Source organism: Pongo pygmaeus, chromosome 16 (assembly GCF_028885625.2).
Source record: "Pongo pygmaeus isolate AG05252 chromosome 16, NHGRI_mPonPyg2-v2.0_pri, whole genome shotgun sequence".
In the NCBI taxonomy this organism is placed as follows: Eukaryota; Metazoa; Chordata; class Mammalia; order Primates; family Hominidae; genus Pongo; species Pongo pygmaeus.
The window spans coordinates 31,092,696-31,164,784 of record NC_072389.2 but is presented as its reverse complement, the minus strand read 5'-3'; the positions used below and the strand labels follow the sequence as shown (position 1 = coordinate 31,164,784).

Here is a 72,089-nt window from a genome sequence, read left to right as displayed (position 1 = left end):
AATACCCAAGTTGCAACATTAAACCAGAATTTCTGCTTAATGGCCCCATATCATTAAATTTGGACTGATTCAAGTTTATATTCCTTCTACTGTTATCAACACTTTTGTTTTCTTGTTTTGGTTTCTTACAGATGAGGTCTTATTCTTTTGGCCAGGCTAGAGTGCAGTGGTACAGTCATCACTCACTGCAGCTTCAAACACCTGGGTTCCAGCATTTATCCCACTTCAGCCTCCTGTGTAGCCAGGACTACAGGTACAAGCCACCACACCCAGCTATCCACACCCATAATCTTTATTTCCAAAAAGGGTCTTCAGATTTCTGTTTGCATTAGTTAGAAAACTCAGGTAGCTTTTTTGACATATATCACACCTCCTCTTGGGAAATACTGTCCATCAGCTTTAGGGGCCTGTTGTAACTTTAGTCTCACCATGAGTCTAGAAGAAACACAGCTGTCAGGGGTGGGTCTTGAAGATAATCAGCAATGTATTGTTTGACAGCTGCTTCAGGGGAAGCCATTACCGTTTCCTTAGGCATTGTAGCTGTAAGCTACTCAGACACATATGGAAAGGCCTACATCACTTTGTGTGGGAAGGCCATTGCCAAGGGGGTGGCCCCCCTTGTATGTAGCCTACTAGTGTAATATTTAACCATCTGAAAATGCACACATAGTGGTTTCGGAATAAGAAACATGCAACCCCATGAGAAACACCCTTACCACCTGTTTATGTATACCAACTGCTTATGTATAAATCCTTTAGCCTTTAGACAGAATCTGCACTTATTATGTCAGTTGCTTAGGTCAGCTTCTATTTCCCCCTCCTTCAGTGAATTATTTCATAGATTTGTATACAGTTAAAGTATTTTCTCTGCATTTCTTCCTGGGCTGTCCCTATCTACTAAATAAGTTTTTTTGTTAATTTACATACTTTTAGGTTCACTCTTTGTGTTATAAAGTTTTGTGGGAGTTGAAAAAGTATATCTCTTATCCACATTACAGTAGCATACATAACAATATACAAAAAGAAATTTTCTATCTTTATAGATTTGTCTTTTCCTTTTGGCTGAGACCCTGGTAACCAATAAATTCTTTACTGTCTCTATACTTATGCCTTTTCTAGAGTGTCATATACTTAAAAAAAAAAGTATTTTGCTTTTTCCAAATTGCTTTTTGGACTTAGTAATATGCCTTTTGGATCAGTAAAGGATATCTTATGGTTGGGATTTGCATTTCCCTAATGACAGAGGCACTGAGCATCTTTCCATATGCTTATTAAACATTACTATAGCTTCTTTGGAGACATGACTGTTCAATTTTTCCATTTTTGATTAGAGCATTTGTCTTTGGATTTTTGAGTTGTAAGATGTTGTAATGTATTCTGGATTATAAATTCTTATTGGCTATTTGACATACAAAGACTTTTCTTGCATTTTTAAATTGTTTTTATTCTTTTATTATGTACTTTAAATTATGATATATTTTATTAGTGATGTTTCAATATATCTATTTTCTCCTTCCTCTTGTGCATTAGTTTTCATATCTTAGAAACCATTGTTTAACCTTTGTTAAACAATTTGTTTTTGTTTTTAGTTTTGGCTGTTTAGGTGTATGATTGTATTAGTCTGTTCCCACACTGCTATAAAGAACTACCTGAGACTGGGTAATTAATAAAGAACAGTGGTTTAATATATCCACAGTTCTACAGGCTGTACAGGAGGCATGACTGGGGAGACTTACAATCATGGTGGAAGGCAAAGGGGAAGCAAGCACATCTTACATGGCTGGAGAAGGAGGAATAGATAGAAGAAGGAAGTGCCACACACTTTTAAACAACCACATTTTGTGATAACTCACTGTCATAAGAACAGCAAGGGGGAATCTATCCCCATGAGTCAGTCGCCTCCCACCAGGCCCCTCCTCCAACATTGGAGATTACAATTTGTCATGAGATTGGGAGGGGACACAAATCTAAACCATATCATCCTGCACCTGGCCCTCCTAAATATCAGGTTTTTTTCTCATATTGCAAAATACAATCATTCCTTCTCAATAGTCACCCAACTCTTAACTCATTTCAACATTAGCTCAAAACTCCACAGTCCAAAGTCTCATCAGAGATAAGGCAAGTCCCTTCTACCCATGAGCCTGTAAAATCAAAAGCAAAGTCCTTACTTTCAATATACAATGGGGGTACAGGCATTGGGTAAATACACTCATTCCAAAAGTTAGAAATCAGCTAGAACAGAGGGGCAACAGGCCCCATGCAAGTTTGAAACCCAGCAGGGCAGTCATTAAATCTTAAAGCTCCAAAATGATCTCCTTTGAGTCTGTATCTCACATCCAGGCCACACTGATGCAAGGGATGGGCTTTCAAGGCCTTGGGCAGCTCTGCCTCTCTGGCTTGGCAGGGCTCAGCTACCATGGCTGCTCTCTCAAGGGCTGGCATTGAGTGCCTGTGGCTTTTCCAGGCACATAGTGCAAGCTGTTGGTGGATATACCACTCTGGGGTCTGGAGGACAGTGGCCGTCTTCTCACAGTTCCACTAGGCCCCCAGTGGAGACCATTTGTTGGGGCTCCAACTCTACACTTCTTCTCTGCCCTGTCCTAGTACATATTTTCCCTAAGGGCTCCATCACTGCAGCAGACTTCTGCCTAGGCATCAAGGCATTTCTATACATTCTTTGAAATCTAGGCAGAGGCTCCCAAGCCTCAACTCTTGCCCTCTGTGTACCTTCAGGCTTAACACCATGTGTAAACGGCCAAGGATTATGGCTTGCACCTCCTGGAGCAGTGGCCTGATATGTATCTTGGGACCTTTTAGTCATAGATGGAGCTGGAGGAGCTGAGACACAGGGAGCAGTGGCCCAAGGATGCACAGGGCACCAGGGCCTTGGGCTTGGTCCTTGAAACCATTATTTTCTCCTAGGCTTTTGTGCCTATGATGGGAGGGGCTGATGGGAAGGCTTCTGAAGTGGCTTTGAGGCATTTTCCTTATTGTCTTGGCTATTAAAATTCGGCTCCTCTTATGCGAACTTCTGCAGCCGGCTTGGGTTCCTCCCCAGAAAATGGATTCTTCTTCTTTTTGTTTTCCTTTTCTTTCTTTCTTTTTTTCTTTTTTTCTTTTTTTTTTTTTTTTTGAGATGGAGTCTCACTCTGTCGCCCAGGCTGGAGTGCAGTGGTGCAATCTGAGCTCACTGCAACCTCCACCTGCCAGGTTGAAGTAATTCTTCTGCCTCAGCCTCCTGAGTAGCTGGGACTACAGGCATGTGCCACCATGCCTGGATAATTTTTGTATTTTTAGTAGAGACAGGGTTTCACCATATTGGCCAGACTGGTGTTGAACTCCTGACCTTGTGATCCTCCCGCCTCAGCTTCCCAAAGTGCTGGGATTACAGGCATGAGCCACAGCACCTGGTCAGGTTTTTCTTCTTTACAAAATGGTGGACTGCAAATTTTCTAAACTTTTATGCTCTGCCTGTTTTTTAAATATAAGTTTTAGTTTCATAGAATCACTTTGCTCACACTATGACAATACATTGTTAGAAGCAGCGAGATGACATCTTGAACAATTTGCTGCTTAGCAATTTCTTCCACAACATACCCTAAATCATCAGTCTCAAATTCAAAGTTCCACAGATCCCTAGAGCAGGGGCACAATGCCACCAGTCTCTGTCGTAACATAACAAAAGAGTGACCCTTACTCTAGTCCCCAATAAGTTCCTCATCTCCATCTGAGACCACCTCAGCCTGGACTTCATAGCCCATGTCACTATCAGCATTGTGGTCACAACAATTTAACCAGTCTCTGGAAAGTTCCAACTTTTCCTCATATTCCTATCTTTTTCTGACCCCTCCAAACTGTTCCAACCTCTGCTCATTACCCGGTTTCAAAGTCAGTTCCACGTTTTCAAGTATCTTTATAGCAATGCCCCACTCCCAGTAGCAATTTTCTGATTAGCCTGTTCTTGCATTGCTGTAAAGAACTATCTGAAACTGGGTAATTTATAAAGCAAAGAGGTTTAATTGCCTCATAGTTCTGCAGGCTGTAGAGGAAACATGGCTTGGGAGGCCTCAGGAAACTTACAATCATGGCAGAAGGAGAAGGGAAAGCAGGCACATCTTTTATGGCCTAAGAAGAAACAAGGGTGAGGTCCTGCATACTTTTAAATAATGATATCTCATGAAAATTTTCTTACTGTCATGAGAACAGCAAGGGGAAATCTTCCCCCATTATCCAATCACCTCCCACCAGGCCCCTCCTATAACATTGGGGCTTACAATGTGGCATGAAATTTTGGCTGGAACACAAGTCCAAACCATATCAGTGACAAATTTGAACTATTTATGCATATACTGTGAGGGAGGAGTTTAACTTGCCTATTGATGTTGATGATGTCAACTTGTTCCAGAATCCGTTTGTTTAAAAAAATACTTTTCATATTGAATTTACTTGGACCCCTTTTAAAATTATTTGGCCGTAAATGTAAAGGTTAACTTTTTGATATTCAATTTTATTCTATTTATCTGTATGTCTACACCACACATCTTAATTAGTATGGCTTTGTCTTTAATTTTAAAATCAGAAGGTATGAGTCTATTTTACAAATTGTTTTTTTTCAAAATTATTTTAACTCTTCTCTGTTGCATTATGTATACAGTTTCAAATCTGTTTGACAAGTTAGTGAACAAAAGGTCACCTGGGATTTTCATGGAAATTGCATTAAATCTATAGAGTCAGATAAAAAGTATTGTCAACTTAATAATCTCAAGCCTTTTAATCAATGATCATTCAATATTTGTCTGTTTTTATAGAATTTTATTAATTACACTTAATGTATTTTACAGTTTTCAATATACACGTCATACGTGTATTTTGTTAAATTTATTCTCACGTATTTTTCCTTATGGATGCTATTTTAAATAGCATGGGTTTCTGAGTTTTTTTCTTTAATTTGTTAATTTCTAGTATATAGAAGTACATATTTCTATATATTGACCTTGTGTACTGGAACTGTATTGAACTTATATTTTAATTTGCATTCTATTTTATTAGAGTCATTTTGATGTTCTATACACAAATCATGTCAATTGCCAAGAGGGTTTATTTTCTTTTATACTAGATGTCTTCTATTCAATTTTCTAGACTAATTGTCTTTGCTACATCCTCTAGCATAATGTGGGGAAAAAATGTAGCCAGGATGAAATTCCTTGTCTTATTTCTAATCTTGGAGAAAGTATTGAGCCTTTCAGAAAACTTTTATATCATGTGAGGGTTTTTATTTTTTTGGATGCTTTAAAGTGAAGACAGTTTCTTTATAGTCCTAATTTGCTGCATATCTTTATCATGAATGCGTTTTTGATTTGTCAAGTGCTTATTATGTGTCTTTGAGATGATTGTGTAGGTTCTGTGCTTTATTGCATTAATACAGTGCATGAATTGTATGTTGAACAAAATTTGCATTCTTGAGGAAATACCCTTAGCCATAGTGTATAATAGTTTTTGCATGTTGCTGATTTGTTTTGCTATTATTTCCTAAAGGAATTTTGCCTCTTTTTTTTAAAATTTTTCCAAATGTATTTTTTCTTTTTTTCTTTTTATTATACTTTAAGTTTTAGGATACATGTGCACAACGTGCAGGTTAGTTACATATGAATACATGTGCCATGTTGGTGTGCTGCACCCAGTAACTCGTCATTTAACATTAGGTATATCTCCTAATGCTATCCCCCCCCCCTCGCCCCACCCCACAACAACCCCGGTGTGTGATGTACCCCTTCCTGTGTCCATGTGTTCTCATTGTGCAGTTCCCACCTATGAGTGAGAACATGCGGTGTTTGGTTTTTTGTCCTTGTGATAGTTTGCTGAGAATGATGGTTACCAGCTTCATCCATGTCCCTACAAAGGACATGAACCCATCCTTTTTTATGGCTGCATAGTATTCCATGGTGTATATGTGCCACATTTTCTTAATCCAGTCTATCATTGTTTGACATTTGGGTTGGTTCCAAGTCTTTGCTATTTTGAATAGTGCCACAATAAACATACATGTGCATGTGTCTTTATAGCAGCATGATCTATAATGCTTTGGGTATATACCCAGTAATGGGATGGCTAGGTCAAATGGTATTTCTAGTTCTAGATCACTGAGGAATCGCCACACTGACTTCCACAATGGTTGAACTAGTTTACAGTCCCACCAACAGTGTCAAAGTGTTCCTATTTCTCCACATCCTCTCCAGCACCTGTTGTTTCCTGACTTTTTAATGATCACATTCTAACTGCTGTGAGATGGTATCTCATTGTGGTTTTGATTTGCATTTCTCTGATGGCCAGTGATGACGAGCATTTTTTCGTGTGTCTTTTGGCTGCATAAATGTCTTCTTTTGAGAAGTGTCTCTTCATATCCTTCGCCCACTTTTTGATGGGGTTGTTTGTTTTTTGCCTCTTTATTCATAAGGCATAGTGGTCTTAATTTTACATTCTTGAAATATTTTGGTCTAATTGTGGCACAAGGATGAAGTACCTCATAGTGTGCATTGGGAAGTGATCTCTTCACCACTGTCATTGCTGTTGTTTAATGTTTTTAGAGAATTCATAATGAATTTGTATTAATTCTTTAAAGGTATGAAATATTTCCTATTGAAGTCATCTTAACACGGAACCAGAATTAAATCCTAACAACAATCATGTGAGCCTGGCGAGGATCCTTCCCCAGGTGAGCCTTCAGGAGAGACTTCAGCCTTGGCCATCTTCTACATCTAGATTCCTGACCAAGAGAAACTGTGAGTAATGTGTATGTGCTTTTCAGCCACTCAGCTGTGTGGGAATTTGTTATACAGCAATAACTAAGTAATACACCTGGCATTAAATGTAATGTGGTATCCTAGATTAGATACTGAAATAGAAAAGTGACATTATTAGAAACCTGAAGAAAACTATGAAGAAAGTCTGTAGTTCCACTGATAGTTTTATATCACTGTCAATTTCTCAGTTTTCAAGAATAGTCTATGGCTATATAACATGTTAATATTCCCTTAAGCTGAAAGGTATATGAAACTCTCTCCACTACATATACCTCCTTCTGTAAGTCAAATATGATTTCAAAATAATTTTAAAATAATATTCTGGTGCAAAACAAAAACCAACAAAAAGACATAAGCACATTAACTTGGTTTCAGGAGATGGGGTGGGCAAGCAGGGAAAGAAGAGCAGTGCAGCTTTCCTAATCTATCCACCATTCCGAACCGAGGTGCACCTGCTTCAGTTATACACAGTTAGCTCTGGGGACTCTCATCCATTTTTGTCTTTGAAATCATGCTACTCATTATCCAGGAACATTTTAAGTGTCAGGCCACTTCTTCAGAGAGAGGTGCCTGTTCCTCATATATCCGAGGACACCCCATTTTCAGACATTGTCTGGCAGTTTATTCACATAATTCCACTAAAGCCTTTCTGGAAAAAATGACTGCTGGACATTAGAAGCCGATATTGCAAAATGTCAGTGACAGGGAACACAAATTGTATTTCTACAATCAGGAGAGTGTTTTATTTTCCTTGGTACAGGGACTTGTTCTTCAACTGATTATTAGATCACTGTGATACTTTCTATTTCTGTCGGCATGAATTATTTGGGACCATATATTCTGTTGCTCTTCACATCTTGGAATTATATTGTCCATTTCCAAGGTCAAAGACCACAGAATAAGTGTCATCATGGCAGCAGGTGAGTAGGGCACACAAACAATGCTTCTAAATATGGTGGTTGATGACAATGCTTGCTTACTAAGACCTCGATATGAATCTGTATACAACTGGTTTTTGGCAGGTGAAGTCATGTGAGTGATTCAGTATATGCTGTGTATGGCTGGAGAAAGCTCAGTAGATACAAGAAAAAACAGTATGTAACACATCTCCCCCCACCATGCAGTGATCTAAGAGATGGACCCAGACTAAATGGTGACTCTGCACATGTTCTGGCTAAACAAGGAATCTCACAGCAGGAAGAACTGTCCAACTCTCCCCCACATAGGTCCCTGTTCATAGTTCACAGCACTCTGTGGTGTTAGCATCAGGGTTGTGACAAAGAACCATGCCTACAAAGCCTACCAGGCCGTGAGTCTGCATGCTGCCCTCACACAGACATAGACAAAGCCAAGACTATTGCCTTTATGATGGTCCATAAACATGGGGCATATTCTCTATAGCACATTGATACCTTATATGAGAAAATGAGATCTTGCAGCCTGGAGACCTAGAGCGAGAGATATGACTGACCTGGACCACATTTTTCACTTCTGATATCGGCATAGAAGTGATTTAGGTGCTGTTATTTGAGTATCTGTACTTTAAGAAACCTTCCAAGTCTTCCAAGTTCCATGTACTTTACTCTTTAAGACACGACTCCTCTTTTAAATTTGACATCTTAAAGGAGGTTTATTCCATTTTTTTAAATTTTAACTGAAGATGCTATAGTACAATACTTAAATGACAGATCTTCTGTTTATCTTTATTTTAATGCATACTTTTTGATCTATTATGATGCATACTGTGAATATTCTGCCCACCAATAAATGACCCAAAAATGGCCAGAGTGACAGATATGAGCTACAGTTAGACCTGGACATGAGTTATGAGGACTAACACATGGTGGTCACAATAATTGAGCTGTGAGTTCTCAAGTTTAAAGGAAAACAGGCAATATACACAAAACACTACTGCCATATTGTCATGGACACAAAGGCAGAGTGCTGAGCACTGAGTGCCCAAACAAGTGCTTTAATAGCATGGAAGGCATGATTTCCCACAATATACTAAGCCACTAAATTCACAAAGGCCACCACAATTCTAAAAAAAGATGTCATTGCAAACAAACCCAAGTGTTAGACCACAATATAAGACAAACGCTCCAACATGCTGTCTCCACACTCTAGCCTGATTAGGAGTTGTAGTTCAATGGATGAATGGCTCATATATTTAACATCATTACTTCATGTTCATGTAATTCAACCTTCCTGGAGTCTAAAACTATAGGTGAAATTTCAGTCAAAGTCCTAAATTCTGAACTGTATGAGTTTCTTTTTCACTTAATATTTTCCCAAGGAAAGAGGAAAACTAACTTCAATATCCAAGTGTCCAAAAGTAGAGTTTGCCAGAGTAGCAAGGGGGCAGAACAAAGCATTTTATGAGGATCACAGTGCATCTGCTTCTACAGTGACTATGTGTTATCACCATTTGTGTGATTAAAAGGGTGAATGAGAATGAAGAAAAACAGAGATAAAGAATGTTATAGATTAAAGAATTGAATTTGTAATATAGCTTGCAGGGATCATTGCTAATATTTCTAATTTTAGGACACAAATTTTTTAAATATAGATTTTGCTTAGTCTTTGGAAAGCTAACGCTTAAGGAAAAATTTCAAGTGTCTCTCTACAATATATATCTTCCTCATCAATAGATTTCTTGAACCATAGTTTATAAAACAATTACAGCACTTCACTAATAAGTCTAATATCTCTAATAACTAGGTAGAATGTAGAGTTGATAAATTAATATGAAAATATATACAAGAATGTTAACGACAGACTAAAATATAGCCGACTAGCCACCATGGTTTTTTTTGTTTTTGTTTTTGGAGACGGAGAAGGAGTTCGCTTTTTTGCCCAGGCTAGAGTGAAGTGGTGCGATCTCGGCTCACTGCAACCTCCGCCCCCCGGGTTCAAGCGATTCTCCTGCCTCAGCCACCATGATTTAACACTGAGAAGTGGGCAGTCACAGAGAAAAAGTGTGTAAACAATTCTTTGGTACACATTTTAACACCTTTTACAGAGAGGTGCATCTTCTATTGGAAAGAGTTATAACATTATTGCCAGAAACCAGTCATGATGTGGTTGTCCTCGGGCACACACACATGAACTTGGTCTAAACCTCCCCAAAGACATCTTTGAGTAATTACATCAAACATCAAAACTTACAGAAGGGGTGTCAGGAGACTGGAAAGATAAACTTACATAGAGTAGCATAGGAGTCCCATGAGAAATGCAGCACTATCAGTGCTTGTGATTAGCACAGATGACGATATTGTGGGGAAAATCATGAACAAGATGAGTTGAAAGTGATTCAGAGAGTTTGTTCTGAATGAAATAAGTGTTAGCAATACCTTTGTAAATGTATTTTGCATATATGCTCTGTCTCATGTAATCATAGGAATGATATAAGACAAATATAAACGTGTTAGTCGAGAAAAGTTTTTAAAATAATTATAAAACTCTAATTAGAAATATTTGCTCCATTATTTATTAGTGGTTTTATTATTTCATTCTGATATATAAATCTAAAGGATAAATCTCACAATTTATTATAAAAATTAGTCTTTATGATATGTATAGACATGAGATTGTACTACATGCTTTATATATTATTTTATACAAACCCACCTGACATCTCAAGAGCTGAGCACTGTTACCACTGCCACAGGCCAGTTCTGAATCTGAGACTAAGCACTACATCAAAGGATTAAAACTGCTTTGAGTTTGATTCAGTCTGTCTCCAAAGTCATTGCTCAAGTCAAATATGTAGAATATCTGGAATATTTTCTTATATAATTAGTGCTTTCTAGGTCTAGTTTCAGGTATCTTACCCTACCACATAATCCCAAAGATATTTTCTTATGTGTTCTACATGCTTTACTAAATATTTATTTATATGTATATATATATGTCTGTAATCCACCTGATTTTGTGTGTAAAATGAAGTTAAAGGTCAGATTTTAATTCCCCTGTGAATATTCAGTTTTTTGAATAGTTTTAGAAAAATTGATCTGTCCCCATTTATTGACTTACAAATGATTTGTTCATATATACACGTCTATATTTATGCTGTTTTCTTTTTTCATTGATTTATTCCTCTGTCTCTATGCAAATGCAATACTTTCTTAGTTTCTAACAGACTTCATTTAATACAATATTTTGTGACCATTGTCCTAATGACTGTGCTTTTCCATAATGAAGTGAAAGAAGATTAATCATCTCCATGCCTTTCACCTACACCAATACTCTCAGCTGGACTTTGAATCGATCAGTGGCTTAAGAGTTTCAGAATATCATTGTTGTCTCTTATGTCTGTAATGTCTTTGTTAATCTTATAAGATCCGTGAACACCACTCTCCAGTTTATGTATTTCATACCTTCAACAACAGCAAGTGGTGGGAAAACCTGGAGATGCAGCCCAGGGTGCCTCCTGCCTTGCTGTAGATGATGCTGTGGACATGGGTCTCCTCTTCCAGACGATGAACATCAAAGGCAGGACCAGCAGGGAGCCTCTGAGCTCAGAACCTCTCTGTGGGGTCTGCATGCACAAGGGGAGGAGCTCCCTGTTGGGTGGGGTGGGGAATTCAGTTATTTTGTATAAGCATGAATTTGTTAAATAATCATTCTTCTTTCTGAGCAATGGCACATTTCCCCTTCAGTCCTGGCACTGTAACGTTCCATCTTGGTTTTTGGTTTTGTGTACAAATGTGTTTCACACTTGTGTATTTAACACAAAGAAAACACTCTTTTCTTGGTCACATAGCCATCATGTACAACCAAATGTATATTTTTGTATTTTTACAAAACAAACATCCCTGGGTGCTTCCTGCACAAACACAGACAACTCACTAGACAAGGTTTACCTCCTCCAGACCACGCCTAACCAAGTCAGTGCCTGAGTAAATGCAGGAGAGTTGAGCCTGTCTCTGTGGTGTCTTCATGCGAAACACCAACATTTTCTTGCTCTACTTCTAGTGTTGGTTGGGAAATTCGGTTATTTCTCGGAAAGACTGTGTCGAAGAATCATTCTGTTTGCTGTCTGAAAACAAATGACACAGTATTTGTTTTGAATGAATGAAACAGTGTTTGTTTTGGTGTGCAAAGGCCTTTCACACATTTTGTGTCAACGTACTTTTTTATCATCACATAAACATCATGTATGACCAAATTTAAATTTTTGTGTTGTGTATTAATGCCTTTTATTTTGTTTAGGTATTCATAATCATTTTTCAAAATATCTTTATTTTTATATTTTATCACTCTTCATTAAATTAATGGAAATATCACCCACTCTCTATAATTGTTTTCCACAAATTTCCTCTGAAATACTTCTAGTTGAAGAGGTGCAGAAAGTTTGCTAGGAACCACAAGACAAAATTTGCTAGAGACTCATACTTAAAAAGGGTTTTGTATATGGCTTAGTTTGTTCTAATTTGCAAGGTTCAAAAGCATTAATTTGAATAGATGGAATATCAAGACTCCCTTCCAGCACACAAAGACCAGTTATTTGTTAATATGCACGAATAAACTTCAGCATATTGTTTTTCTTTTACCTGAAATTTATAGATACTGGCTTGAATCTCTGATTCCTTCTACATAGTATTTGTAAACGTCTAGAAGACATTTCCTTATACTTATGGCTCATAATATAGGTGTGTATTCTTCTCTTACTCTTTGATGAGTAAATACCAAAATTGCTTCTTCAGTTAAAAAAAAAAAGCCACTCCGAAAATTTGTGCATACAACTCCACACAGCAAATGTTTTCCGATTATCGTCTGTAGAAAAGAAGTGGGGACTTAAATTTATTTTCTTTTATCAGATAATAATCTTTTAAAAGCGATTTATACTTTTATGGATTACCAGAGAATTTTCAGGGTTGCTTTTTGTCCAGGACATGTGTGGGGCTCAGAGACACCATAGACAAAGTTGCCATGTTCTGTGATGCTTCTGTCCAATAGGGTTTCAGAAAAGTTGACAGAAATTAAACTATAAGGTGGAAGAGCTGCCCTTGGGAACTGAGAGGACAGGTTTCAGGCCTGGGATGGGATGGGCAAGGGAAGCCTCCAGGAGGAGGAACATTGGAGATGCTGGAGAGTGAGGCGCAGTGGGTCCAGGAGACAGGGGAGGGAAAGCTAGGAGGAAAACGTGTGTGCCCCGCACAGGCCAGGCCATGAGAAGAGGGCGGTGGATTGGAAGGACCGCTGGGATGAGTAATTGGTGAGGACTCAGGAGCAGGAAGGGCAGACCACGGAGGGACTGGGCAGGGGAGGCAGGGAGGGCCGCTCCCTGAGGACTGAGCTCTGTGGGGAGGGATTCGAATGTCTGGGTTTGGTTCCCTGAGATGTTACCCCAGCCCATGAGCTCAGCCTATGGGAAGGACGTTGAGGAGTGAGTGGGCCCTGTCCCCCGGGGAGGCTCCTGGGCTCGGCCAGGGGGGCGTGGGTCGGGGAGAAAAGAGGACTCCTGGCTGCCTGACTGCAGGGCTCATGGGGCTGCCCTTGTTCGCCGCCTTTTCTCCATGGCTCAGACCCTCACTTCCCAGCCAGTGCAGGTTTCTGCCCCCTCAGTCCTTTTGCAGGTGTAGGTGGGATCCATGGACGAGAAAACTCAGATCTGCCGGCTCCTCTCCACCTGGCGCCCACACAGGTGAGGCTGGGAGCAGCCTGAAGGGAAGTGCGTGCGCGGGGGTCGCAGCTGCGCAGTGAGGGGACCCGAGGCTGCTGCGCAGGCTGGGGTTGGGGGCGGGAGCCAGGCCCACGTGGGGCGTGAGGGCCGCGGGTGGAGGGCGAAGCTGACAGGGAGTGAGGGAGGAGGGTGGAGGGCGGCGATCTGAGGGCGAGGCTGACAGGGGGAGAGGGCGGTGAGATGTACAGGGGAACTAAGGGCGGATGTCTGCGGGGTCCGCGTTGGGCTTTCTGAGTTGCTTTTCCGCGAAAGCGCGCTTGTTCCTGCAGCGGTGCCTGCCTGTGTCGTCGTCCCTGATTGTTCTTCAAACCTCAGGATTTCTCCGTGTTTCCCAGACCGCAACGTACATTTAAAAAGCTTTATTTCTGTGAGATATGCCCTTTTATATTATGGACGTAACAATTGTTATTTACCTACGTTTCCTATTTGTGAATTATTCATAGATAAAGAACTTACCAAAACATTTATATTAGTTGATACATTGCATATATTTATGGATAACAGTGTGTTATTTTGATTCCTGTATTTATTGGGAAGATTCCATCCAGCTAATTAACATGTGCATCAACTCACCAGCTAACTAATACTTTATGGTGAGAACACTAAAAATCTATTATTTAGCTGTTCTGAAATGTACAGCATGACTTCGGAGGAAATGATACTGCCCGGCCTCAGTAGCCTGAGACTGATCGTTTCTGAAGCGCGGGGTCCCCATTTCTGAGGGGGTCATGGCTGCATGCCCGTAAGCAAGGGGGGTGTTGGGGGTGCTTTGTTTGCCCTGTTAATTTTGGATGCCTCTGTGTTCTGAGAACTATTAAGATAATAAGTGTTTGAAAAATCCAGTTGCTTTAACTTTTCCTTTGTTTTAGTCTGTTAACAACATTACTGCTATTCTTTTACTGACTTTAGATTTAATATATTCTTCCTTTTCTAGGTTCCAAAGTTGGAAACACAGATGACAGATTTTTGGTCTTTTCGTCGTTTCCTATGTATGTGTTCATTGGTATTTATTTGCCTATATGTTCTACTTTCCTTTCATCCTACAAATTTTGATAAATTGTGTTTTTATTTTCATTTAGTTAATTTAAAAAAATTTCTCTGGAGATATCTTCTCTGACCCATATATTATATGGAAGTGTGTTGTTTAATCTCAGTGCATTTTGGGATATTACAGTTATCATTCCGGTCATCCTTCGATTTCTATTTTAATTCCACTGTGGTCTTAGAGCTGACATTGTATGATTTACTTTTTAAAAATTGTTAGGGTATTTTTTGTCCTGGAATGTGGCACATTTTGCTGAATATTCCATGTGAGCTTAAGAAGAATGTGTCATCTGGAGTAGTTGAGGGAAGGAAACTGTAGGTGTCAGTTATGCCCAGTTGCTTGTTGGTGCTGTTGAGTTCAGCTTTTCCCTCCTGAATTACTGCCTGCTAGATCTGTCCGTATCTGATATAGGGTGTTAATGTTTCCAACTATAATACTGAATTCATCTTTTTCCTTGTGGTTCTGTTGATTTCTGTCTCATAGTTTACGCTCTGTTATCAGGCTCATAGGCTTTAAGAATTATGACATCTTCTTGGAAGAATGGCTCTTCATCTCTATGTAATGCCCTTCTTTATTCCTGATAACTTGTCTTGCTTGGAAGTCTGCTCTGCCTGTAATTAATATAGCTCCTCTCGTTTACTTTGATTAGAGTTAGCATCATACATTTTGTTCCATTCATTTACTTTTATTTGTCTTTATATTTAGGTTGGGCTTATAAATAACAGTTGTGTCTTGTTTTTTGATTCACTTTGTAAATCTGTCTTTTACTTGGTGCAGTTAGACCATAGACATTCAAAGTGGCAAGCGATACAGTTGGATGAATATTTATCATATTTGTCAATGTTTTCAATTTGTTGTACTTGTTCCTTCTTCCTATTTTCATCTTCCATTCATTTTCTGCCTTTTGTGGTTCTCATTGAGCATTTTATATTTTTCCATCTCTTGCATTTTTAAAAATATCAGTTATCTATAATTTTAACTTTTTGTTGGTTTCATCATTTTTATATTCTTAGTTTATTATAAGAGAAAACAATTTCTTGAAAATAATAGAAAAATTGTTAAATAATATAATCCTATGCATATATCTTATGTATAAGTATATATGTGTACAGATATATGCACATGTGCATGTGTGTTTGTATATGTTTGTGTATATGTGTATATACACACACATATATATATGAAGTCGATATCAGTAGTAATGCAAAGGACAGGAGAAAGGAATTAGGATTATTTGTTATTATAAGATACAGTAACTGTGAAGCAATATAACTTTATTTGAAAAGTAGCTCAGTTTAGTATTTTTTTATTTTTTATAGTTTTTATATGATTTTGATTTTTTTAACTTTATATATTTAAATATAGGTTTGTGGATACATGTATAGTTTTGCCATATAGGTAATCTTGTGTAATGGAGGTTTATTGTACAGATCATTTTATCACCCAGGTACTAAGCCTACTACCCATTATTTACTTTTTCTGCTCCTCTCCCTCCTTCTACCCTTCACTTACAAGTAGGCCCCAGTGTCCTTTGTTCCGTTCTTTGTGTTCATGAGTTCTCATCATTTAGCTCCCATTTAAAAGTGAGAATATGTGATAATTTGGCATTCTGCTCCTGTGTTAGTTTGCTAAGGATAATAGCTTCTAGCTCCATTCATGTTCCTGTAAAAGACATGATCTCATTCTTTTTTTTCAGCTACATAGTATTCCGTGATATATATGTACCACATTTTCTTTATCCAACCTGTCATTGGTGGGCATTTAAGATGATTCCATGTCTTTTTTCTTGTAAGTAGTGCTCCAATGAACATTCATGTGGATGTGTCTCTTTGGAAGAATGATTTCTATTCCTCTGGGTGTATACCCTGTAATGGGATTGCTGAGCTGAATGGTAGTTCCGATTTTAGCTCTTTGAGGAGTTGACATATTGCTTTCCACAATATGAACTTACACTCCTACCAACAGTTTGTAAGTTGAATGAACTTACACTCCTACCAACAGTTTGTAAGTGATCCTTTTTATCTGCAAGCTCAGCAGCATCTGTTATTTTGACTTTTTTAATAATAGCCATTCTGACTGGTGTGAGATGGTATCTCATTGTGGTTTTGATTTTCATTTCTCTAGTGATCAGTGATATTGAGCTTTTATTCATATGCTTGTTGGCCGCATGTGATGCCCCCTGAGCCATAAAACTAGCAAGTTTTTACTAGTGATTTTCAAAAGGGGTGGAGTGTACAAATAGAGTGTGGGTCACAGAGATCACATGCTTCACAAGGTATTAAGATATCACAAGGTAAATGGAGGCAGGGTGTGATCACAGGACCACAGGACTGGGGCAAAATTGAAATTGCTAATGAAGTTTCAGGCATGCATTGTCATTGATAACATCTCATCAGGAAACAGGGTTTGAGAGCAGACAACTGGTCTGACCAAAATTTATGAGGCGGGAATTTCCTTGTCCTAATAAGTCTGGGAGCGCTACGGGAGACCAGGGCTTATTTCATCCCACAGCCACGACTGTAAAGGACAGACATCTCCAAAGCGGCCATTTTAGAGGCCTCCCCTCAGGGATGCATTCTCTTTCTGAGGGATGTTCCTTGCTGAGAAAAAGAATTCAGCGATATTTCTCCTATTTGCTTTTGAAAGAAGAGAAATATGGCTCTGTTCCACCCGGCTCACTGGCAGTCAGAGTTTAAGGTTATCTGTCTTGTTCCCTGAATATTACTGTTATCCTGTTCTTTTTTCAAGGTGCCCAGATTTCATATTGTTCAAACACACATGCTCTACAAACAATTTGTGCAGTTAACGCAATCATCACAGGGTCCTGAGGTGACAAACATCCTCCTCAGCTTATGAAGATGATGGGATTAAGAGATTAAAGTAAAGACAGGCATAGGAAATCACAAGGGTATTGATTTGGGAAGAGATAAGTGTCCATGAAATCTTCACAACTTTTGTTCAGAGATTGCAGTAAAGACAGGCACAAGAAATTATAAAAGTATTAATTTGGAGAACTAATAAATGTCCATGAAATCTTCACAATTTATGTTCTTCCTCCATGGCTTCAGCCAGTCCTTCCATTTGGGGTCCCTGACTTCCCACAACAATAAAATTAATATTATTCCACTTTTCATGTTGTAACTTTTGGAAAAAACATCACTATTCACAGCACATACATAAAAAGTGGGGAATTATGCCCCATTTGCCTATGGACAGACCTTCTATAAATGTCATTTGTGTTTCTGTAAAAAATATTTAACATTCTTTGGGCTGTTCTGGATCAATTGCATCTTTCTTTGTGTTCTAGAATCAGTGGTCCAAGAATTGCTAAAAATGAAAAAAAATTAAAGTTAGAATTTTAATAGGGCTTGTATTGAATCTGAAGATGCATTTAGAAAGTATAAGCATCTTGGTTAATACTTAATAGCTTTCTGATCAATGAAAATCTAGTTCATATAGTATATTACGCTCTTTTATTCATTTATTTAGGATTTCTTTAATACTTCAATATCATTTGTAATTTTCAGTATATATATCTTGCAGTTATATTAGGTTTATTTTCAAATATATTTCCTCTTTGATGCCATGTTAAAAGAAATTGTTTTCTGTTTCATTATTTGATTAGTTTCTATTGTGTAAGAATGCAATTTATTACATTGATCATGCATACTGATTTTTTTCTTTGTTCCAACCTTACTTTAGTGGATTTTTTAGGATTTTCTGTACGTTAGATTATGTCACTGGCCAATAGATGTTTGACTTCTTCCCTTTCAATTTGGAAGTCTTATATTTATTTTTCCACCCTAATTTTATAAATTACATCCTCAAGCATAATATTTAGTTGAATTAGTGGGAATAGATAACCTTTTGTGTTTATAATTTTGGGAAAGTTACTGAGACCTACTTGATACCATGTGTTGTCATGTGAATTTTTCATAGGTGCCTCTGTTAGATAAAAACATTCCCTTTATGCAAAATTTGTTTAGTGTTTTTACTATGAGTGGGTTTTTGAATTGGAAAGTGCTTATTCCATATCTTTAGATGTGATAATGAAAATTTTGTCATTTATTATATTAATATAGTTATTACACTAATTCTTTTTATATGTGTTACCAAACTTGTGACCCTGAGTAAATAAATAAATTAGTGTTTAATTCTATTTTACGATCCTGGTTTGTGTTCAGACTGTTTCCTTGAGAATGATTGCCTGGGTATCCATAAAGCATATTAGTTTATAGTTTTCCTTGTTTGGACTGTCTTTGTTTGGTTGTGGCCTTAGAGGAAACTGCCGCATAGAATGTATTGAACACTGATCTCTTCTCTATGATTTAATATTTTTGGAGAACAGTTAGTAAAAAATTGCTGTTGATATTTTAAAGGATTCAAATAATTCATCCTTGAAGTCTTCTCACCCTGGTCAATCACGTGAACTTGGAAGATGATTCCTCCCTAGCTGATCCTTCAGGTGAGACCTCAGCCTTGGCCATCATCTATATCTAGATTCCTGACCCAGAGAAACTGTGAGTAATTTGTGTGTGCTTTTGAGCCACTAAGCTACGTGGTAATTGGCTATGCTGCAATAAACAATAATACACTTGATGGTAAACATGTTATCCTTAATTAGATCCAAGAAAAGGAAAAATGACATTAGTGCAAAACCTGGTAAAATATGAAGACAGTCAGTAGTTTAGTTAATAGTTTTGTGCCTTTATCAGTTTCTGAGTTTTCTTAGATAGTCTATGGTTATGTGTATGATATTAATATAACAGGAAATTGAAGGCTATATACAACTTTATGTAAGATTTTAACAACTCTCTATTAATCTAAAATTATTTCAAAATAAATAGAAGTGTAGACATGGCTCATATATTTGAGATCAGGTCTTCCTGTTAACTTAATTGAGCCTTCATGGAACCTAAATCTCCTGGTACAAATGCAGTAACATTATAAAATATAAATCAGATGAGTTTCTATTTTACTCTATTCTTCAGGGAACACTAAAGCCCATTCTTCTTCTCAAGTATTCAAAAATAAAGTTGATCCAAGTAACAAGTGGACAGCATAAAAGATTGTATGGAAGCTATAATGCATCTACATCTGCAGTAACTAATCATAAAATGATTTGTATGATCATTCTTCACATGATTAGAATGACTATGGGAAAGAAGAAAAAGAAATGCAACTTTCTTGATTTAATATTGTATCTGTGCAAGTGTGGTGGCACACACCTGTAGTCCGTCCCAGCTGCTAGGGAGGGTGGGTAGGATGATCATGTGATACCAGGAGTTTGAGGCTATGTAGTATACTATGATTGTGTTAGTGAATAACCAGTGCACTCCAGCCTGGGCAACATAGTAAAACCCCATTAAATAAATAAATAAATAAATAAGTTCCAGAGGTCATTGTTTACAGTTCTGTGATTAGGACTGATATCCTCTAGATAGAGATTTTTTTTTTTTTTTTTTTGAGATGGAGTCTCGCTCTGTCTCCCTGGCTGGAGTGCAGTAGCGCGATCTGAGCTCACTGCAAGCTCCGCCTCCCAGGATCACGCCATTCTCCTGCCTCAGCCTCCACAGCAGGTGGGAATACAGGTGCCTGCCACCACACCCAGCTAATTTTTTTTTGTTTTTAGTAGATACAGGGTTTCACCATGTTAGCCAGGATGGTCTCGATCTCCTGACCTCAGGATCCGCCCGCCTCAGCCTCCCAAAGTGCTGGGATTACAGGCATGAGCCACCGCTCCTGGCCTGAGATTTTTCTTTATCTTTGGAGAGCCACCACTCCAGTGCAAACTTTCAAATAATGCCTTGCCAATTTTACTTTCCCTCTCAAGGATTCCTGGAACTATAGTTTATAAAATTATGTCACAGCATGTGGTTTTTTTTTTATTTTTTTTTCTGTTGAGGCTTCCCTGGATGGTGGCTATAACCTATAGCCTTGCCCAATATGACTCAGGGTTTGGTACTGGCTGTGCCTTTCATGGGATGCTTACTTATCCTGGTCGATGGCCTAAAGCCCAACTATCCAGCTACATCCAGGTAGCCTTCTCACAGAGTACTTGTTTATACTGTAAGACACCCTGGGGCTTCTGTCTGACCTGTGTCTAGTTTATTTCTACCAAGGGAACCACTCTCTAGGAGAGTGCTAAGTGGGAGAAAAGTGATGTCTATGTGTGTTCGTAAAGTGAAATACAGAGGAGGAAAATCAACAAAATGTGTATAATGGCATGAGTAATGTATTACTAACCAGTCCCAGTAAGAAGAGGGCAGCATTCCTTGAAGTGCCGATGGAAACAGAGGAGCTCTCCAGGACATACACTCATAAGCAGCAGGGGTGGTGGAGGAGCAACTAGAGAAAGACATACTATTGCGCCATTTGGCTGAAGTCTTTATGGGTGTATTTGTCAGTTTTTTTTTTTTGTTTTTGTTTTTCCAGAGAGACAGAAATACAGGGAGGTAGATAGGTAGGTAGGTAGATAGATAGATACATAGATGGAGAGTTGACAAATAGATAGACAATAGTTAGATGAACGGCATTTTGTTTGGGGATTTACTCATGTAACATTGTAGAGATGGAGAATTCCCAAGACAGCCATCTGCGAGTTTAAGGACCTTGGATGCTGTAGCGTGGTGGCTCAGTCCAAAGCTGAAGTCTTCAGAATCACGGAAGCCCTTGGTGTAATTCTCAGTTTGGGACCAATGGCCTGAGAATCCAGGGCATTTACTGTATAAGTTCTGGAGTTTCAAGGCCATAGATCATGGAGTTCTCTTTTCCAAGAGCAGGAAAAGGAGTCTACTTTCTCCAGGAGAGAGACAGGAAAACTTTTTTAAAATTTTTCATTTTTGGTTCTATTTGGTCCCCAAGGAGATTGTATGCTGCCTTCCCCCATTGAGGGTGGATTTTTCCCACTAAATTCCCTGATTCATACATCAGTCTCCTCTGGGAACACCCTGGCAGACACACCCAGAAGTAATGCTTTACCAATTTTCTAGGTATTCTTTAATCCAGTCAGCACCTTAAATTAGCCATGACAAGTCCAGCACCTTTCTAGTTGACACCTATATGTATCACCTTAAGCCCTAACTAATCTTCAGATACAGACAATAGCAAGGCAATAGTTCTACCTAACATGATGCAACAATCCTGTGTGCAACCAGAACACACTATACTATGTTTCTTAAGAGTAGTAGAAGTTTGTGGGTGATGTTTACTCTTCTCCTGATACCCCATAACTTCAATAAAAATATGTTAAATTACTAACACTTAACTACTAATATCAAGTTAATATATTCTTGTGTTATGTGACAAAAGAAGAAGAGAGGAATAAAAACAATGTTATTTGCCTAATATATTTATATATAACACACAAATGTATTCTTAACAAAATAGATAGGAAATACTAGTGACAATTTTAATCCTTGTTTCTGTAACTGGTCACCTGGTCCTGTCGGGTATGTATGTATTTATTTGCTTTATTATTATTATTATTATTTTTGAGACAGAGTCTCGATCTGTCACCCCGGCTGGAGTGCAGTGGCGTGATCTTGACTCACTGCAAGCTCTGCCTCCCATGTTCACACCATTCTCCTGCCTCAGCCTCCTGAGTAGCCAGGACTACAGGCACTTGCCACCACGCCCGGCTAATTTTTTTGTATTTTTAGTAGAGATGGGGTTTCACCATGTTAGCCAGGATGGTCTTGATCTCCTGACTTCCTGATCCGCCTGCCTTGGCCTCCCAAAGTCATGGGATTACAGGCATGAGCCACCGCGCCTGGCCCTGTCTGGTATTTATAACTCCCTTCTACTGCTACCCATTCTGTATTCTCTTTGTCTCCAGCAAGCCCCTCTGCTGGTCCTGGGTCTTTACCTGGCAGGGTGATGCAAACCTTCATTCCTGAAAGATCTGGAGCATTTGTGTTGTGGTCTGGAATGGTTGTAATAATCCATTGAACTTAATAATGGGGCATAGTAATACTAAGACTTTGTTTTAGTCCATTTTCTGTTACTTATAACAGAATACCTGAAACTGGGTAGTTGATAAAGAAAACACATGTATTTCATACAGTTATGGTGGCTGAAAAGTCCAAGGTTGAGAGGTTGTATGTGGTGAGATCCTGTTGCTGATTGGGATTCTCTGAAGAGTTCTGAAGTCTACAGGGTATCGTATGGCAATGGAGTAGAGCTTGCTGACATGCAAGATCATGTCTCCCTACTTAAGAAGCCACTCTTCTCTCATAATAGACTATTAATCTTTAAATATTAATTTATTAATCCATGAAAGGATTAATTCATTTATGGGGTCAAACTCTTCATGATCCAATCACCTTTTAAAGGTCTCCCAATTCAATACTGCCATGTTAGGGATGAAATTTCAGCATAAATTTGGGAGGGAAGCAATATTCCAACCACATGACTCCACTTCTGACTCTAAAAATCATGCCCTGTCACTTACAAAAAGTTTATTTCATTCCTGTAGTTCAAAGGCTTAAATTGTTCCAGCACCAGCAGAAAGTTCCCAAATCTAAAGTCTCCTCTGTCAGCCCATGAACTCAAAACAAGTTATCTTCATACAAAATTCAGCAGTTGGGTTGTTAATGCCCAATGGGTTCATGTTGGCTGCTGCCCAGATAGAGCCACTTTACCAAGATAGGGGAATTGCTGTAGAGAAAATTTTATACATGTAGAGCCAGCTAAAGGAGAGAGCAGAGTTTTCTTATTACTCAAAACTGCTTCCCCAAATATTCAGAGGCTAGAGTTTTTATAGATACTTTTGTGGGCAGGGTGTTAGAGAAAGGGATATGCTGATTGGTTGGTTCAGGGATGAAATCTTAGGAAGTCAAAGCCATCTTCTTTGCTGCCTCAGCTCCTGGGTGTGGGCCACGTATCCAGATGAGCCAGTTTACTGGTTTGGGTGGCACCCGTTGATCTGTCAGAAGGCAAGTTATGAAAAATACCTCAAACACCAATCTTAGGTTTTACAATAGTAATGTTATTTATAGGAGCCATTGGGGAGGTTATTAATCTTGTGGCCTCTGATTGTATGACTCCTGAGCCATACTTTCTAATATTGTGGTTAATTTGTTAGTTTTACAAAGGTGATGTGGTCCCCAAACAATGAGGTGTTTTGTTTCAGGGAGGAGCTGTTATTATCTTTGTTTCAGAGTTAAGTCCTTACATAATTCATCTGAATCCCTGAGCAATTTGGGTGAATAGCCCCAAGAACCAATCAGACATGGGGTCAATAGTCAAGAGAGATTTGGGTCAGAGGTTGTTAGAAAGACAAATTGGGATAAACAGGAAAGAACAAATTTAAATACACCATCTCATATCATTTTAGCTAGTTTCCTAGTCCTCAGAATAGATCCTAGCAGTGTTTCATTCCAGGAGGTGTCACTGCAAATCAGCTAGGCCTCGTTATGTGATTAATGCAATAAGTGTTTTTAATAACAGGCATTTGTAAGGAAATAGAAAATATTAACAAAGGTTGATGTTGGGCACAATGTATTCAGATGTTAGATTCAAAGCATTTTTAAGTTGCAAAGGAGGAAATTGATGACAATCTCACATATTTCTCACCTGTATCTCAAGGGAAAAGCTTCAGCCTGCAGGGCCTCAGGAAGAAGTTCGTAGCCATTTCATTGAATCCAGGTCAGAAAAGTGGAAGAAAAATGTGAATGTGTTAGTTTGAGGACTTTAGCTCTGAGAGATTTCAAGATTCAGTCCAAAGTGCAGAAAACAATAAAAAGCTCAAAAACAATGGACAAGACTAGGATCTAACAATAGGTGTGCTATAGTATTTTTCTGAAATACAATGTTTCACTCTCTAGTTCTCATTTATATTTAAGACATATCAAAGTAGGACACATTTATTTGCAAAATAAGTTTTGGTACTGTTATACTTAGCCTGATTATTTGTGTAAAGTTCAGCAAGAATAATTGTTTGCCATATTAGCTCTTTCTAATTTGGGTTTGCTGGAACTTTGTTCCCTAAGGAATCTCAGATTAGACTTTTTTAAAGCCTTGAAGGGATGTATCTGTGCCTGCAAATACTTGTACAGATTGGTTGAAATTCTCGCTTCTTCAGCTCCCAAGATAATTTGGGAATCATAGGCCTGTCAGAATGTGACATTTTATACTTACCACAGGTCAGGAACCCTGTACAAGGCCTGTGTAGACAGTTATGAGGTCAGTTTCTTAAGGAGCTTTTATCATCTCTGTTAGTCAACTTTAATTCCTCAAGCCTGTCTGTTTGTTTCTGAAAGTAGGCCATTCCACTGGTAACATAACCATATCTTTGGTAAAATAATCAGTGTCTCCAATTGTGTTCTGTTACAAAATAAATCATATTCTTATTGTACTTATGTAAACAACTATATTTCCATAGTACAGAATACTCATAAATAGTTTTCAAATTCTGGAGAAATCAAGTAGAGAAAATGAAAGATCCTTCATCTTTTGTTCACAGGAATGTACTTTACTCAATCATTAAAAGCTGTAAATAGCCAAAAAGAAAAATATTGTCTTGACTCTGAAAAACAACAAAAAGGATCAGCAACATTTCAAGCAACAAATCATAAAAGGATTATTGTGGTCTTCTATTAGTTCAGTCCATGCAGTTAACTTTGTCTGACATTGGGCCTGCAGTCCTCATAAACATACCAGCTATCTCTGAGAATCCTGGAAGTTTGTTTATTTTGTTTTATTTTTTTCCCATTTCAATGCCACAATCTTTAGTTATCAGAAACCTGTATTCAAGAGAACATTTCAAAGAGCAAACACCTTTTTGACTAGTTAAAAAAATAGACCACAATAATCTGTGGATGACAATAATCTCAGAACAGCCATTGTTTTATTAATTTTACTTTGATTTTTTTGAGACAGGGTCTCAAGCCACCCAGGCTGGAGTGCAGTGGCACGATTACGGCTCACTGTAGCCTCACCTTCCTGGGATCAAGCAGTCCTCTTTCTTCAGCCTCCAGAGGAGCTGGGACCACAGGCAAGTGCTACAACATCCAACTAATTTTTTGATTTTTTTTTGTAGAGATAAGGTCTCACTATCTTGCTCAGGCTGATCTCAAACACCTGAGCTCAAACAATCCTCCCAACTTAGCCTCCTAAAGTTCTAGGATTACAGGCATGAGCCACCATGCCCAGTGAGGACATTACAGGCATGAGTCATTGTGTCCAACGAGGCCATTGTTAAAGACACAGTGGACAAAGAAATCTGGTCGTTTCTGTGGCACATAACAATTCAACATAAGAATCATAATTGTTACTGATAACATATACTAAGACATATTAGAATTATAGGAACCATATAATTTTAGAATACATACTAATAACATATTTATATAAATATAACCCAAAGAATGTTAATCATGATTTTGTATTTGACAATGTTTTTGTAGGTTAATATACCAAATAAGCCAAATATGTCTCTTTTGCACTTCAGGGGACCTAATACTTAAAAGGCTAATGAGTTAAAATAAAAATTCTTAGTTTATAATTTTATTTTTCGAAGTGTGCAAATATTAAAGGTTTAAAACACTTCATATCACAAAATAGAATCCCAGATAACCATAAATCATTTGTTTAGCCAAAATGATAGCTCAAAAATTTAAAAAAGCAAAAGCCTTTATTCATTGGTAGAGAGGAGACTCAGCTCCCAAACAACAGGACCAAATAAAGACAGCATGAGGCCATCTGAATCTGTGTCTTCTCTCTCCCCTACTTTTTTCAGTTTATTTAAAAGACAAATAAAAAATATTTTATTATGTCTCAGTATTATACAAGAATTTTGTTTAAAGAGAAAACCAAATTTTACCTTTGCGTTAGTGTTTTATTAATGTCAAACCCAATTTTTACATAAAACCTTATAAACAAATCTATCCAATCTAAATCAGTTTGACCATAACTGTTTACAATTTTCTACTAAACAACTGATTAATGTTCCATGAAAACTCTGTTGATCACACATAAGGGGGCAGATTCTGAGCCTGTATTACTGTGATTTTTACATTAATGATCATTCTGTAGAAAAACTAAGTAACCTGCTTCAAGTTTTGGCAAGTTGCTCACACTCACACACAGAACTTTCTTTACAAGACCAATCTTTTACAAACCTTTTATAACTTGCTTAAACCTTCTGTTTTGTCCTATTATTTTTTAACTTAAGACAATTTTTAAAGCCTCTAATTTAGACAAGATTACTTTTTTAAACAAATCAATATCTTTAGGTCTTTTTATAATCTTTTACAAAAACACATTTTATAATTTTTATATACCTTGAATGTAATTCTTTTCTCAGTAGTATCAATTACATGTGTTAATGTTAAATCTTCACAACTTTTATTTTTAGTGAAAGCGATTTTAATTTCAGACCAAGTGCAGAGCCCAGGACACAGGACAGAAATGAAGATAATGTCTGACTCTTTCCAACATAGCTCGGGGGTGTGGCTAACTCAACATGTCCCCAGGCTTTACCTAGAAGCTGCTGGCTCTAATGCAGGCAGGTTGGACAATGACAAAAAGTCATAGATATTCATAACCTTAAAACAGCAAAGAGAATATCTGACCTGCCTAGTTTAGAACAAATGTCTAAATGGTGAAGAAATAATTTTATTGTACCAATAATCTTTAAAGCTATCTTTATTATTCAAAGATTATTAGAATCATGTGAACTAAAAAGCATTTTAGTTAAATTTTTTCTGATAAAATATTTTATGTAAGTGCATATATATATGCAAAGTAATTAGAGCTCTTTTATGTAGTTTGTTAACAAAATATTATATATATTAAACATATAAATAGACATAAGAAAAGCAGATCTGGTAGAGTTATATGGATTCTTCATTTGTCAGTTTTTAAGTTTTTCTTTTTCATTTTAAGATCATCAGTCTCTTGATTACCTGTTCCCTGTCCTAAACAGTTTTTAACCAGGCAGTTCCAAATTTTTATTTTAAAGGGATAATTCTTAAGTGAAATAATTACAGAGAATTTAAATTTTATCTAAACCAAGGAAAAATGTGGGGGTGAAAGTTCGGTCAGGATGGCCAGGAAAAGCAGACACTCTTACATGTGGAGATTCTCTTAAAGTTGTTAAGTTTTTAAATGGGATTATTGCCTTTGGGGTGGAACCTTTTAAGGAATAGAACCAGGAAACCGTGCAGTTTCTAGGGCCTAATAAACAGGCAAAGCTGGAAGGCAAAACAGATTCCCCTAAATGAGGAATCTTATTTTTATACCAAATCCTGGGTGCCCTAAAGAGGGAAACAATATGGCATGACACAGTGCAATGCTTCCACAGTGTGTTTCATTGTAAGGATATTTCCCCAAGGCTGCTGGACAACCCAACGCCTATCAGCCCATTGTATAATAAGCTCATAAGAGCACACCTTTCTTATTTAAATGTACAAATAAAAGCGTATCACCCTGTAGTAATAATCACTTACTATAAGCAACTACCATTAGTCATTTTAAAAAGTATATTTTTAAATATACTTTAAATATACTGTGCCCGGGGCTTTGCGTACTTTTTAATGGGGTTGTTTGTTTTCCTCTTGTAAAATTGTTTAAATTTTTTTATAGATGCTGGATATTATACTTTCATCAGATGCATAGTTTGCAAATATTTTCTCCCATTCTATAGTTTGTCTGTTCACTCTGATGATAGTTTCTTTTGCTGTGCAAAGCTCTTCAGTTTAATTGGATCACATTTGCCAATTTTTCCCTTTTTGCGATTGCTTTCAGAGTTTTTTTTAATGAAATCTTTGCCTATTCCTATATCCAGCATGGTATTGCCTAGGTTGTCTTCCAGGGTTTTTATAATTTAGGGTTTTACATTTAAGTCTTTAATCCATCTTGAGTTAATTTTTGTATATGGTGTAAGGAAGGGGTCCAATTTCAGTCTTCTGCATATGGCTAGCCAGTTCTCCCAGCACCGTTTACTGATTAGAGAGTCTTTTCCCCATTGCTTGTTTTTGTCAGCTTTGTCAAAGATCAGATGGTCATAGGTGTGCGGCCTTATTTCTAGGCTCTCTATTCTGTTCAAGTGGTCTATGTGCCTGCTGTCGTACCAGCACCATGCTGTTTGGTTACTTTATCCCTGTAGTATAGTTTGAAGTCAGGTAACATGATGCCTCCAGCTTTGTTCTTTTTGTTTATGATTGCCTTGGCTATTGGGGCTCTTTTTTGGTTCCATATGAGTTTTAACAGTTTTTTTCTAGTTCTGTGAAGAATGTCATTAGTAGTTTGGTAGGAATGGCATTTAATCTGTAAACTTCTTTGGGCAGTATGGTTAGTTTTAAATATAATATTTCCAACTGTAGAACAGTCTATTGCACAAAAAGCCTCTTACCTTCCTGGCTGTTGGCCATTGGCTGAATAAAGTGCCTTGCCAAGGGGGCTTCTCTGACATGGCTTCATAAAATCCATCGAGAGAGACATTTCTAGCAAGACCAAAATCATCATCATATATAAGAATACAAGTGACACTTCTATACTTTGCACTATTCTGTTGTTTCAAAGGAAGTCACAATTCCTGCTTAGACTCACTTGAGTGGGATTACAGTAGAAGGTTGTATATATGAGAAGGTGGGGATAAATGGGCAGCGACTTAGAGTCTACCTGACACATGAGGTATTCTCCCATATGAAACAGTTTCCTGGCCTTCACTTCTTTTTCATGACCTTGACCCTTTTGAAAAGTGCCCGTCAGGTATTTAATAGGATGTCCCACGATGTGGTTTCAGCTGATGTTTTCTCATGATTAAACTAGGAATATTAATGAATTAAGCACCTTCACTTAAATCTGAAGACAAAAAAGACCTGAAGAATATAGTATTCAGAAATACTCAGAGAGGAAAAACTATTTTTAAAGTATGGAATGACAATTCACAATGTAGGTAAGTTCAGTGCTTAAGGAAAACTGAGAAATTAAGGAGATGCACAAAGGAGGTATCAACAATATTGCTAATGATTGGTTTTTTTAAGCTTGCGAGTGACATTAACAACAACAACAACAAAAAACAAGTTTTAAAGAAAGGTTTAACAAGGCCGGGCACAGTGGCTCATGCCTATAATCCCAGCACTTTAGGAGACTGAGGCGGGCAGATCACCTGAGGTCAGGAGTTCGAGACCAACATGGCAAAACCCTGTCTCTAGTAAAAATACAAAAAATTAGCCTGGCATGGTGGTGGATGATTGTAATCCCAGCTACTCGGGAAGCTGAGACAGGAGAATCACTTGACCCCAGGAGGCGGAGGTTGCAGTAAGCCGAGATCACGCCACTGCACTCCAGCCTGGGCAACAGAGGGAGACTCTGTCTCAAAAAACAAAAAAGCAAAAAACAAAAACAACAACAACAAAAAACGGTTGTATGGTTTTACATTTGCAGAATAGTTGCAAATCTAGTAGAGAGTTTCCATATACTCCATGCACAGTGTCCTTTATTATTAGTCTCATAGTGTGAAACATTTGTCAAAATTAACCAGCCAATATCATGTATTGTCATTGAGTACTATACATAGTTTATTCTCATTTTTTAGTTTTTGCTTAATGTTAAGATTATGTTTTAGGATCTCTTCTAGGATATGTCATCACATTTAGATATTATGGCTTTATAGGCTCCATTGAATGTAATAGTTTCTCAGAGTTTCCTTGTTTTTGATGCCATTGACGTTTCTAATTTGGGATTTCTCCGCTGTTTCTCTCATGATGAGACTGGACTTCTGGGCTTAAGGGAGGAAGAATACAGATGAAAAGTACCATTCCTATCACATAATATCCAGGGCACAAGCTGTCAACAGGCTTTACCACTGTTGATGTTAATTTGATCATCTGGATAAAAATCTTTTAGTTCTAAAAATCTCTCCTGTAAATTATTCTTTTTCTCCCTTTTCATGTTGTGTTCATAAAAAAAAGTCACTCTATACAACACACAATACTGGGAGAATCATACACCACTGCTTTTTCTTTGAAATAAATTTATTAAAATTTCAGTAGCTTTGTGATTACATGTAGTTTTTGGTTACATGCATGAATTGTATGGTGGTGAAGTCTGGGGCTTTTAGTGTACCTGTCACCCGCATAGTGTACATTTTACCTCATAGGTAATTTTTTATCCCTCACTGGCCTCCGACCCTCCTCCTTTCTGAATCTTTAATGTCCGTGATCCCCCTCTGCATATCCATTGCTTACCCCAAACTTATAAGTGAGAACATGCAGTATTTGGTTTTCTGCTCCTGAGTCACTTCAATTATGATAATGGCCAAATTGCTTTGAAAAACATTATTTTGTTCTTTTCTATGGCTGAGTAGTATTCTGTAATACACACACACACATACGCACACACACACATTTTCTTTATCCACTAATTGGTTGTTGGGCACTTAGACTGATTTCATATTTTTGCAATTGTGAATTGTGCTGTGATAAACCTAGAAGTGTAAGTGCCTTTTTGATAGAATGACTGTGTGTGTGTGTGTGTGAGAGAGAGAGAGAGAGACAGAGAGAGAGACAGGGACTCACTTTGTCCTACAGGCTGGAGTACAGTGGCCCAATCTCATCTCACTGCAACCTCTGCCTCCTGGGTTCAAGGAATTCTTGTGCCTCAGCCACTGGAGGAGCTGGGACTGCAGGCATGACACACCTGGCTAGTTTTTGTATTTTTAGTAGAGATGGGGTTTTGCCTTGTTGGCCAGGCTGGTCTAGAACTCCTGGCCTCCAGTGATCCAGCTGCCTCTGCCTCCCAAAGTACTGGAATTACAGGTGTGAGCCTCTGCACCTGGCTGAAACCGCCTTTGTAAAATTATGACTGAGACAGTGAAAGAGATCTAACCTAACCGACTCCATCTTGCTTCTAACCTTTTAAGCAGCCCTTGTTCCTTCCTGGGCATAAGCTAAAGTAACTTTGGGAGGAACTTACTTTACAGTTTATAGTTTAAAACAAAGACAATAACAGCCCTTTCTCAACACAAACCTCTTTCTTACCTGGAGACTAGACTGCCTTTGTAGGACTAACAAATTAGCCACATGATTAGAAATTATGGCTTAGGAGTCATGCAGCTGGAGGCTACAAGATTCTGACCCTCCCTAAACTGCTCCAAAGATCAGTGCTTGAGATATTTTGCAGACCCTGCACTTGATGGATCAGCTGGCACAACCCTGGTGGACAACACCTGATCTGATCTTGTGACCTCCACCCAGGAACTGACTCTGCATAAGAGGACAGCTTGGACTCCCTGTGATTCCATCTCTGATCTGACCAATCAGAACTCCCAACTCACTGGCCTTCCCCCACCCACCAAATTATCCTTAAAAACACTGATACCTGAATGTCCTGGGAGACTGATTTGAGTAATAATAAAACTCCTCCAGCCTCCTACACAGTTGGCTTTCTGTGAATTACTCTTTCTCTACTGCAATTCTCCTGTCTTGATAAATCAACTCTTTTTGGCAGCAGGCAAGGTGAACCCATTGGGTGGTTACACTATATGTCATTTTCAGCATAGACTGTCTTCTTGAGCATATGTTTATTTTGTCCCACCCCAACCCCCAAAGGATGTGGCTAGGAAAAGAAAAAAAAGAAGGTCCCAACATCTTTTCTTTTTCCTTCTGGATCTCCTTTCCGGAAGCAGGGCATCAATGACAGGAATATTTTGACCCCAGCTCTTAGTCCCTCTTGGGTCTGTGGAAGCCTCAGAAGGCGTGACCAGGCCAGGGCATCCTGGCTGAGCACAGGGGGTTGGCACCTCCACCATCCCTGGTACTATGGAAACAACTCTGAGTACTGAAAGATGAAACTAACACACCTCAAGGAAGGATACGTACCTCGATGCATGCCACACAGACACACTTCCAGGATATTTTTAAGATCTTACCCATGTTTTGCAAGGAAAAGCAACACAGAACTGAAGTGCCTTCAGTTATTTTAGGTGGGGCTATCTTGTACACGGCAGTCAGGGAGAGAGACTGGAAGGTAAGAGGAGGGTACAGCCAGTCCTTGCAGTTAGCAAAGTTCAGGCTCACTCACTGTTTCTAACTCACTGCTCACTCACTGCTTCTTAGATTAGGATACCCTGGGAATCAGCTACAATAACCTCAGACAAGGAACCATAAAAACCTGAAATGCACATTGGATGCCAGCCAACAATGAAGCTTGGCTGCCAAGACAAAAAGTTGCTCTTTCTCCTCCTGCTACCTTGGGTGTGCCAGGTTGTAATTTGCAAATGTGTTGTCTGGCCCTTAAGGGTTGGCAGCTAGTGATTGGTTGCAGAAGGAGCCTAGCCTGGGAGTGAGAGAGATGCCAGCACAAGAGAAAGCCACTGACTATGAGCCAGGAAGTGGGCTGTCACCAAACACCAAACCTGCTGGTGCCTTGATCTGGGACTTCCCAGTCTCCAGACTCCTGAGGGCCACTGTCATCTCCTGAAGCAATCAATACATGTTCCCATCACAGCTGATGGTGGCAACTAACCCATGCAAAGTACTGAAATGAGCCAGGCTCTGTCTGCCCTCTCATGTGTAGTCACCGAGTTAATCCTGGCAGCAGTCTTGGGTTTTCTGCATTTCCAGAGTACAAGTCCTCCAGTAACCACTGAAATGCTTTCTCAGGAGTTGTTGTCAACTCCTTAAAAACATTTCTCCCTACTTGGCACAGAGCACAGTGACACCAGAAGCAGGCTTCCCTGGACCCCAGCCCTGGCAGTGGCCATGTCACTTCACTCAGGCCCAGGAAGAAGGCAGGCTCGGGTCTCCCGCTGGGCAGCAACACCTAACGTAACCCGGATTTCTCACTTGGGTGAACTCTTGGATCACCGTGCCCAGTCTGACGGAGTCTGCAGCAGATGCAAGAAGGACTTCGGGGCCGGGAAGTGGAGCTCGCCCATGTGCCAAGCCCGAGGATGGGCACCCCTCCTTCACACCAACCGTGGGGATTTCCTCCCTTACCCGGCGGAACGCCACAGAGAACCAACCTGACCGTGCCAAGAGGGCGAATTTCCCCCAAGTCCTCTGAAATATGTTGTCACGATTTGTAACAGGAAGCCGAGTGAGGACCACAAAGTGCTTCCAGAGACTAGGTGATGGACCACATCCCTGGCCGGTGCGTTGAGCCCCTGAACCAAAGTCTCTGCGACCACCACCTTTCCCTGTCTGCCCCAGTTTTCTGAGCATGTGCTTTGCAGACACTTATGCACCAGGCCGCCAGCCACTCTGGCCTGTACTCCCGCAGCCCCAGCGGAGCTGCCACAGGCACCTTCTGCTCACCAGGTAGAATTTGCCTTTCATCCTGTGCAGCAGGCTGCAGAACGCGCCCCTCCGCTCCCTGCGTGTGGGGCTGCAAGGGGTCGGGTCCACCACCGAGGCTGCCTTTATGGAGAACCCTGCACTTGTCCCGAGCCTGAAACCCCTGAATTGCGGGGTCCAGGAAGACTGGAGGTGGCGCCTGATAGAATGACTTCTTTCCATTTGGGTCCCTACCTAGTGGTGGGATTGCTAGATTGAATGGTAGCTCTGCTTTTAAAAGTTCCTTGAGAAATCTCCATACTGTTTACCATACAGGTTGTACTAATTTACATTCCCACCAAGGGTGTCTAAGCATTCCGTTTTCACCTCATCCACACCAATATGTATCATTTATTGACTTTTCCATAATGGTCCTTCTGACTAGGGTAAGATTGGTATCACATTGTGGTGTTAATTTGCATTCCCTGATGATTAGTGATGTTGACCATTTTTTTTTCATATGTTTGCTGGCCATGTGTGTATCTTCTTTTGTCGGTTCACATCATCTCCCCAGTTTTTAATGGGGTTATTTATTTTTTTCTTGCTGATTTGTTTGTGTTTCTTGTAGATTCTGGATTAGTCCTTTGTTGGATGGACAGTTTCCAAATATTTTCTCCCATTCTGTAGGTTGTTTCTTTATTCTGTCGATTATTTCTTTTGCTGTGCAGAAGCTTTTCAGTTTCGCTAAGTCACATTTATTTGTCTTTGTTGATGTTGTAGTTGCTTTCGGGGTCTTAGATTTGCCTAGGCCAGTGTCTTTACGGTTTCATGTCTTACATTTAAGTCTTTAATCCATCTTGAGTTAATTTTTGTATATGGTGACAGATGAGGAACCAGCTTCATTTTTCTGTCTGTGGCTATCTTATTCTCCCAGCACCTTTTATTGAATGGGGTGTTCATTCCTCCGTGTATGTTTTTGTCTGCTTTGTTGAAAATCAGTTAATCGTAAGTATTTGGCTTCATTTCTTGGGTCTCTGTTCTGTTCCTCTGGTCTGTATGTCTACATTTATACCAGTACCATGTGAGTGTGCCAGCAGATGTTGTAATGGACTGTGTTGGTTGACCGTGGGCCAGAAGGTGGCACTTGCAGGAGAGAGCCAGCTGCAGTCATGGTGGTGGGATTTATGCTTAACCTTTGTTACCCAGGGGAAGTAGTCAGCTGATGGGAAGGGACACGGAACTCTAAAAAGTCCCTGTTCCTGTTTTGCTACTAGGACAGGTAGAAGGGCCAAGCCGAGTGTGGACTGGGTCAGGAAAGTCCATAGTCTGCCTCTCCAGGTGTGGGTGTAAGCAGAAGCCACAATGGGGTCAGTGGACAGTTCCCTGACCACTGGGATAATGTTCCAGGGAGGAGAACACCCTCTGCCACATGAGAGTCTGTAGATGGAGAGAGGGGTAGCAAGTGGAAGGTCAATTCCCACAACCTTGACACAGAAGGTCTTACAAATGCAGACTTCTGCTGGCAAACACCCACAATAGCCAGCTGAGTCGCAGGCAGTCTAGGCTCAGAACACAAACCTGCCCCAGGCTGCAAGACTTCCCACTGGAGACTGAAACTGAAACAGTAGCTCTGAGGCCACACCCCTTGATTTGAGATGTGAAGCAGCAGTACCCAGCTCCCATGACCCTGGCACAAGAGTGCTTCCTGCACGCCCCTTGGTTCAGGCCTTAGGGGGTTCATCCTCTGCTCAACATTAGATCAAATACAAATCTTCGTTGGTCAGCTTCTCCCTCAGTTGGGAGCTTCTTCCAGTGCGTGACTGCTGCCTGGGTTACTTGGCTGATGTCTGCAAGATCTTCTATGAATTGGGGTCAGAAATATCTTCCTTCTGTCCATGCTGGGATCTGGGAGTGCACACGCAGCACACCCAGGTGCCACTCCTTCTTTCATGGTCCCCTCCTCTCTAAGTCAGCTCCAGCGCTGGGCAGGGTTAAGGCGCTTCCCTGTGACCTCGACTGCCTGGTTCCCCAGTGGGAATGTATCACAGAGAGAGTCTCCCTCTTTTGCACTCTGAAGGCTCAGTTTCCCATCTGACACATGGTGCAAGTTGCTGCCTGCTGCTCCTTTCAAAGTATCCGAAGGTTCTTTCACTTTTTCTGTTGAGTTCCTGTTTTTGTTGGATACAAATTCACAGTGTGAATCTCTAGACATTGTTTCCCTCTTTCTAAGCAGGTGAGGCACACTAACAAAGTCTCCAATGTGCCGTTTTGAAAAACAAAAAACAAAACAAAACAAAAAAAATGCTCCACTTTATGAGCAGAATGTCTACCAAAAGTTATTTGGACCTTTCATCCTGAAAGTGTTCTCCTCCAATAATCGTTATATTTATGCAATCATTTTTATCAGTATGGAAACATGGATATTTCTTTTACTCTTTCCTTCTACTACTTCATTTATTTGTTTAAATTGTTGCAGTGTTGGCTGTTAGAAGGTCTTTCAGTTGGAACATTTGTCATTTTGGAACACTACCATAATTAAGCTTTGCTGTTGTTATGTGGTTGGTTGGTTGTTTGCACTGTTGTTTGGCATTTTATTTTTTCTGGCACTACAAGGTGCTTAAGCTAATTGTGTAGATTTCCTCGCAAGCCTGATATTAACCATTTTTTTTCACAGAGCCCTAGTTCTTTTTATCGGAAAATTGAATTAGAAATGGAGATCTGGGCCGTTGGCATATTCATTGCTCCTGTGGCATCTGTTGATTCGTGATCTTGTGTGCTGACAGAGCAAATACATCTATGTATACTGATTCACAGACATACACAGAAATATTTTATCATATATCTGTATCTTTAGGTTAAACATGAATTCCTAATAATCCTCCAGCACCCCATGATCTAATCCAGTACCACGTGAATCAGCGCACCTGTTCCCACTTACTTGTCTGTAGCCTTAAATATCCACTTACTTGCTACGTTCCTTGGGTCAGCTGCTTTTCCCCCACTCCATTCAGTGACGTTATTTCACTGACATGTTATTTAATTGTATTATGTGTATAGCCCCATGCTATCTGCTACCTACTGTAGAAAGTTTTTAATTTGTATATTTTAAGTTCATTTTTTGTATTATAAAGTTATTTAGGATTTGTAAAATATAATCATGTATTTATCATTACAGTATGATACCAGAATAATTTCACTGCCTGGAGCAAACCTCCTGTACCCCACCAGTTTGACCTGCCTCTTTTCCAAGCTCCTAGTAAATACCAAACATTTTATTATCTCTCTACTTTTTCACATTCCAGAGTGTCACCTAACCGAAATCACACAAAGTATTTTGCCTTTTTAAATTTACTTTTTTTTGCAGTATACCCTTTAGATTTGTGAAGTGTGTCTCGTGGTTGTTTAGAGTTGCATTTCCTAATGACAAAAGGCTTAGGCCTCATATCATGTGCTTACTAGACATGACTATAGTATCTTTGGATACATGTCTATTCAGATAGTTCACCAATTTGATTGTGATATTTGCCTTTTCATTTTGAGTTGTAAAATATTTTGTATGTTGTGGCTAATAGATTCTTTTCTGCTATGTGATTGTGAAGATTTTCTTCTATTCTTTACATTATCTTTTTACTTTTAATTATGTACTTTGAATCTCAGAAGATTTTAATTCTTACAAAGTTAAATATATTCATGTTTTTTATTTCCTTTTCTTGGACTTTAAGTATCATATCTTAGAAATTATAGGAGTTATTTTTTAACCTAAGAACCAAATTATGTACTTCTATGTTATCTTCTAAGGGTTTGGTCTATTTAGATCTTACATTTGGATATATGATTATTTTGAGCCAATTATGTATATGATGGGAGTGAGAAGTTCAACTTGCTTGTGGATATTCAATTGTCCTAGCAACATTTGTTACAAATATATTTTTCCATATTGAATTGGCTTGGCAATGTTATAAAATCATTTGACTATAAAGGTAAAGATTAATTTTTGGACATTCAATTCTACTATATTCCTTTGATCTGTATGTGCAAGTTTATACTATTATGGAGCCTTTAAATTAAATTATGATGATACTGAGTTTTACATGGATGCCCTTTAAAATAAAGAAACTTTCCTTATAGGCTTAATTTGTTGTATACTGTTATCAAAAATGGATTTTGGATTTTTCAGGTGCCTTTCCTGCATCTTTTGAGATGATCATATGGCTTTTGTTTTTTATTTTATTCTTATAGGGCATGACACTAATTATTTCGTACGTTGAACCAAATTTGCATTCCTCAGACAAATACCCTTGGTGATGGTGTATAATTCTTTTTACATTTGCTGATTTGTATTGCTAGCATTTTATTGAAGACATTTGCCGTTTGTAAAACATATTGGTCTTAATTTTTCTTTCTTGAAATGTCTTGCTTTAGTTTTAATATCAGTGTAAACTAACTAATAGTATACATCAGGAAGTGATCTCTTCTCCACTTTGACTGTTGTTTAAGTGTTTATGAAAAGTTTGTGATAGATTGTTATTAATTATTTTCAGGTTTGGAATAGTTCACCAGTGAAGTCATCTCAACCAGCACAGGGCCTTGACCCCTAACAACAATTACCTGAACTTGGAAGACGATCCTTCCCCAGCTGAACCTTCACTTGAGACTTCATTCTTGGCCATCATCTACATCTGGATTCATGATACAGAGAAACTGTGAGTAAGAGCCACTTAGTATGTGAGAATTTGTTATTCAGCAATAAATAATACACCTGACAGTCAATGCAATGTGGTCTCCTGGACAGAAAAATGACATTACGTTAAAGCCTAGTAAAATATGGAAAAAGCCTATACTTCAATAAATAGTTTTGTGCCAACTATTTTTTACGGCTCATGGTTACATAATCTATTGCATTGCACATAATTCAAAGATATATAAAGCTTTCTGTACTATCTGTGCATATTTTTGTGTATTTAAAATTATTTCAAAGAAAAAATATTTTTGAAAAATGTACTAAATGTGATATGAAAACAATTGCAAAGCACAAACAGAATACCTTCAGCACAGGAGATGAAAGGGCATGTAAAGAGAGAATAGCAAAGCATCTTTCCATATCGATTTACCAACTCGAACACAGGTACACTTGCTTCAGGAACATCCCCCCAATTTCCAGAGACTCATCCTCTTTCATCTTCTTCATCATATTCTGCATTTTCAGTGACCAGTTTTAGCATCTGGTGCTAACTGCGTGACCAGTTTTTGAAAGACAGATGCCTGTTAGTCACATGTCTCAAAAAGCCCCATTTTCAGATATTATTTAGCAGGACTCCAACAAACAGACCAGAATTTATTGAGAGCTTGCACTGAGGAGTGCCTTAATGCCAACACGAGTATGTTGATAACACATCTTCTTGTGAGGGAAGCATTCATACAGAATGAGTCGCTGAAACTCAATAACGTATGTCTACTATACGAGAAAGGTAATAATCAGTATAATGCTCTAAAATTATTCTGCGGACATAGGGGACATGTGTCCAAGATTTATGAGATGTGAGCATCCAAGAGAGCATGAGCACTGGTATTTTACAAGTGCTCCAAATCAGTAGATGGGCATTTGATTTTCCAGTTAGGGCTGCAGTCAGGGTCTCTTGGCTTCAATACTGTACATGGAGAATTTCAATGACAGATCTTGGTTAAAATAACAACAATAATAACAACCCCTCATCTATGATATTGCAGCCTGGCACCATTTAATTTAATTTTACTGCATATAAATAGCAACCCTATACTCCATGCAGACTAGAATGGCAGTGGAATTTATGTAGTGAAGAAAGTGACAAATTATTTTCCAAGTATAAAGCAAACTTAAGGTTTTATAGGGAAACAAATGGAGGTAAAAATATTTTTAATCCTTATTTTTCTGATAATTTTGTTCTGCTTTTATAAATAGAAAGCTCCACTTTCATCATTTTATAATATAGTTAGTTTATCAGCCACATGTATGAAAATTATATAGTAAAAGTAGGTTTGTGTCGACTTGGTTGGTTCATTCGACTTATACACATCATTTACTTTATCTCGAATGGTTATTTTTTAAGCCTTGGTTTTGGTACAACATGCAAAGGCGTCAGTCTTTGTGCAATATTAAATCTTCATTCACGTAACTTTTCTTTGTGTCTTTGCCTTTGTTTCTGCATTGCTCCTGTACTTCTGTGAACCTAATTTCAGTGAGTAATGATGGAAATAGCAGTCCAGCCTGCGTGGATGCTGACATAGATGCTGTCTCCCATTCTTACCACTGGATGTGAAGAAATGCTAGATGCAATCCAGCCAATGTGCACTCGACTCTTATTTCCATCTTCTCAACTCACAGTGTCTTCCCAAGACCGTGCCACACCACAGCCTGGAACATCTCCCAAAGTGGTATCTTGAGGCAATGTTCGAGCTCATGTCACAGTATTGTATGTCTCAGATATCACTGTCCTTCACTGTTTGATATAATCTCTCTTACAAACCATTGTTCCATACACTTTGCCCCTTTTGTGTTTGTTTATACATGTGGTATGGCATGTCTAAACCTCACAGTGAGGATATTAGAATAGGGTTCTGCATTTCTAGAGATGTGGATCATTGGGAAGCATCTTAGAACCTACCTGCCACATCAGGTCCTGTCTAATCTGTATCAGTTTCTGGGTCTTCACTTATTTTTTTAACCTTGATCTTAGTGAAAATAACTTGTCAGGTGTTCCTATGTGTCAGGTGATCATATGTATCACGATATGGATTTGTTATATTTTTTCATAATTTGAGTAAGATTAAACACTAATTTATACACATATTTATCTAATGTCGAAGACAAAAAATAATACCTGAACAATATATTATTTAGAAATACAAATTTAGAAAATAATAATGAAGAATGAGGCTGGGCTTCGTGGCTCATGCCTATAATCCCAGCAATTTGGGAAGCTCAGGTGGGTGGATCACTTGAGGCCAGGAGTTTGAGCCCAGCCTAAGTAACATGGCGAAACCCCATCTCTACTAAAAACACAAAAATTAGCCGGGTGTGGTGGTGCATGCCTGAATGTTTCATATATTCTGGACAATAGTCTCCTAACAGTTACGTGACTTGAGAATATCTTCTTCCATTATTTCAGTTGTGTTGATGGTGTACTTTGCATCTTAAATGGTATTGATCCACATGAAGTTCAATGTATCTATTTTTTTTTCTGTCACTTGTACTTTTGTGTCACATGTTAGAATCCATTGTTTCATGTAAGGCCATGAAAATCTATTTTTATGTTCTCTTCTGTGGGATTTTTAATTTTAGCTCTTACATATTCTATTTTGAGTCAAATACATACATGGTGCAGGAAACAGTTTAACTTGCATGTGGATATCCCTTTCTCCCAGCAAAATTTGCTGAAAAACTATTTTTTCATCTTGAATTAATTTTTCAACCTTGAAAATAAGTTTGCCCTATATATAAAGATTGATTTTGGGGTGTTCAACTCTATTCTGTTGGCTTATGTGTCTTTCCTCATGTTATGTGAGTTTTCCATGGATGCTCTTTGTAGGTTTAGAAAGTTTTCTTCTATGCCTAATTTTCCCAGAGCTTTTATCATGAATGGGTTTGGAATTTGTCAAATGCCTGTTCTGTGTCTTTAGAGGTGACCATGAGTCTTTTTAAAAAATTCTATTGGTATAGTTTATAACACTAGTTGTTTTTGTGTGTTTAACCAGATTTACATTGCAGGGATAAATAGTTTTGCTCCTAGTGTATACTCCTTTTTATATGTTACTAGTTAATTTTGATAATATTTCCTGGATACTTTTTACCTGTTTCATACTGGTCTGTAATTTTCTTTTCTTGAAATGTCTTTGTCTAGCTGTGGTGTCAAGGAACACTGGCTTCATACATTACATTTGGAGACGTTCTCTACTGATCTGTTCTTATTGATTGTTATTAATTCCCAAAAGGCTTTGAATAACTCACAAGTGAAGTCATCTTGATGTGGACAGAAATTGAATCCTCCCAAGAATCCCAGGAGTTTGGAAGGGGATCCTTCCCCACATGAGCCTTCCCTTGAAATCTCTGCCGGGTATCTGACCCAGAGAAACTGTAAGTACTATGTAGGGCTGGGTTTGAAAGTCTAAACTATGTAGTAATATGTTATACAACAATCGGTCAGTTATATGCCTGACAGTAAATGTAATGTGGTATCTTGGATTAAATCCTAGAAGAGAAAAATGACATTAGTGGAAAACCTGGTAAAATATGAAGAAAATATTTTTCAGTTAATAGTTTTGTACCAGTGTCAATTTCTGAGTTTTCATAAATATGCTATGGTGATATAAGGTGTTAACATTTCAGGAAGCTGTAGGATATATGAAACTCTATTATAATCTTAACTACTTTTTGTAAAACTAAAACTATGATAAAATAAAAATATTTCTTAAAATGTAATATTCAGGTACCAAAAAATAAAACAACAATACAAAGACAGATTTCAACCACAATAAAACCACAGATTAGAGGATGAATAGAGACATAGGGAGACTATGGCAAAGTAGCTTGCCTTATTATCCCCCATTCCTACACAGGGCACCTGCTTCAGGAAGACACCATCAAGCTCCAGGGACACTCATCCATTTCCTTCTTTCCCATCACACTTCCCATTACCCAATTATCAATTCCAGTGTTCATAACCACTTTTCCATGGAAAGACACCTTTCTCTCATATGTTAGAAGGCCCTGTTTTCAGGCACTTTCTGGCAGTGTCTTTGTAGGATCTCACTATAAAGACATTTTAGAAGACATGACTTCCAGACATTAGAAGAGAAGATTGAGAAACACCAGTAATGGTGAACATAAATATGTCCACATTAAGAGTGTTTTCTTAGTACAGGGATTCCTTTTATTCCCCAAGTTTTAAAAGAAAATGATGGCTTAAGCCTTTGAGAAAACACTGTGAAAATTCAGTATTCTTCATCATGCAGACTCCATCATGAATTTATGGGACCATACATCATGGATCTATATTGTCTTGACACTCATATCATGGATCTATATTGTCCTGTGGTATATTAATCTCTTCTTATGGTGCTAATAAAGACATATCTAAGACTGGGTAATTTATGAAGGAAACAGGTTTAATTGGCTCATAGTTGCACATGGTTGGGGAGGCCTCATAATCATGGCAGAAGGCAAATGAGGAGCAAAGTCACATCCTACATAGTGGCAGACAAGAGAACTTGTGCAGGGGAACTCCCATTTATAAAACCATCAAATCTTGTGAGACTTGTTTACTACCATGAGAATAGTATGGGGGAAACTGCCCCCATGATTCAGTTTTCTCCACCTGGCCCTGCCCTTGACACATGGGGATTATTACAATTCAAGGTGAGATTTGGGTGGAGACACAGCCAAATCATTTCAAGAGACAAGCCCAAAAGCCACAGCATAGACATTATCATGGAGGAAAGTTAACTAGATGTGAAGAAAGTTTATAATCATGGAGTTGTAGGTTAATTCCTGCTCAAAAAGACATGGAAATGAACCTTTAGACATCAGATGTATGAAAGTGAGGCATGTTAGTGATACAGAGTGTGTTGTGCAGAGGTGGAAATAGCCTAATAGAAAAAAGGAAAGAACAGCACAGTACAACATACCTCAGCTCACCATGCAGTGATCTAAGAGATGGACACAGGCTGAGTGCTCACTCTGCATCTGTGCTGGTTAAACAAATATCCCCACAGCAGTGAGGACTGTTCCCTCTTCCCCAACACAGCTCCCTGTTCACAGGCCACACTACTTTACAGAGGAACACCAGGGATGTTCCAGGAATGATGCCCACAAAGCTTACTAAGCCATGGGACTGCATACTACACTCCCAAGGACATCCACAAAGTCAAGACTCTTGCTTTTTCAGACTGTGATCATGGGCTACATTTTCCATACCATATTCATAGCTTCAGTGAGAAAACAAACTTCTGCGTCCTGGAGACCTAGAATGAGAGACACAGCTGACCTTGACCATGTTTCTCACTCTGAGTAGACTGTAGCAGTAATTCAGGTGCTATTATTTGGGGCATTTATAATTCAGTAAACCTTCTTACTCCTCTAATCTTACAATTCACCCCATAGGAAAGGATGGTTCCATTTAAATTGGCAATCTTAAGTCATGGAGGTTTGCTCTTTTTGTTTCATTATAACAGGAATTTCTATAAGGTAAGTGACTTATACAATCCCATTTTCCTCTTCATTTCAATGCATACATGTGCTCTATTGTGATATGTAATGTGAAGATCATCCATGAGTAAATTCTTCAGCAAAAAAAAAAAAAATCAAGTGGCAGGCCATGAAGGAGACAGAAGTAGATGTGTAGAAGGACAGACTCATCTCTAGGTGGCAAAAGGGTGGATGAGCTCTGTGTGCTCAGGGTTAAGACTGAAAAAGTGATTAGACATGAAACTCTGTTACCATGATATCCCAGGCACAGCGGACACAGTGCTGAGCACTAGGCTCCCAAACATTACCATGATAGCGTGGAAAATATGATTTGTACTGAGTCTGGATTGGCCACCAGAATTCTCAGAAACATGTCACTGAAAACATCCCATCATCTGACCACATCCTTAGGCAAGGACCCAATGCTGTCTCCACCCTGTAGTCTGAATAGTGAATGAAATTTAAAGGGTGCATGACTCCTAAACTTGAGATCAGGGCTTCCTGTTCACTGAATTGAGCCCTTGTAGAAGCTGAAACTCTCAGTGCAAATATGCTCAACATTCTAAATTATACATTATATGAGTTTCTTCTTCATTCAGTACACGGTTTGGGGAACACCAAATCCTATTTCATTTTCAAAGTATCGACAAGTGGAGCTGACAAGAGTAACAAGTGGTCAGAGGGAAGCGTATCATGAAAACCTCAAGGCACATGCGTCTGCAGTCCCTGCTTACAGTGAGATTCACATGACCGTTGTTCATGGGATGCGAGGGATAAAAGTTGAGGGAGAAAAAAAATATGAGTTGATCTGGATGAAGAATCAGATTTGGAAAGTACCTTAGAATAATCTCTTCTTATATTTCTAAGATTAAGGCAAAAAGTCTCAATATACAGAATTTTCTGTCTTCAGAGAGGTGTACTCTGCTGCAAACTTTCAAGTAACTCTTTACCACTTCTATCTTCCTTCTCCATGGGATCTTTGAGCCATAATTTATAAAAGCACCTCTACATCTCTTGTATTTTTGTTATGTCTAATAATCTTTTGAGGTCTCTCTAGGGACAGTGACTATAAATTATCACCCTGCCCAACAGGACTCCAGGAAACTGTGTCCTGGATGTTTACAGTGTGCCTTTCATGGGATACTTATTTATCCTGGTGGATACCCCAAAGCGTAAGTGTACAATCTTTGACCCAGCATCCTTCTCACAGGATATTTGTTTGTACTGTGAGACACCCTTGTGGCACTTGTTGGACCTGTGTCCACTCCATTCCCACCAAGGTAGCCACTGTCTAGGGGAGCTCTGAGTTCGAAAAATGTTGAGTTCACACGTGTTGGTCATGTGAGACGCGGAGGAACTCAACAAAGCACAGGTATTTCTTGCAGGTTGGGATCATTGGGCACCATTGTAGGGTCTAACTGATACATTAGGTCTTCTCCAATCTGCAAGTTTCATAGTCTTCACTTATTTTTCTTGACCTTGACCCTTTTGAAATCTATAGGTCAGATATTTTGTAAGATGTCCCACAGTATGGATTTGTCACATGATTTCTCATGATTAAACTAGGGACATGTATACATTAAACACATGTCATCTAAGTTTGAAGACAAGAAAAACTAAACATTAAGGATATTAGAAATATAAACATAGAGATAAATATAACAAACACAAATTAGAGGATAACAAATAAATTCACAGTAATAGTTACCTTCAGTGATTAAGGAAGATGATGAAGCTAAGGAGATCCATTAACGGCTATCAACATATTGCTCATGTTCTATTTTATAAGGTCAGCAGTGACTTTAAATAAAAAGAAACCTTATACATTTAAGAATCGTTTAGGATTTACAGAATCATTTTAAATATATTACATAGACTTTCCATATATCCCACTACAGTTGCTCTTTTTATTAACTTCTTAATTTAGGACATTTGTCACAATTAACCAGTTTTAAACAGTATCATTGACTACTCTTCATACTTTATTCAGATTTTCTTAGTTTTCACTTAATTTCTAATTTCTATTCCAGGATCTCATCCAGGATACCTCAGCACAGTTAAATATCATGTCTCCTTAGATTTCTCTGACTGTTGCAGTTTCTTAGCATTTCCTAGTTTTTGATGACATTGACATTCCTAATGTGGGATTTCTCTTGAGGTTTTTTTCATGATAAGACTAGATTTGTGGGTTTAGGGGAGGAAGATGACAGAGGAAAGGTGCCATTCTCCTCACGTCATACCAAGGGCACAGGCTCTCAACAGGCTTTATCACTGTTAATGTTAATTTGATCACCTAGATGAGGTCGTTTTTATCAAATTATCACACACTGTGAAATTATTATTTGTCCCTTTTCCCATAGAATGTTTCAGAACAAAGTCACTAACACAACACACATTTAAGAAGTGGGAGTCATGGACTAAGCACGATGGCTCACGCCTGTAATCCCAGCACTGTGGGAGGCTGAGACAGGCGGATCATCTGAGGTCAGGAGTTTGAGACCAGTCTGGCCAACATGGCAAAAGCTCATCTCTACCAAAAATACAAAAATTAGCTAGGCACAGTGCATGCACCTCTACTCCCAGCTACTCGGGAGGCTGAGACAGGAGAATCACTTGAACCTGGGAGGCAGAGTTTGCAGTGAGCTGAGATCACACCACTGCACTCCAGCCTGGGCAACAGAGCGAGACTCCAGACTCCATCTCAAAAAGAAAAAAAAAAAAAGTGGGGATTCATGATCTACCTTTTTATTGGCAGAATGTCTACAAATTTATTTGAACCCTCAACCATAAGTGTGTCTATTCTATTACACATTTATTCATTTATACATAAATTATTTATATCATCATCTAAACATGGATATTTATTTTATACTTTACGTATGCTAATTTATTTGATTGCTCAGATTGTTCCATGGTTGCCTATTGGAAGGTTTTTTAGTTGTCTCTGGTATAATTTTGAAATACCCACATAATTAAGGTTCAATGTTGTGTGGTTGGTTGGTTTTGTTGTTGTTCAATATTTTCTTTTCTTTAACCATTACTAGGTGCTCCAGGCTGTGTATTTAATTGTACGCCAGGCTAACTGTGTAATTGTGTAATTTCTACTAATGTTTCCAACACCATGTGATCTAATCCAGCACCATATGAATGATGTATGTATTCTCTTACTCTCTCTATGAAGAAGCTGATGCTTATTCACTTAATCATAGTACCTGAACATCCATGCCGAGTGGTTTCAGTACTGGTAACTTATACCCCAGTGGGAAACAATTTTTCCAAGTAAAGTACAGTACTTAGGTATAAATACTTTGGCTTTTATCCTCAGAATGTCCACTTATTTCCCAAATTACTTAGGTCCATTGCTTTCCTCCACTTTAGTGAGGCTATTCGATACATTCATTACACAGTTATATTATTTTGGGGGACATTCCTCCTTGGAAAAATTCTACCTACTAAATAAGGTTTTAAATTTGTATAATTTAGATACACTCTTTGTGTTATAAAGTTCTTCAGGATTCAGACAACATTATTATGTATCCACCATTACACTATCAAAGAGAGTAATTTCACTGCCCAAAAGAATTCTCCTATATTTCATTGATTCCACCTTTCTCTCTCCCAAGCCCCTTGTTACCACCAAACTCTTTGCTATCACTATACTTTTTTCCTTTTCTAGAGAATCATATAGGTGGAGTTACACAGTATTTTGCCTTTTCCAACTTATATTTTTTCACATAGCAATATACCTTTTCGATTTTTGAAGTATATATCATGTTTTTTTAGACTTCCCTTTTCCTATTGTTGCAGGACAGGTGAGCCCCAAATTTGGGGCTTCAACTGGCAGGGTTCATGGCTTTGCCCAGGAAAGTATTTAAGGGCAAGCCAGTGGTGATGGACAACAATCTTTTAATGAACAGTACTGCTCCTTAAAGAGCAGGGCTAACTCATAGGCATTGCATCAGTTGGTAACCTATGGGCTCTTGTCAACTATCTTTACACTAAGGTAAACCCACTTTCAATTACATGTAAATTGAGGGGTGGATCAATGAAACTTGATGGGCAGGTTATTCAGAACTTTCTAGGAAAGGAGCAGTAACTTCCTGGTTGTTGCCATGGAAAGAGGTGGTAAATTCCAGGTTGTTGGCATGGAATTTGTAAACAGTCATGGCGCTGGAGGGAATGTCTCATGCCAGTGAGCAATGAGGACAACCAGGGATCCCTGTGTCTCTTTTTGCCAGTTTCTTCACTATATGCTGTCTGGACCAGATCTTGTTTTGATCAGCAGGGTTGTGATTAGGAAACAACTTGCCAGTCTCCTACCTCGTAACGGCAAAAGGCATTGAGTGTCTTTTCGTGTGATTTGGATATGACTGTAGCTTTTTTGGAGAATTGGGTATTCAAATAATTTCCATTTTTGATTGAGATATTTGCCTTTTTATTTTTGAGCTCTAAGATGTCATATATGATTAACAATAGACCATTATCACCTAGAAAATTTGCAAATATTTGCTTTTTAATTTAACTTTTAAGTTTCAGGGTACATGTGCACATGTGTTACATAGGTAAACTTGTGTTATGGTGGTTTGTTGTAGATTATTTCATTATCAATGTACTAAGCCTAGTACCCATTAGTTATTTTTTCTGATCCTCTCTCGCCTCCCACCCTCCACCCTCCAATAGGTCTCAGTGTGTGTTGTTCCCCGCTGTATGTTTACGTGGTCCCGTCATTTACCTCCCACTTATGAGGGAAAAAATATGGTATTTGGTTTTCTGTTCTTGCATTAGTTTGCTAAGGATAATAGCCTCCAGCTCCATCCATTTTCCTGTAAAGGACATGATATTCTTTTTTATGGCTGCGTAGTGTTCCATGATGTATATGTACCACATTTTCTTTATGCAGTCCACCATTGATGGGTGTTTAGGCTGATTCCATGTTGTTGCTATTGTGAATAGTGCTGCAATGAACATATGCATGCATGTGCCTTCTTAATAGAACACTTTTTATATCTTTGGGTATATGCTCAGTAATGGGATTGCTGGGTTAAATGATATTTCTGTTTTTAGGTCTTTGTGGAATCTCCACACTGCCTTCCACAATGGTTGAACTAATGGAGACATCCACCAATTAGTTAGATGGCTGGTGTTAGATGGTATCACATTGTGGTTTTGATTTGCATTTCTTTAAGGATCAGTGAGATTGAGCTTTCCTTCATATGATTGTTAGCTACATATGTATCTTGTGTTGAAAGTGTCTGTTCATGTCCTTTGCCCTCTTTTTTATGGGGTTGTTTTCTTTTTCTTGAACATTTGTTTAAGTTCCTTATAGATGCTGGATATTAGACCTTGGTCAGACGCATAGGTTGCAAAACTTTTCTCCCATTCTGTAAGTTGTCTGTATATTCTGTTGATAGGTTTGTTTTGCTGTGCACAAGCTCTTAATTGGATTTAATTTGCAGTTTTTGCATTTGTTTGCAAATATTTACTCCCATTATTTGGGTATCTTTATTTTTGATGGTGTAGCATGAATCACAAAAGTTTCAAAATCTAATGAGGTGTAATATATGTGTTTTTTTCTTCTTCCCTTTTGCTTTCAGCATATCTTAGGAAAGATTGTTTAACCTAAGATCATGAAGATGTATTCCTGTGTTATTTTCTATATTTTGGGCTTGTTTAGCTATTATGTAGAGACATATGATCATTTTGACTCAATTACATTTTCAGTGTGAGGCAGGAGTTCAACTTACATGGAATATGCACTTGTTTCCGAAATATTTGAGTAAAAAATATTTATCCATATATAATTTATTTGGTGATATTATAACATTAATTCAGTGTAAGTATTCATTTTTGAGCATTATATTCTATTACATTGATCAACATCTATATTCTTATACTAGTATTGTAGATATTGATTACTCTTACTTTGTAGTGAGTTTTGAAGTCAGGAAGTATGTATCTCCCATGCCAACCTTTTTTCTTCTTTCTCAAAGTTATTTAGGCTGCTATGGGTCTATTTCATTATATATGAATTTTAGATAAACTTTGTGAATTTAGAGAATGGATGTGTCACCTGGGATTTTGATAGAGGTTGCGTTAAATCTATAGATCCATTTGGAAAACATTACCAGCCTAACAACATTAATGTTTATAAGCAATGAATAGTCAAAGGTTTTTTTCCATTTATTTCTATCAAAATGTTTTCTGTAGTTTTTGGGTATATATCTTATACTTAATTTGATAAACTTATTTTTGATGTCATCTCAAATGGAACATTCTGAGTTTTTTGTTTTAGATTGTTAATTGCTAGCATATAGAAATTCAGAGGATTTTATATAGTGACCTTATATACTGCAAATTTGTTGAACTCAATTATAAATTCTAAACATATTTGATTAGAGTCCTTTGGAAATTTTATACATAAGATCATGTCATATGCCAACAGACAGAGTTTGACTTTTTTTCCATACTGGAAGCCTTATATTTATTTTTCTAGACTAATTGCCATGTCTATATCCTCCAGTACAATGTTGAAAACAAGTGTCCAGAGTGGAAATCTTTGTCTTGTTTCTAATCTTGGAGAAATTAGTGAACCTTTCAGATAAGCTATAATGACATATTGGTTTTTCATGGATCCTCTTTAAAAGGAAGACAGTTCCCTTATCTGCCTCATTTGCTGCATATTTTTCTCATAGGGAGTTTGAGAATTCTCAAGTGCCTATGCATCTTCTGAGATGATTATGTGGTTTTTTTCTTTATTATATGAATATAGTGCATAGCACTAGTTGTATTGTATGTTGAACCAAATTTTGCTTTTCTGAGGTAAATACCCTTGACATAGTGTATAATAATTTTTACATGTTTCTGGTTTGTTTTACTAATATTTCCTTGATGATTTTTGCCCCTGTATTCAGAAGGTGTATTGTTCTTCATTTTCCATATTTGAAATGTCTTTGTCTAATTGTGGTATCAGGGTAAACTAACTCAGTGTACAATGGGAAATCACGCCTTCTCCACTTTTTGGGAGTAATTTGTAATACATTAGTATTAATTGTTTAAATGATTCCAATAATTCACTAATGAATTCTTCTTGATGAGGTCAGAGTGGTTAATCCTAAGAACAGTTACATGAGCTTGGAAGGAGACCTTTCCCCAGCTGAGCCTTAGCCTGGGCCATCACCTACATCTGGACTGAAGAACCAGAGAAACTGTGAGTAATATGTGTGTGGTTTTGAACCACTAAGATGTGTAGGAATTTGTTATGCACCAAGTCTTAAGTAATATACCTGACGGTAATTGCAATGTGGTATTCTAGATTAGGTCTTGGAACAGATAAATATATCATTATTAGAAATTCTGGTAAAGTATGAAGGAAGTCTGTAGATCAGTTAATAGTTTTGAAACATAGTGAAATTCTTAGTTTTCATGAATATACTATGTTTATAATAGTAACATTTTAGTTAGCTGAAGGGTATATGAAACTGTCTGTTCTACCTGTGTATCTATTTGTAAATCTGAAATTATTTCAAAATAAATTTGTTTTCTAAAATTATTGTATTTTTAAAAAGAAAACATAGACATAAAAAACTGGCTTCCAGAGATGAATGGGCACATAGGGAGAGAATAGCAAACTAGCATTCTTTTTATCTCGTCACCTTTCCAAATCCAGCTGCACCTGCTTCAAGAAGGCACCTTCAAACTCCAGGGACTGTCATCCTTTTTCTCCTTCTCCGTTACCCAGTCACCAGTTGGAGTGTCAGCAACCACTTATTCAGAAAAAGCTGCCTTTCCTTCACATATCCCAGAAAGCCCCATGTGTATACATCATTTAGCAGTGTATATTCAGGATCCCACTGAAACAATTTTGGGAAATATGACTCTCTGATATTAGAAGCCAAGAATAAGAAATATCAGTGACAGGGAACATAAATCATATTTCTGCATTTAGGATCATGTTTTCTTGGTACAGGGATTTCTTCTTCAAGTAATCAAAAGACAACTGTACCTTCAAACGTTTCAGAAAAATATGTTCTAATTTAGTTCTTTTGATTCTACAGACTCCATCAGGAATTGTTTGGGACCGTGCATTCTGTTGACACTCACATTGTGGAATTATGTTGCCCACTGCCAACCCTAAAGCCACCAAGGTAGCAGGTAAGCAGAGTACAAAAAATGTTTCTGATAAATTGGTTTAGGCCAGTCTCTACTTACAGAGACCTGGATATGAATCTTTTACACAATAAGATTTTGCAGTTGGATGCTAGTGAGTGGAGAAAGCAGATGACGAAGTGCTGAGCAATGAATCCCCAGACAAACTCTAACTGCATGGAATATGTGATTTCCCACAATGTCTTAAACCAACAGTTCCTTAGAGGCTGGCCTGGACGCCACAATTCTAAAAGAGATGCCATTTAAAAGAAACCAAATTCTAGACCAGATCATGAGGCAAACACCCAACACTTTTTCTCCATAGTCTAACCTGATTAGAAGTTGGAGTTCAATGGAAGAATGTCTTGGATATTTGAGAGCAGGACTTTATGTTTATTTAATTTAGCCTTCCTGGAATTTCAAACTATAGGGCAAAATTCAGTCAACCTCCTAAATTATGTGAGTTTTTGTTTTTGTATGTGAGTTTCTTTCTTTTTTTTAATTATATTTTAAGGTTTAGGGTACATGTGCACAACGTGCAGGTTGGTTACATATGTATACATGTGCCATGTTGGTGTATATGAGTTTCTGCATACACATAAAGAAACTCCCATAGTTTAGGAGGTTGACTGAATTTTGGATATACAGAAACTCATACTTTATGTGTTTCTTCTTCAATCAGTGTATTCCTGAGGGAAAATCAAAACCAATCCTCAAATCCAAGTACCCAAATTAGGGTTGAGCAGAGTAGCAAGGGGGCAGATTAAAACATTTTATATAGCAGCATGACTTATAGTCCTTTGGGTATATACCCAGTAATGGGATGGCTGGGTCAAATGGTATTTCTAGTTCTAGATCCCTGAGGAATCGCCACACTGACTTCCACAATGGATGAACTAGTCTACAGTCCCACCAACAGTGTAAAAGTGTTCGTATTTCTCCACATCCTCTCCATCACCTGTTGTTTCCTGACTTTTTAATGATTGCCGTTGTAACTGGTGTGAGATGGTATCTCATTGTGGTTTTCATTTGCATTTCTCTGATGGCCAGTGATGGTGAGCATTTTTTCATGTGTTTTTTGGCTGCATAAATGTCTTCTTTTGAGAAGTGTCTGTTCATGTCCTTCGCCCACTTTTTGATGGGGTTGTTTGTTTTTTTCTTGTAAATTTGTTGGAGTTCCTTGTAGATTCTGGATATTAGCTCTTTGTCAGATGAGCAGGTTGTGAAAATTTTCTCCCATTTTGTAGGTTGCCTGTTCACTCTGATGGTAGTTTCTTTTGCTGTGCAGAAGCTCTTTAGTTTAATTAGATCCCATTTGTCAATTTTGGCTTTTGTTGCCATTGCTTTTGGTGTTTTAGACATGAAGTCCTTGCCCACATGCACACGTATGTTTACTGCAGCATTATTCACAATAGCAAAGACTTGGAACCAACCCAAATGTCCAACAATGATAGACTGGATTAAAAAAATGTGGCACATATACACGGTGGAATACTATGCAGCCATAAAAAATGATGAGTTCATGTCCTTTGTAGGGACATGGATGAAATTGGAAATCATCATTCTCCGTAAACTATCGTAAGAACAAACAACCAAACACTGCATATTCTCACTCATAGGTGGGAATTGAACAGTGAGAACACATGGACACAGGAAGGGGAACATCACACTCTGGGGACTGTTGTGGGGTGGGGGTAGGGGGGAGGGATAGCATTGGGAGATATACCTAATGCTAGATGATCAGCTAGTGGGTGCAGCGCACCAGCATGACACATGTATACATATGTAACTAACCTGCACATTGCGCACATGTACCCTAAAACCTAAAGTATAATGATAATAATAATAATAAATAAATAAATAAATAACATTTTATAAACACCATTATGCATCTACTTCTGCAGTGACTAATTATAAAGTGATTTCTATGATCACCAACCATATGGTTAAACGGCAAATGGGAATGAAGAAAAAAGAGTTACATAAATGTTATAGCTGAAAGAATGGAATTTATAATGAAGCTTACAAGGATCATTGGTCATATTCCTAAGACTGCAGTGGGAAGTTTCAAGATATGCTTTTTCTAGGTCTTTAGAAAGCTATCACTCCAGTGAATTTTTCAAGTAACTCTTTATAATTTCTATCTTCTTCCTCAATGGATTTCTTAAACTATAGTTCGTAAAAGTACATTTCCATGCATAACAGAAGAATTGTATTATTCCACTAAGAACTCTAATGTCTCTAATAGTTATGTAGAATGTGAATGTCCTTGCTAAACTTATGTGATAAGATTTAAGCATATTTCTTCAATAACAGATAAGAATACAGTTGATAAGCCACCATAATCTAACACTGAGAAATGGGCAGTCACAGAGGACAGTGTATTCCATTCATCGTAGAGGGCACATTTTCACATTTATTAAACACAGATGCACCTTAAATTTGATAGTGTTAAAACATTATTGACGAGAAAGCAACCATAATGTGATTGTCCTCATTTACATATACATGAGCTTGGTCTATAAACCTTCCATTGACATTTTCAGGTCATATCATCAACATCATATCTTGCATAGGGGGTTTCGGAAGTTTGGAAAGATAAACTCACAGGAGCAACATAGGAATCTCGCAAGAAGTGCAGCATCACCAAAGCTTCAGATTAGCACAGGTGATGATAATATGGGGAAAATCATGAGCAGATGAGTTGAAGAGTGATTCAGGAGAGTTACATCTCAATGAGAGAAAATTTAGGAAAAACTTTGTCAATGTATTTTTCTTGTATGTTCCATCCCATGGAGGAATGACACAAGACAAATACCCACATGTATGCACATTGAAAATATTTTTTCCACTAATTATAATGTATTTATATTATTACTATGTGATTTATTTATAAGGGATAAAAGTACTAGTTTCTTCATTTGTTAGTCGTTTTGTTCTTCCATTCTGTTGTATGAAATAATGACATGTTACAATTGACGCAAATGATATATCTCACAATTTATTAGAAAATTAAATTTTAGGGGTTAGTATAGGCTTAATAATATACTACAAGCTTTATATGTTATCATTTCATACAGTCCACACTGACATCTCAAGAAGTAAGCACAGTTTTCACTCCTGTGGTCCATTTCGGAGTCTGAGCTGACTTTCTGCAGGAAAGGTATAAAGGAACCTTGAGTTTGATACTGTCTGCCCCAGAGTCGTTGCTCACTTTGACTATGTAGAATGTGTCTTGTCTTACATGGTAAGTAATTTTCAGGTCTAGTTAGACAGCTCAGCCTACCCTTTGTCATGAAGATATTTTCCTAAATTGTTTTCTGAATATTTGTATATTTAAGCCTATGAACCAAGTAGAATTGATTTTGTGTGTATGTGAGGTCAAAGGTCAGATCTTGGTTGTTCCCTGTGGATATTCAATTTCCTGGAACATTTTAATAAAAATTGATCTTTCCCCCATGCATCAACATATAAATTAATTTTTATATATGTATATGTCTGCATTCTAGCTCTGTTTTTATTTTTTAAGTTACTGGTTGTTTCTTCTATCTTTGTGCAAATTCCACACTGTCTTATTATTATTATCTTTTTTTTTTTTTTTGATACAGAGTCACTCTGTTGCCCAGACTGGAGTACTATAGTGTAATCATAGCTCACTGCAACCTCCGCCTCCCGGGTTCAAACGATTCTTGTGCCTCAGCCTCCTGAGTAATGGATTATAGGTGTGCACCACCACACCTGGCTAATTGTTTTGTATATTTAGTAGAGATGGAGTTTCACCATGTTGGCTAGGCTGGTCTCAAACTCCTGACCTCAGGTGATCTGCCTGCCTCGGCCTCCCAACGTGCTGGGATTACAAGTGTGAGTCACTGCACCTAGCCCACACTGTCTTATTATTAAGAGAGTCTATTTAGCACAGTAGTTTTCTCTCCAGAGACTGTTTTGTATTTTTTCTTTTTTAAGAGAGAGAGAGGATTTCATCCTGTTGTCCAGCTAGGGTATAGTGGCTCAGTGGTAGAGCAGATTCTGTGTTCGAACTACTGGGATCAAATGATCCTCCCCTCTCACCCTCCTGAATAGCTAGGACTACAGGCACAAGCCACCATGCCTGGTTAATTAATTTTTTTTTTTTTTTTTTTTTTTGGTAGAGACCAGGTCTTCCTGTATTTCCCATGCTAGTGTAGAACTCTTAGCCACAAGCAATTCTCCCTGCTTTGTCTCCCAGGGTGCTAAGATTACAGGTGTAAGCCACTGTGCCTAGCCCAGAGCCCCTTCTTTTAGCCACGCTACTTCTCTATAATGAAGTAAAAAATGTCTGAATTAATTTTATTCTACAAGAACCGGCCCTTACGATCTCATGCATTCATATCTTCCATGATAGTCCCTGGGTCTGCAGGACTTGAACAGTTTTAAATCCTGGATATATTAATAAAACAAAATATTCACCATTAACAACATTTTAAGGAAAAATGCCATAAGCTTTGTCATGTTCTAAGAGTGACAGGACTGAGATGGGCGGATCACGAGGTCAGGAGATTGAGACCATCCTGGCCAACATGGTAAAACCTCGTCTCTACTAAAATAAAAAAAAAATAGCTGGGTGTGATGGTGCGTGCCTGTAATCCCAGCTACTCAGGAGGCTGAGGCAGGGGAATTGCTTGAACCTGGGAGGCAGAGATTGCAGTGAGCCAAGATCGCACCAGTGCACTCCAACCTAGGCAACAGAGTGAGACTTCGTCTCAAAAAAAAAAAAAAAGAATGAGTGACAGGAAATGAAGCCTATAGGTAAATAAACATTTAAATTATTTAGGATTAAGGCACAGAATAAATTATATTTCATATATTTCTATTTCAGATAGAAGGAAAATTATTAAATAAAGTTTAATACAGGCCTGTCCCTGTGTTGCATGAAAGCAGTGTCCTTTGATTATTGCCTTTGCTTGAGTCTAAAGATGAAGCTTTGGTTAAGTTGAGTTTGATGTTAGATGCTGGCAGGAGTCTGTCTTCTTTAGAGGAGCTACATGTATCCAGGAGTCAATTCCTTGTACCTCAACACCACAAATATTAGTTAATAGCACCTGATAAGAATTTTTTCAGGGTTTTAGAGGTGGTGATACACTTCACAGTGATTAATGTTTTTTAGCTTTGATAAGCCCCAGCAATAAGTCTGAGACTTAATTTAGGATTCAATTTTGGAGATGTCTCTGAAAGATGTTAGAAAATTTAAAATATTTGGTCAAAACTAAAACACAGGTCCTCGTAAAACAATAGTTATTCATTTACCCAAAGTGATCATTGAAAGACTTTAAAGGCAATAGAAAAAGTTACATGGGTGTAAAAACTTTACTCCTTTCAAATTTCAGGGGTTTTTTAAAAGCAATTAAACACTTAATAAAGGAAGAATAGGAACTATCTTGATAAAATGTAAAATCTTGTTTCTTAAGCCAGTTACCAAAAAGTCAAAGGAAAACCTTTTTTAGTGTGACTGCCTCTCCTTAGAAGAAAGCCCATTTAGATAATCTGGAAGTAAATCTTAAGATAAAAAGTGCTTGAATTTAATCAAATGTGGGAGGAGTGTGTACAAGGTTTTGAGTAGAACTGGGGAATACATGACTCTTAGTAGCTGTATGATAAGTTTCCTGATTACACTGAAAATTTAGACACACCAAAAACAACAACAACAACAAAACCCAAGAGTATAGAATCAGGTTATCCTGGAGGAAAACATTTCTTTTATAGACTTCTAAGATAGAATATTTCAGCATCAGCCACAACAACATTTAGAACTAAGGAGAAAAGTTACAGGAGCTGAAAAGAAGCTGAATAGAGTTATCATCCCAGGCCACATCAAAGGGAGAAAAAGCTGATAGCACCAAGACAACAATTGAACATTTGAGATATGAATCTCAGAAGTTTTCAAAAGAAGCAGCTTATAGAATAGAAAATCAAAATGTATTGTAATTTTATTAAGAGTAAATTGATACCTTAAGAAAATCTTGATTTAACCTAGGGGACCATTCTTTAGAAAGACTATTATTAACAATTCCTTTTTAATTATGGCTAACTTAATTGCATACAAAATTTCTTTTTTAAATTCCCCTTCACCAGCTTTATCATGACTTACACAGACCATCTGTCACATGCTTGGACTGTATACTTGTCCTATGGTACCTGTTCCTTTTTTTAATTTTTTTCAATTTTCTTTTACTATATTAACCTTGTAATAAGAACATGTTTTTTAAATAACCAGTCGTTTTACTTTAGGAGAATAATTTACCATACAAGATTCTTTCTCATATAAAATTACTCTTTTTCCTTTATAACCTTCTTTACCAAAAGTATATGTTCCTATCTATATCTTTCTTCACATCTCTCTTCACCACTTAGTGCTTTCTTTCTAGCTTGTTTCATAAATAACCTTTTCAAACCCATAATTTGAATCAACTTTTAGATAACTTTTAAATTAGACAAAATAATTCTTTTTCTCAATAAGGACCTACCTCTTCTTTGGCACATTTTATAGAAACCTAGGAAAAAAGAAATCCTGAACTATCAGATGTTAGTATTGTATAGATGAGAACCATTTCACCATTTTTAGTACAGTTTTCTCTATATAATAACTCTTTCTTAATTGGAAATGACCCAGACATCTAGTAAGCATCCAAAATGATTTTACGATTTTAAATTATACGAAAATTTCACTTAGAAGCATTGATCTCATTTACATATACTCAGCTTTTCCATTTTAACAGGTTACCTAGAGTACTTTTTAAAACTGGGATATTACACCAAAGTAGTAATTATTTAGTTATGTCCCTGTTACGCATTTTTTAAGTCTGTGGACATTAGGTGTTTTACCTAAGTAAGAACCTTCAAGTTCAATATATGGGCATTTTGTCAATAGCACAGAAGATTTAACTGTTTTCATTGAACAAGTAATATTAAATTAGTCTAACTCATCTGTAAAATCACACAAACAAAAATCATTCTGTTTTTGGCTGGGTTTATGGTCTTATAACCTTTATGTCATATCCTGACACCTTAATATATAGACAGAGATAAATACAAAACCATTCGTTCAGTAAACTCAGATAAAAATATATGCTGATCATTTTGAAGATATTTCTAATATTATGTCACCAATAATCTTAAAACCAGTTTTATTTGTCAAGGATTACTAAATTTATGTGAACTTGAAAAGCATCCTGACTTAATTTATGAGCACTTATTTACTTATAAGTCAATTTGGTAGCAGGCTAGACATAACACATAATATGTGTAGATACACACTAACATATCTAAATATGTATATACACACAAGCAAAGGTCTAATAGCTTTTACCTTGGGATTATATCCATAAAATAACAGTACACACTCAGTATTTTATAAAAATAGCTGGATGCACATCATTGTCTGACAAAACTGAAACCTATTTCCATGGCTACATAGCCTGTGGCATTCATGTGGTGAATTACAGAGAAAAAAAAAATTTTAAAGTGCAAAGGAAACTGGAGATTTTTTTAAGAAAATCAAGGAAGGTTGCGAAAATTTTCTCCCATTTTGGAGGTTGCTTGTTCACTCTGATGGTAGTTTCCTTTGCTGTGCAGAAGCTCTTTAGTTTAATTAGATCCCATTTGTCAATTTTGGCTTTTGTTGCCATTGCTTTTGGTGTTTTAGACATGAAGTCCTTGCCCATGCCTATGTCCTGAATGGTAATGCCTAGGTTTTCTTCTAGGGTTTTTATGGTTTTAGGTCTAACGTTTAAGTCTTTAATCCATCTTGAATTGATTTTTGTATAAGGTGTAAGGAAGGGATCCGGTTTCAGCTTTGTACATATGGCTAGCCAGTTTTCCCAGCACCATTTATTAAATAGGGAATCCTTTCCCCATTGCTTGTTTTTCTCAGGCTTGTCAAAGATCAGATAATTGTAGATATGCAGCGTTATTTCTGAGGGCTCTGTTCTGTTCCATTGATCTATATCTCTGTTTTGGTACCAGTACCATGCTGTTTTGGTTACTGTAGCCTCGTAGTATAGTTTGAAGTCAGGTAGCGTGGTGCCTCCAGTTTTGTTCTTTTGGCTTAGGATTGACTTGGCGATGCGGGCTCTTTTTTGGTTCCATATGAACTTTAAGAACAGGCAACCTACAAAATGGGAGAAAATTTTCGCAACCTACTCATCTGACAAAGGGCTAATATCCAGAATCTACAATGAACTCAAACAAATTTACAAGAAAAAAACAAACAACCCCATCAAAAAGTGGGCGAAGTATATGAACAGACACTTCTCAAAAGAAGACATTTATGCAGGCAAAAGACACATGAAAAAATGCTCATCATCACTGGCCATCAGAGAAATGCAAATCAAAACCACAATGAGATACCATCTCACACCAGTTAGAATGGCAATCATTAAAAAGTCAGGAAACAACAGGTGCTGGAGAGGATGTGGAGAAACAGGAACACTTTTACCCTGTTGGTGGGACTGTAAACTAGTTCAACCATTGTGGAAGTCAGTGTGGCAATTTCTCAGGGATCTAGAACTAGAAATGCCATTTGACCCAGCCATCCCATTACTGGGTATATACCCAAAGGACTATAAATCATGCTGCTATAAAGACACATGCACACGTATGTTTATTGTGGCACTATTCACAATAGCAAAGACTGGAACCAACCCAAATGTCCAACAATGATAGTCTGGATTAAGAAAATGTGGCATATATACACCATGGAATACTATGCAGCCATAAAAAATGATGAGTTCATGTCCTTTGTAGGGACATGGATGAAATTGGAAATCATCATTCTCAGTAGACTATCGCAAGGACAAATGGACCAAACACCGCATGTTCTCACTCATAGATGGGAATTCAACAATGAGAACACATGGACACAGGAAGGGGAACATCACACTCTGGGGACTGTTGTGGGGTGCGGGGAGCGGGGAGGGATAGCATTAGGAGATATACCTAATGGTAAATGGCAAGTTAATGGGTGCAGCCCACCAGCATGGCACATGTATACATATGTAACCAACCTGCACATTGTGCACATGTACCCTAAAACTTAAAGTATAATAATAATAAAAAAAAAGAAAAAAAAGAATATTGGGTTGTGTACACCAAGCTGTGAGGATCACTGTGCACCATCTTATAGTTCACCTGCCAGCATCAGGTCCTGCTTAATCTGGGACAGGTTCTCAGTCCTCACTTACTTTGCTGACCTTGGCCTTTGTGAGAAAACAGGTCACATATTTTATAAAATGTATCACAATCTGGATTTCTCTGAATGTTTCTTATAATTTTACTGAGCAATATAGATAGAGACATGTAATTATCTATTTGTGAAGACAAGAAACAGCAAACAGGACATTATTTACAAATACAAATTTACAGACCAAAAACTAAGAAAGAAAAGTTTGCGAATGGAAAAAGGAAAATTAAAAATAATAGTAATGTTCACCAGGGTAACAGAAAGGGTGGGAATGGGGAGGTGAGCACCTGGGACACTACAAGATCAACAATGTTCTGTTTAGTAAACTCAATAGTGTAATTTTAAAAATATATATATTTTATTTGTTTATTTATTTTAAATCTATTTTACAATAGTTTTGGATTTACAGAATAGTTAGAAGTACATACAGAGAGTTTATATATGTTCAACACATAATCTCCTTTTTATAAATTCTTACATTCATTTGAGACACTTGTCACAATTGATGAACCAATATTATAAATTATCATTCACCAAGATTCACAATTAATCAGATGTTCTGTTTTCACGTAATGTCCATATTCTGTTCCAGGATTCCGCCTAGGGCACCACATCACATGTAGATATCATGTGCCAGTTTCTCAGATTTATCCTAACTCTGATGTCATTGAAATCCCTCCTTTGGGATGTCTCTGGTGGTTTCCTATGGCCGTTGTGGATTTAGCAGAGGAAAACCACAGAGGGAAAGTTTTATTCTCATGATATTATAACAAGAGTACATAGTATCAACATGCTCTATCACTTTGTTTGTTTGTTTGTTTTTTGAGGCAGGGTCTCACTCTGTTGCTCAGGCCAGAGTGCAGTGGAATGAACAAAGCTCACTGCAGCCTCGAACTCTTGGGCTTGAATGATCTTCCACCCCAGCCTCTTGAGTAGATGGGACTACAGGCATGTGCCACCACATCTGGGTGATTTAATTTTACTTTTATAGAGGCAGAGTCTCACTACATTGCCCAGGCTGGTCTCTAAGTCCTGGCCCCAAGCGATCCTCTCACCTCAGGCTCCCAAGTTGCTGGGATTATAGGTGTGAGCCACTTTGCCCAGCTGCTTTATCATGGTAATGTTATTTGATCACATGGATGAGGCAGTTTAGCTCAGTTTTCTCCACTATAAAATTTATATTATTCCCCTTTTGATGTTGTACCTTTTGGAAAAAACATTACTATGCACAGCACATACATAAAAAGTAGGGAACTATGCCCCATTCCCCTATGGGCAGACCTTCTATAAATATCATTTGTGTTTCTGTAAAAATTATTTAACATTCTTTGGGCTTTTCTGGATCAATTGCATTTTTCTGTGTATTTTACAGTCAGTGGTCCAAGAATTGCTAAAAATGAAAAAAATTAAAGTTAGAATTTTAGTAGGGCTTGTATTGAATCTGAAGATGCATTTAGAAAGTATAAGCATCTTGGTTAATACTTAATAGCCTTCTGATCAATGAAAATCTAGTTTATATAGTATATTCCACTAATTCTTTTATTCATTTATTTAGGATTTCTTCAATATTTCAATATCATTTGTAATATTCAGTATATGTATCTTGCAGTTATTATGTTGTTTATTTTCAAATAGATTTCCTTTTTGATGCCATGTTAAATGAAATTATTTTCTGAGTTTCATTATTTGATTAGTTTCTATTGTATAAGAATGCAATTTATTAGGTTGATCATGCATACTGAATTTTTTTTGTTCCAACCTTATTTTAGTGGATTTTTAAGGATTTTCTATACATTAAATTATGTCACTGGCCAGTAGATTGTTTGACTTCTTCCCTTTCAATTTGGAAGTCTTATATTTATTTTTCTAGCCTAATTTTGTAAATTACATCCTCAAGCATAATGTTTAGTTGAATTAGTGGGAATAGATAACCTTTTGTGTTTATAATTTTGGGAATATTACTGAGACCTACTTGATAGCATGTGTTGTCATGTGAATTTTTCATAGGTGCCTGTTTTAGGTAAGAACATTCCCTTTATGCAAAATTTGTTAAGTGTTTCTACTGTGAGTGGGTTTTTGAATTGGGAAGTGCTTATTCCGTATCTTTAGATGTGATAATGAAAATTTTGTCATTTATTATATTAATATAGTTATTACACTAATTCTTTTTATGTTTTACCAAACTTATGATCCTGAGTAAATAAATAAATAAATTAGTTTTTAATTCTGTTTTATGATCCTGATTTGTGTTGAAACTATTTCCTTGAGAATTATTGCCTGGGTATCCATAAAGCATATTAGTTTATAGTTTTCATTTTCTGGATGATCTTTGGTTGTAACATCAGAGGAAACTACCTCATAGAACGCATTGCACACTGATCTCTATTATTTTATTTTTTTGGAGAACATTCAGTGAAATATTACTATTGATATTTTAAAGGTTTGGAATAATTCATCCGTAAAGTCTTCTTAACCTGTTCAATCACGAGAACTTAGAAGATGATTCCTCCCCAGCTGATCCTTCACGTGAGACCTCAGCCTTGACCATCATCTACAGCTGGATTCCTGACCCAGAGAAACTGTGAGTAATTTGTGTGTGCTTTTGAGCCAGTAAGCTACGTGGTAATTGGCTATGCTGCAATAAACAATAATACACTTGACAGTAAACATAATATGTTATCCTTGATTAGATCCAAAAAAAGGAAAAATGGCATTAGTGGAAAACCTGGTAAAATATGAAGACAGTCAGTACTTTAGTTAATAGTCTTGTGCCTTTGTCAGTTTCTGAGTTTTCATAGATAGTCTGTGGTTATGTGCGTGATATTAATATTACAGGAAATTGAAGGATATATACAACTTTATGTAAGATTTTAACAACTCTCTGTAACTCTAAAATTATTTCAATATAAATAGAAGTGTAGACATGGCTCATATATTTGAGATCAGGTCTTCCTGTTAACTTAATTGAGCCTTCATGGAACATAAAACTCATGGTACAAATGCAATAACATTATAAAATATAAATGAGATGATTTTCTATTTTACTCACTCTATTCTTCAGGGAACACTAAAGCCCATTCTTCTTCCCAAGTATCCATAAATAAAGTTGATCCAAATAACAAGTGGACAGCATAAAAGATTGTATGGAAACTATAATGCATCTACATCTGCAGTAACTAATCATAAAATGATTTGTGTGATCATTCTTCACATGATTAGAATGACTATGGGAAAGAAGAAAAAGAAATGCAACTTCCTTGATTTAAAAATTGTATCTGTGCAAGTGTGGTGGCACACACCTATAGTCCGTCCCAGCTGCTAGGGAGGGTGGGTAGGATGAACATGTGGTACCAGGAGTTTGAGGCTGTGTAGTGTGCTATGCTTGTCCCAGTGAATAACCAGTGCACTCCAGCCTGGGCAACATAGTGAAAACTCATTAAATAAATAAATAAGTTACAGAGATCATTGTTTATATTTCTATGATTAGGGCTGAAATCCTCTAGATAGAGTTTGTTGTTGTTGTTGTTGTTGTTGTTGTTGTTTTTTGAGACGGAGTCTCGCTCTGTCACCCAGGCTGCAGTGCTGTGGCGTGATCTCAGCTCACTGCAAGCTCCACCTCCCAGGTTCATGCCATTCTCCTGCCTCAGCCTCCCCAGCAGCTGGGACTACAGTTGTCCACCACCACGTCCAGCTAATTTTTTTGTGTTTTCAGTAGAGACGGGGTTTCACCATGTTAGCCAGGATGGTCTCGATCTCCTGACCTCATGATCCACCCGCCTCGGCCTCCCAAAGTGCTGGGATTACAGGCGTGAACCACCGTGCCTGGCCTGAGATTTTTCTTTATCTTTGGAGAGCCATCACTCCAGTGCAAACTTTCAAATAATGCCTTGCCATTTTTACTTTCCCTCTCAAGGATTCCTGGAACTATAGTTTATAAAATTATCTCATAGCATGTGTTTTATTTTTACTTCTGTTTGCTGTTAAGACCTCTCTGGATGGTGGCTATAACCTATAGCCTTGCCCAATGCAACTCAGGGTTTGGTACTGGCTGTGCCTGTCATGGGATGCTTACTTATCCTGGTCGATGGCCTAAAGCCCAACTGTCCAGCTTATATCCAGGTAGCCTTCTCACAGAGTACTTGTTTATACTGTAAGACACCCTGTGGCCGTTGTCTGACCTGTGTCTAGTTTATTTCCACCAAGGGAACCACTTTCTAGGAGAGTGCTAAGTGGGAGAGAAGTGATGTCCATGTGTGTTCGTAAAGTGAAATACAGAGGAGGCAACTCAACAAAAGGTGCATAATGGCATGAGTAATGCATTACTAACCAATCCCAGTAAGAAGAGGGCAGCATTCCTTAAACTGCCGATAGAAAGAGAAGAGCTCTCCAGGACATACACTCATAAGCAGCAGGGGTGGTAGAGGAGCAACTAGAGAAAGAGACAGTATTGCGCCATTTGGCTGAAGTCTTTATGGGTGTATTTGTCAGTTTTTTTTTTTCCAGAGAGACAGAACTACAGGGAGGTAGGTAGATAGATACATAGATGGAGAGTTGATAGATAGACAATAGTTAGATGAGTGGCATTTTGTTTGGGGATTTACTCATGTAACATTGTAGAGACAGAGAATTCCCAAGACAGCCATCTGGGAGTTTAAGGACCTTCGATGCTGTAGCGTGGTAGCTCAGTCCAAAGCTGAAATCTTCAGAACCAGGGAAGCCCTTGGTGTAATTCTCAGTTTGGGACCAATGGCCTGAGAATCCAGGGCATTTACTGTATAAGTTCTGGAGTTTCAAGGCCATAGATCATGGACTTCTCTTTTCCAAGAGCAGGAAAAGGAGTCTACTTTCTCCAGGAGAGAGACAGGAAAACTTTTTAAAAATTTTTCATTTTTGGTTCTATTTGGTCCCCAAGGAGATTGTATGCTGCCTTCCCCCATTTAGGGTGGATTTTTCCCACTAAATTCCCTGACTCATACATCAGTCTCCTCTGGAAACACCCTGGCAGACACACCCGGAAGTAATGCTTTACCAATTCTCTAGGTATTCTGTAATCCAGTCAGCACTTTAAATTAACCGTGACAAGTCCAGCACCTTTCTAGTTGGCACCTATATGTATCACCTTGAGCCATAACTAATATTCAGATACAGACAATAACAAGGCAATAGTTCTAACATGATGCGATGATCCTGTGTGCAACCAGAACACACTATACTATTTTTCTTAAGAGCAGTAGAAGTCTGTGGGTGATGTTTACTCTTCTCCTGATACCCCATAACTTCAATAAAAATATGTTGAATTACTAACACTTAACTACTAATATCAAGTTAATACATTCTTGTGTTATGTGACAAAAGAAGAAGAGGGAAATAAAAACAATGTTATTTGCCTAATATATTTATATATAATATGCAAATGTATTCTTAACAAAGTAGATGGGAAATACTAGTGACAATTTTAATCCTTGTTTCTGTAACTGGTCACCTGATCCTGTCTTGTATGTATGTGTTTATTTATTTACTTTATTATTATTATTATTATTCTTTTTTTTTGAGTCTCGCTTTGTCGTCCCAGCTGGAGTGCAGTGGCGTGATCTCGGCTCACTGCAAGCTCCGCCTCTCAGATTCACGCCATTCTCCTGCCTCAGCCTCCTGAGTAGCTGGGACCACAGTCGCCTGCCACCACGCCCGGCTAATTTTTTTGTATTTTTTGTAGAGATGAAGTTTCACCATGTTAGCCAGGATGGTCTTGATCTCCTGACCTCCTGATCCACCTGCCTTGGCCTCCCAAAGTGCTGGGATTACAGGCGTGAGCTACCGCGCTCCGCCCTGTCTGGTATTTATAACTCCCTTCTACTGCTACCCATTCTATATTCTCTTTGTCTTCAGCAAGCCCCTCTGCTGGTCCTGGGTCTTTACCTGGCAGGATGATGCAAACCTTCATTCCTGAAAGATCTGGAGCATTTGTGTTGTGGTCTGGAATGGTTGTAATAATCCATTGAACTTAACAACGGGGCGTAGTAATACTAAGACTTTGTTTTAGTCCATTTTCTGTTACTTATAACAGAATACCTGAAACTGGGTAGTTGATAAAGAAAACACATGTATTTCATACAGTTATGGTGGCTGAAAAGTCCAAGGTTGAGAGGCTGTATGTGGCGAGATCCTGTTGCTGGTTGGGACACTCTGAAGAGTTCTGAAGCCTACAGGGTATCGTATAGCAATGGAGTAGAGCTTGGTGACATGCAAGTCATGTCTCACTTCTTAAAAAGCCATTCTTCTCTCATAATAGACTATTAATCTTTAAATATTAATTTATTAATCCATGAAACAATTAATTCATTTATGAGGTCAAACTCTTCATGATCCAATCACCTTTCAAAGGTCTCACAATTCAATACTGCCATGTTAGGGATGAAATTTCAGCATAAATTTGGGAGGGAAGCAATATTCCAACCACAGGACTCCACTTCTGACTCTAAAAATCATGCCCTGTCACTTACAAAAAGTCTATTTCATTCCTATAGTTCAAAGGCTTAAATTGTTCCAGCATCAGCAGAAAGTTCCCAATTCTGAAGTCTCCTCTGTCAGCCCATGAAATCAAAACAAGTTATCTTCATACATAATTCAGCAGTTGGGTTGTTAATGGCCAATGGGTTCATGTTGGCTGCTGCCCAGATAGAGCCACTTTACCAAGATAGGGGAATTGCTGTAGAGAAAATTTTATACATGTAGAGCCGGCTAAAGGAGAGAGCAGAGTTTTCTTATTACTCAAAACTGCTTCCCCAAATATTCAGAGGCTAGAGTTTTTATAGATACTTTTGTGGGCAGGGGGTTAGAGAAAGGGACATGCTGATTAGTTGGTTCAGGGATGAAATCTTAGGAAGTCAAAGCCATCTTCTTTGCTGCCTCAGCTCCTGGGTGTGGGCCACGTATCCAGATGAGCCAGTTTACTGGTTTGGGTGACACCCGCTGATCTGTCAGAGTGCAAATTATGAAAAATACCTCAAACACCAATCTTAGGTTTTACAGTAGTAATGTTATTTATAGGAGCCATTGGGGAGATTATTAATCTTGTGGCCTCTGATTGTATGACTCCTGAGCCATACTTTCTAATATTGTGGTTAATTAGTTAGTTTTACAAAGGTGATGTGGTCCCCAAACAATGAGGAGTTTTGTTTCAGGGAGGAGCTGTTATTATCTTTGTTTCAAAGTTAAGCTACAAAGTAAATTTCTCCCAAAGTCAGTTTTGTTTTTGCCCAGGAATAAACAAGGGCTGCTTGGAGGTTAAATGCAAGATGAAGTCACTTAGGTCATGTCTCTCTCCCTATCATAATTTTCTCACTGTTACTGTTTTTGCAAAAGTGATTTCAATTTCCATTTCAATTTCCCCTTGCTGAGTTTCATTGCATCTTATTCTTAAGGGTTGAGGTACAGAGTTGGGACAAGTCCAAAGACCATTCTAACTTCTTCCTGCTGACAAGGCATATACTTGACATAGGATTTGGCTCCAGAGTAAATGGAATGAAACTGCTTTGCAGCTGCCTGCATTATTCACAGGTGCCTGGATAGGGTTCCTAGGCTTGCATGACCAAGACGTTAGTACTCTCATCCACAGTTTTAGTACAGCATTTAAGTGAACAGCTGACTATAGGATAATGAGTCCTAATATAAGGAGTGGAAGTCCTACCTTCACAAGTCCTTATATAATTCATGTAAATCCCTGAGCGATTCGGGTGAATAGCCCCAAGAACCAGTCAGACATGGGGTCAATAGTCAAGAGAGATTTGGGTCAGAGGTTGTTAGAAAGACAAATTGGGATAAACAGGAAAGAGCAAATTTAAATACACCATCTCATATCATTTTAGCTAGTTTCCTAGTCCTCAGAATAGATCCTAGCAGTGTTTCATTCCAGGAGGTGTCACTGCAAATGAACTAGGCCCCCTTATGTGATTAAGGAAAAAAGTACTTTTAATGACAGGCATTTGTAAGGAAATAGAAAATATTAACAAAAGTTGATGTTGGACACAGTGCATCCAGAGGTTAGATTGAAAGCATTTTTAAGTTACAAAGGAGGATAGTGATGACAATCTCACATATTTCGCATCTGTATCTCAAGAGATAAGCTTCAGCATGCAGGGCCTCAGGAAGAAGGTCGTAGCCATTTCATTGAGTCCAGGTCAGAAAAGTGGAAGAAAAATGTGAATGTGTTAGTTTGAGGACTTTAGCTCTGAGAGATTTCAGGATTCAGCCAAAATGCAGAAAACAATAAAAAGCTCAAAAACAACAGACAAGACTAGAATCTAACAACAGGTATGCTAGAGTATTTTTCTGAAATAAAATGTTTCACTCTCTAGTTCTCATTTTTATTTAAGACATATCATAGTAGGACACATTTATTTGCAAAATAAGTTTTTGTATTATTATACTTAGCCTGATTATTTGTGTAAAGTTCAGCAAGAATAATTATTTGCCATATTAGCTCTTTCTAAATTGGGTTTGCTGGAACTTTGTTCCCTAAGGAATCTTGGATTGGGCTTTTTTAAAGCCTCGAAGGGATGTATCTGTGCCTGCAAATACTTGTACAGATTGGTTGAATTTCTCCCTTCTTCAGCTCCCAAGATAATTTGGGAATCATAGGCCTGTCAGAATGTGACATTTTATACTTACCACAGGTCAGGAACCCTGTACAAGGCCTGTGTAGACAGTCATGAGGTCAGTTTCTTAAGGGGCTTTTATCATCTCTGTTAGTCAGTTTTAATTCCCCAAGCCTGTCTGTTTGTATCTGAAAGTAGGCCATTCCACTGGTAACATAACCATATCTTTGGTAAAATAATCAGTGTCTCCAATTGTGTTCTGTTACAAAAGAAATCAGATTCTTATAGTATAGAATACTCATAGTTTTCAAATTCTGGAGAAATCAAGTAGAGAAAATGAAATATCCTTCAACTTCTGCTCATAGGAATATACTTTACTCAATCATTAAAAGCTGTAAATAGCTGAAAAGAAAAATGTTGTCTTGACTCTGGAAAACAGCAGAAAGGATCAGCAACATTTCAAACAACAGGTCATAAAAGGATTATTGTGGTCTTCTATTAGTTCAGTTCATGCAGTTAACTCTTGTATTGTCTGACATTGGACCAGCAGTCCTGATAAACATACCAGCTCCTGGAAGTTTGTTTGTTTTGTGTTGTTTTTTTCCTATTTCAATGCCACAATCTTTAGTTATCAGAAACCTGTATTCAAGAGAACATTTCAAAGAGCAAACACCTTTTGAATAGTTTAAAAAAAATAGCACAATAATCTGTGGATGACAATAATCTCAGGACAGCCATTGTTTCATTAATTTTACTTTGATTTTTTTGAGACAGGGTCTCAAGCCACCCAGACTGGAGTGCAGTGGCACAATTACGGCTCACTGTAGCCTCACCTTCCTGGGATCAAGCAGTCCTCTTTCTTCAGCCTCCAGAGGAGCTGGGACCACAGGCAAGTGCTACCACATCCGACTGATTTTTTGATTTTTTGTAGAGATAAGGTCTCACTATCTTGCTCAGGCTGATCTCAAACACCTGAGCTCAAACAATCCTCCCAACTTAGCCTCCTAAAGTTCTAGGATTACAGGCATGAGCCACCGTGCCCAGTGAGGACATTACTGGCAGGAGTCACTGTGTCCAAGGAGGCCATTGTTAAAGACACAATCGACAAAGAAATCTGGTCATTTCTGTGGCACATAACAATTCAACGTAATAATCATAAGTATTACTGATAACATATACTAAGACATATTAGAATTATAGGAACCATATAATTTTGGAATACATACCAATAACATATTTATGTAAATATAATCCAAAGAAAGTTAAACATGATTTTGTATTTGACAATGTTTTTGTAGGTTAATATACCAAATAAGCCAAATATGTCTCTTTTGGACTTCAGGGGACCTAATACTTAAAAGGCTAATGAGTTAAAATAAAAATTCTTAATTTATAATTTTATTTTTCGAAGTGTACAAATATAAAAGGTTTAAAACACTTCATATCACAAAATAGAATCCCAGATAACCACAAATCATTTGTTTAGCTAAAATGATAGCTCAAAAATTTAAAAAGGCAAAAGCCTTTATTCATTGGTAGAGAGGAGACTCAGCTCCCAAACAACAGGACCAAATAAAGACAGCCTGAGGCCATCTGAATCTGTATCTTCTGTCTCCCCTACTGTTTTCAGTTTATTTAAAAGACAAATAAAAAATATTTTATTATCTCAGTATTATACAAAAATCTGTTTAAAGAGAAAATGAAATTTTAGCTTTGCATTAGTGTTTTATTAATGTCAAACCTAATTTTTACATAAAACCTTATAAACAAATCTATCCAATCTAAATCAGTTTGACCATAACTGTTTACAATTTTCTACTAAACAACTGATTAATGTTCCATGAAAACTCTGTTGATCACACATAAGGGGACAGATTCTGGGCCTGTATTACTGTGATTTTTACATTAATGATCATTCTGTAGAAAAACTAAGTAACCTGCTTCAAGTTTTGGCAAGTTGCTCACACTCACACACAGAACTTTCTTTACAAGACCAATCTTTTACAAACCTTTTATAACTTGCTTAAACTTTCTGTTTTGTCCTGTTATTTTTTAACTTAAGACAATTTTTAAAACCTCTAATTTAGAAAAGATTACATTTTTAAACAAAAACAATATCTTTAGGTCTTTTTATAACTTTTTACACAACCACATTTTA

The 72,089-nt window shown here is 37.8% G+C and overlaps 1 long non-coding RNA gene across 1 annotated transcript; it reads left to right on the top strand.

Annotated features, from left to right (window-relative positions):
• Window positions 1-49,850: 49,850 nt before the first annotated feature.
• LOC134738262 (uncharacterized) lies at window positions 49,851-64,031 on the top strand. The gene is made up of 3 exons (XR_010123920.1): window positions 49,851-51,185; window positions 52,033-52,129; window positions 63,778-64,031. It is a non-coding gene; the product is annotated as an uncharacterized LOC134738262 (long non-coding RNA).
• The last annotated feature ends 8,058 nt before the right edge of the window (window positions 64,032-72,089 follow it).